The following is a 72,089-nucleotide window of genomic DNA, read 5'->3' as shown; positions in this document are numbered from 1 at the left end:
ATCTACAACTCTGTATGTAAAAATAGTAAACAAAATCTACCCTCAAAAGGCTCCTAAAGCATGTTGAGGATAGATGAAAATATTACATGATCAAATAATGTAGGTTAAAGTCAGGTCGTTCAGTCACAGATCCAGGCGGTTTTGTATTTGGTTGGTTAGCCAATAAATGTTAGAAATAAACTGAAATAAATGTCATATATTAAGAAAAAGTGACCAAGGCCTCCAGTGCCCCAGGCTAGAATCGAACCAGCGTCCTCTGCTATCGCGGCAGGTGCCTGAACCACTCGGCCACCGGGGTCACCGCAGCATTGGTCGAATTTTTCCAAGTATATGTATTTCTTACTGAAGGCTTACGGCGCCTCCTAGCCATCTCTAAGGTAGAACAGTATGGTTCATACCTTCTAACTGGATCAACTCAGGTGATACCGAGCTAGCGAGAGAGATGGCGCTGCCAATCAATACTATTAGAAGTATTAGAACAAATTAAATTATTTTCAGAAAATATTTTAATTTGTTTTTATTTCAAGTAGAAACACTACTATATGAATCGCGGCAGGTGCCTGATAATTAGCGATAGCAGAGGACGCTGGTTCGATTCCAGCCTGGGGCACTGGAGGCCTTGGTCACTTTTTCTTAGTATATGACATTTATTTCAGTTTATAATTTATATAGTAGTGTTTCTACTTGAAATAAAAACAAATTAAAATATTTTCTAAAAATAATTTAATTTATTCTAATACTTCTAATAGTATAAATGTTAGAAATATCCGAAAATTTACAAATTGTTTGTTTACTTTTATTTAAATACCTAAAGATACAGAGTATATAGTATGGGGACTGTTAAGGTGTTAACTTGCAATGTTTGTAATAATTATGTTTGTTCGGATTTAATTTTGCGAGATAAATTAGACCCACTGCCCATTTTCGGATTGAATTCTAGAAAAACAACGTAATCTAGTTTTATTTGGACAGGTTAGAATTTTCTCGATGAATATCAGTTGTATGTAGAAAGAAAAGTACAGTCATCGATAAAAGTTTATATCATAAATAGTTTAACTGACATATATATATAATAACTGTAGATATGTTGACAGCTATCAACGGGAAGCTGTGGATGTACTTCTCTTCTTCAATTAATATAAAGTAGCCCATGATCAGGACGACTAGAGCGAATATACTAAAGAGTAGTTTAACTTACATACTGTGGCCCTAGTGAAAAAGGGTACAAGTCTCTGGCAGTTTAGGTGTATAAGGGCATAAGTGTTACGTGGAACTTACACCCCTTTACACCTGCGCTGCCAGAGACTTGTACCCTTTTTCACTAGGGCCACAGTATACTGGTCACTGTAGGTATATTGACAGCTCCTCCTCTTCTTCCTCGCGTTGTCCCGGCCTTTTGCCACGGCTCATGGGAGCCTGGGGTCCGCCAGACAACTAACCCCAAGATTTGGCGTAGGCACTAGGTTTTACGAAAGCGACTGCCATCTGACCGTCCAACCCAGAGGGTAAACTAGACCTTGTTGGGATTAGTCCGGTTTCCTCACGATGTTTTCCTTCACCGAAAAGCGACTGGTAAATATCAAATGATATTTCGTACATACGTTTCGAAAAACTCATTAGTGCGAGCTGGGGTTTGAACCCGCGACCTCCGGATTCCAAGTCTCGCGCTCTTACCGCTAGGCCACCAGCGCTTCAGTCAGATATATTGACATCTATCAATAGGGAGCAAAAATTGTATTTCTCTTCGTCCTGCAAGTTCAGTGCCACTTGCAGAGTAATGAATATATAAAGTAGCCCATGATCACGACGAACAGAGCGAATATACGGAGTAGTTTAACTTATATATACTGGTCACTGTAGATATATTGGTAGATATCAACGGGAAGCCTAGAATGTATTTTTCTTCGTTATATATTTAACTTACATATGCTGGTGACTGTAGATATATTGACAGCTATCAACGGGAAGCCGAGGATGTATTTCTCTTCGTTATATATTTAACTTACATATGCTGGTGAATGTAGATATATTGACAGCTATCAACGGGAAGCCGAGGATGTATTTCTCTTCGTTATATATTTAACTTACATATGCTGGTGACTGTAGATATATTGACAGCTATCAACGGGAAGCCGAGGATGTATTTCTCTTCGTTATATATTTAACTTACATATGCTGGTGACTGTAGATATATTGACAGCTATCAACGGGAAGCCGAGGATGTATTTCTCTTCGTTATATATTTAACTTACATATGCTGGTGACTGTAGATATATTGACAGCTATCAACGGGAAGCCGAGGATGTATTTCTCTTCGTCCTGCAAGGTCAGCGCCACTTGCAGAGTAATGAATATAAAGTAGCCCATGATCACGACGATCAGAGCGAATATACTGAAGGAGTAGTACAGCCGCAGCAATTTGTAGTTTTTCTGTTGAAACAAACAAATATTGACGACCAGTTTGGCCTAGTGGGTAGTGACCCTGCCTACGAAGCTGATGGTCCCGGGTTCAAATCCTGGTAAGGGCATGTATTTGTGTGATGAGCATGGATATTTGTTCCTGAGTCATGGGTGTTTTCTATGTATTTAAGTATTTATATATTATATATATCGTTGTCTAAGTACCCTCAACACAAGTCTTATTGAGCTTACTGTGGGACTTAGTCAATTTGTGTAATAATGTCCTATAATATTTATGTTAGTTTATTAGCGTTAGTATATATTATTTATCCCTATATTGCTTGTTTTTTTTTTTTATTGCCTGCACTTACGACTGTTTCTGTTTAGCCTGATGGTTCACTGGTAGAGAATGCCTTTATGAATTGAGTTCGCCATTTGTACTTTGTTTGTTATATTGTGCAATAAAGTTTAAATAAATAAATGTATTTTAAATTTGGTACCTATAGATTATGTCATTCACGAAGACGTGGGGTTTGATACTTATTGTCATATTATTAAAGGTTATATTTGACAAATCTGCGCGTCAACGTGGATGACACGAACTATACAGGATAGCGCATATATTACGCTTGTTTAACGCAAATAAACGATCATTCATTCATTCATTGATAGAATATCCTAATAGATGGAATTATTCTATGCTACCCCAATGTCGCGGGTTCGAATCTCGTCTCTCACTCTCGACTCTTCCTAATACTTGAAAAAGTGATTATTTCCTTAATTTCTCATTTACAAATAAATTATTTCGTTACGAAATAGCTATTTGTATGCCTGACTGTACAAGATCGAATTCAATATTGACCAACGTACAAAGATAGTTACCTACATCGAAAGTGGCGTCCTCAGAAAGTGTCCTAAGAAATAATGAGCTATCTGGCCAAACCAATTCATCAGACTCTGCCAAAGGCGCAAAATTTTTTTTTTTTTTTACCTAACTTTTAATATTCCGATGCGCAATAATATTAGCAAAATATCTATGGTATGTCTATAAATAATAAAAAATCATACCTTATGCAGTCCAATAACGAATGTGATGGTAAAAACCATGTTGGCCACGAGGAAGCTGAGCAGGGCGAGTAGTATTGCGAGGCCTTTCGCACTGAACTGTGTGCCGACTTCATGGACGATTATCAATAAATATGCAGCTGTTAGAATCTAAAAATAGAAACAAAGTTTAAATATTGACTGCGCACTAGGACAGAGGGCCTACCGCGAACACCGAAGTTCATCTTTTTTATGTAATAAGCAGTAAACGAGCAGACGCCGCCTGATGGGAAGTAGTCACCGCCGCCCATGGACACAACAATGGAGGAGCCACTTATGCGTTGCCAGTCTTAAGAACCCCATGTCATAGCGCAAAGGAAACACCTCAGAAGGAAGCTCATTCCACAACTTGCACGTTCTGGCCAAAAACGAGCGAGATGCCCGCTCGTTCTTGGTTTGCCTCGTGTCGAGAAACTGAGGAACTGAGGATGAACTTTGTTTCTTTGGCGGGAGGTGCGGTGATAAAAACGCGACGGTGGCACCAATTCAAAAAGTTCATCAGAACGTTCCTCATTGTACAGACGGTAGATCAGGCACAGGGAGCCAACGTTTCTCCGAAGACTGAGAGGTTCCAAACCGACTGTGAGATCGGGATCACCAAAAATACGAACTTTCTCTTGTATACCGACTAAAGGGTAATTAGAGTGACAGAGAACGATGACCGCAATTTGCAAACTTCGGTATTCGCGGTTATAGCCCAGAGACATTTTAGGAGAATCCTAATCTCACTCATCTCTTATATTGGATGCATACCCGCGTTATGAATGAATTCCATGTATAAAGTAGGTCTAATGCCAGTTTTATACAACGGTATATCACTACACTTAAATCGACCGGGATATAAACCGTGATTACCTTTTATACAATACAAATCCTTTTTATTGCACAACCTCAGAAAAAATGTACATGGAAACACATATAATACATGAAGATAGAGGTAAACAACAGGCGGCCTTATCGCTACAGAGCGATCTCTTCCAGACAACCTTTAGGTAGTGGTGAATTGAGACGTTTAATTTAACTAATCAGGAGGTGCAAAAAACTAAATTAAAACTAAATAGCAGTAGAGACAATACCTTTAAAATTTAAGTCTACAACAGTAAGACAATGCATATACATACATACTACTTACATAATTATATACCTACATATATACAATATTATATAATTCTTGCCGAAAGTGATAACCAGTAACGCGGACAGAAGAGACAGATATATAGTCTTTCAGATGGGATTTGAAAATAGCAAGGGATTGAGCGCGTCTTAGTTCTACAGGAAGAGAGTTCCATAACCGAACAGCCCAAAAAGTGAATGAGCAATTATAAAATTTAGAGGAGGAAGGAGAGACAGAAAGAAGCAAATTTTGTGAGGATCTAGTGGAATTTAAATAGCTAAATCGTTCTTTTAGGGAGTGGTGGGATGAAAGAGTACGTTATAAAGAAGACAATATATTATTTTATATTGTTTTTATTGAGCTCTCGATATTTCGACGCAGTAACATGCATCTTGTTCACGGGTAACATGCACGGGTGAACAAGATGCATTTAACTGCGTCGAAATATCGGGAGATCAATTAAAACAATATTTTAAAGGTTCTAAAGAAAGCTTTACTGTTAAAGTGCAAAATCCCGCTGTAAATAATTTGAGGTTAGACTCTATTTTATTTTAAACATTTTACGTGTCGGATATGGAGGCGTGCGCGGAGCGGAAGTCAATACGTAGAATATAAAAAAATATATATTATAGGGACATTCTTACACAAATTGACTAAGTCCCACGGTAAGCTCAAGAAGGCTTGTGTTGTGAGACATATACTTATATATAATATACAAATAATTAAATCCATAGAAAACATCCATGACACAGGAAAAATTATCTGTGTTCATCACACAAATAAATGCCCTTACTCGGATTCAAACCCAGGACCAACGGCTTCATAGGCGGGGTAACTAGGTCACCCATTAGTCCAGGCCGGTCGTCATGCTTGACCGAATTTCACCTTCCCATACAAACGGGGAGTATCATTCTCATTTTAAAACTACGTGTTGTATTGTAATGAAACTTTGCTCATCCAATAACATGAGGTATATTTATGTCTGTAATTAGTTTAAATAGCTTATAAAACAAACAAATAAAACCAAAACAAACTTGTAAGAAAAAAAATCGCTGCATTTTTTTGTCTATGGCATCTGAAGCAACATAAATTAATTACAGTCGCAGTTATACCTTATCCTATTGTAAGTACAAAGTTTCAGAGCAATCTAGCTAGTCGTTTTAGAATGAGAACGTAACGTTTGTATGGAGAACCGATCTTACGGATTCTCAAACAAAATGTATTCTTACCATTCTTAAATATCCCCAAGCAATCAATCCCTTTCTTAACGGTATACAACAACAACATTTAGTCAACACAGGTAGATTACACATCTCAAATATAAATAATCCCACAATTATTATAAAATATTTGAACTATTATTTATATCCGAAGTTGTTTACGCTGTGACGGTGATAGAATACTGTAGGCAATTTGTTTACTTCCCTATAATTAATATGTAAGTATGATCAAGTATAATGTCCTCTAAAAACGTCACTGATAACATACAGAAATAAGTAAGCATAGAGTGCTCACTCCATACATCAGCGGGCCTACCGCGAACCACGTTCGACGGGTTGCCTCCCTGTCAAACTTACGTACGAATTTACAAGTGCGACAGAGAGGCAACACGTCGAACGTGGTTCGCGGTAGGCCCTCAGTTTTCTTACCAAAATGCTTATTATTTTCGTATTCGACATTTAGCGTCAAGTAGCGGATTTATCAGTTATGCTACTTGACAATAGATGTCGCGACGAACGAAAAGTCTAATGTTCAACAATTTCCAGAAGTCCTTCTGCTTGTAATATTATTTGTAAATTCTTAAACAATAGACTTTTCGTCAGTCGCGACACTCGTGACATCTAGTGTCAAGTAGCAATAGTGACATATCAGCTACTTGACGATAGATGTCGACTACGAAAATAATAAGCATTTTGGTAAGAAAACTGATATATGAAGTGAGCACTCTATTATGCTTACTTATTTCTCTATGCTGATTATCGATCTAATCGAAATGCGATTTGCAATACATTGCGGCATTTGAACGATCGACTCAATTTGTTGCTCCTACGAAACCAGCAGTTATCTAAAATCACATGCAATTTGATCACCGTCTTAAAAATATGTGCAATTTAGTATCTTATTCCACAGACATAAGTCTCAGAATGTACACTTGCTTTTGAACTAGAATGTAAAGATGTGACCTTTCAACTGCGATAATACTCCAGATTATACTGACGTGTTGTGACCTATTACAGATGTCCTAGGCTTAATTAGCAATTTATTTATACTCATGTCTCTTCTATGTCTATCCTTTCCTGATTGCGTCGTGAATAAAATGGGATTTATAAGCTACCAGAATGACTTCTCGTCGAGTACTAAGACGTTTAACTTACGGCGCGGCTATATAATTACACTGAAAAAAAAAAAAGATCTAACAAGCACAAATTAAAGTGATTATCATTAAAATTATCTGCGTTATACAATACAAAAAAAAAATTGAAAAGCAGTAACATTATCTTAAGATTTCTTAGTGTTGAAAAAACGATAACAATAAACGAACAGTCACTACATTTTAATACTCCAAAGCTCCCAACTATGGTCCACAAATAAACTCAATTTTTCTCGTTCAGGTGTGTACTTTACTATATTTTTGTGGTTCACTAATGTTTAACCAAAACAATGTTGGCAAATTTTCATTTTACAAAAAACGTTTCACCAAAGTATTATTTGGCAAATATGTTATCCCGCAAATGTATCATTTTACAAAAAGTCACTTGACAAATAATCATTTAGTAAATAATACATTATTACAATATGTCAAAATACAAAGTATCAATTTTATATTTTTCATGTCACCTAGCAAATTTATACATTCACCAAACTTTGAGGGAATAATTCTGCATGGTTGCAATTTTCATTTGGGCCAGATTATTTTGAGGTAAGTTACTTAGTTGCAAGACAAGCAAGCAATCGTTGCTTACATTTTTCGCGTTGTTAAAAAAAAAATAACCTCGAAGCCTAAGGCGGGAGCAAAGCTCCCGCCTTAGGCTTCTAACCTAACCTATCCGAGTCGGATTGCCCCGACAGGTCTGGCTCGCTTACAGTTTATTAGTACAGAAACACATGTCAAATAATACATTATAGCAAACATTTTTTGACCAATGATAGATTTATTTGTTAACTTTGTTGTTAAATAATCATTTGTCAAAAAGATCTGTTATGAAATGAAATTTTATTAGTTAATTATTTGGTAATAAGAATAATTTGTCAAAAATATTGTTGTAAAAAAATGATTTGCTAAAATATAATTTTGCCAGTAGTTGGTTGCCAAGTGTCAATTTGCTAAACATCTTTTGGCCAAACGACAGGACACCTATTTTTGTAGTTCTAAGGCAAAGTATGTTTATAAATGAAAGGTAAAACTAGGAGTAAACCACAAGGAACATTGGTAAGTATAGATACTTAATTTCCTTTTGAACTTGTGGACCATAGTTGCAGTATTGGACTATAGTTGGGTAGTTTTACCTCAAAACAGTAAAATTTACTGTCTTTTCGGAACACAAAAATTTATTGTTTTGTTCTATATGAGCCTATATGGAACTGTTTAAAGCATTAGACGTTAATGCAATTATAATTATTCCTAATTGTTTTTTTTAGTGTTATAATATGTATTGTACTCTCAATAGTTCCATGTCGGGCAAACTCACGGTGGCAACAACAATTTTTTTGTCAATTTTGATGAAATTTTGTAAGTTTGAAGAGCTCCTAATTCTGAGCGGAATTAACACAATAGTATGGATAAAAAAAAATTGCGGTTAAGTTACGAAAACTCCTTACGTTTTCGTATAAACTCATAGAAAGATTTTTAAGGCTCAAAAATAATGCGATGTGTTAGGGTCGGCAACGCGCATGTAACACCTCTGTAGTTGCATGCGTCCATAGGCTACGGAGACTGGTTACCATCAAGCGGGCCGTATGCTTGCTTGTCACTGACGTAGTATAAAAATACGGTAAAATTGATATGAATAAGTACATAATATTTAACAGAATAGGGAACTATTGCATAAAATAAAAATTAGCTCATTTACTTGTACCTATACTTTAAATTTAGTATACTTATGTACATTAAATTAGGATAAAACATTAAATACAGCTCTGTTCTCATTTCAAATGCCTTTATTGTCACTGCATATATTATAAAACAATTAGATTTCCTCATACTCTCCTTCAACTATACTCTATTATGTGTCAATCAAGATATTATGCATCGGAACAGCTCAGCAGTGGAAGGGTTGAAGATTGAGTTATTTAGTGTCAGTAATGTGCATTGTGCACTCAGCTTCAGCAGAGGCAGGGTTAGAGAACTGCATCTCCAGACTTTGGTCCTGAAGCTTGATGACCTCGCTGCGTATTAACAGTATGAGGTATATTTGCAGACCTGAAAAAGATATAAAGCTAGTAAGGCTAAGTGGTGTAGGGCTGGACTCGAACTGGTCTTCAGCAAATCTGACGCCATAAGTTCTATGCCGCCGAGAACTCTTAGACCTGTCCTCTATGTATCGTAGTTATTGATGTCACATAACATCAACACATTTCTTATGCGAACTGCCAAGGAGTGGAATGCCCTGCCCGAGTCTGTGTTTCCGCATGAGTTCAATCTGGGTCTCTTTAAGGCTAGGGTAAATAGGTATCTCATAGGTAAGCGTGCTCCACCGTAGACCGCATCATCACTTACCATCAGGTGAGATCGTGGTCAAACGCCTGCTTATCATTATAAAAAAAAAAAAAAAAAAGTCTTTAGGCATCCCGGGTACTTGACACATGTTGAATATTATAACAAAATTTAGCTAAATAGATAGAAAATGAGTGAAATAAAAACAATATTGAGATTTTTCAAAAATACAAGGCTACAGTCTCAATAATTTTATTTTAAAAAGAAATAAGAAATTGATACCATTCAATTCCTTACATTTTATTGAAAACTAAATAGTATAACAACTATACACATAAACGCAATATTTAAGAGTCAAAGTAGCAATTTTCTTGATCTTCCATACATTTAGGACATACTAATGTAATGTGACATTACATTAAAATATTATTTTATTAGAGGCGTTGCAATCGTCGAATGCGAGCGTCAGACATTAACTCTCATTTCTGACCTTTCTGTTGCTTAAATATCATAGGAAGATCAGCACTGGAAGTCGCCAGCAACATGCTGAGATGAGGCCATTTCGTGACACTTTACTCTCACTATGTTCTCTTTTATGTATGTCTATTACTGTTTGTGTGTTTATGAATAAAACAAATTCTATTCTATTCTAAATACCATGAGTTCTATAAAGACACTTATCCTCAGGAAAATCAAGATCGATTGAAATTATTCACAAAAAAAACTGTCAAGTAGCCAATTATCGAACTTGCTTACAATATTTCACAATAATGCGACCTGTAGGAGGAGTTTTAGTCCAAGCTGAAACTCACGCTTCGCACTCGTTCAGTCAACAAGGTTATTCGTAACCAAGTATGCCTTTCCACCCACCATAACCATCATCATAACATAAGCCCCTCTACTAGTACGCTAATTATCCCAGCCCTGAGCTAGTCTTATCTAGAAGTGCCCTGAGATTTTACGATAGTCTTCCACTCAACGAGCCAATGGACGCCAGACGTTTCTTTTATCCAAAAGACAGCTGCCCACACCGTCCCCAAAATGACGGCCACCAGACCACCCCACCAGTCGGTGGGGAAGCGAACCGCAACAGCCGCCGCAGCCATTGTGCGGTAGCGGCCCCTCATACCCCCCTCACGGGGGGTATCGACAGAACACTCAAGTCAAGTTATCCAAAAGCGGCCACCAACCCGTTAACATTGTGGTCCACCTGCCATCACTTTGCCTGGCAACATGTCCCGCCCAATAACACTAAAGCTTATGATTTGTATAATCCCATAATATTTTGGTCCACTTGCCATCACTTCCAACATGCCCCGACCAATTCCCCTTAAGCTTAAGATATGTATACTTACAAATTTGAACGAAACTAATGCTCAATCCGGGTAGTGCTATGACTACAACATCTCCATACTCCATACCATAAGACATTAAGACCAAAGCCAGTCTTATCTCGGCGTATGTTTGCCAAAAGAAGCCCAGAACTAGCATCCCGAGCCAGACCAGGCTGAAGATATAAGATGCTTTGAGTAATTTCACTGCTTTCTGAAAAAAAGAGTTAATTAAGTAACCCAAATACAATCCCGTTGTGTTGTTTTATCACAGAGTTCCTATGGCTACCTCCTGTGTCCATCGTCAGATTAGCTAGATTGTACCACGATATTGCATTGTAATTGTAACTAGGGATGTCACGAATATTCGCATTCGCATTCGTATATACGAATATTTGCATCATTTTAAACTTTCGCATTCGCATCAAATGAGGCCAATGTGAATGTGCGCAGGTCGTGTTCTGTCTCATCGACTCACCTATGAGCAGTGCGCGCAAACTGTTTTCAAGTATAGGTAAAAAACTTAAATAAGTCACCTGTTGTATGTAGTTGTGACGTGTTCGAATAGACAATACATGTTTAATTTAAAAGACACACACAAACAAAACAAATGTCTATTCGAACACGTCACAACTACATACAACAGGTGACTTACTTAAGTTTTTTACCTATAATGCATTTGACCAGTAGACAGCACTGCTGCAGTACCAGCAGCAGCAGATTTTTCAACACTTTATAACATCCCGTTCTAAGGTAACTATGTTTTATCTACTAACAGATTTTTTTCTAATTAGGATTCGTATTAGCATTCGCATTCGGACATTCGCATACTGGACATTCAGATTCGCATTCGCGAATATGAAGTATGCGACATTCGTGACATCCCTGATTGTACCTAACCCAACGTTTGAAGTTTCAGCTCAATCGAAGTGGGTCTAATTTAGCTTGCAAGATTTGACCCAGACATACAAAAGTCACTTGCAAATATTGCAATTTGAATGAAAGCTTGTAAAAATATCAATGTGATTAAGTACAAGATTTTATCGTCACCATCATCATACCAGTCTCTTTTCCACGGTAATTTTCTTTTAATAGTCGACTAACTAAATGATTTTAAAAATCAGGTTGCGTTCTTTTATCTTAGAGTTTTTTGGTCTCCATTATCAAATTAATTTTACTTGGTTTGTCATCCTCATACTAATGCATTGTCAATAGCCTTACATAAGTATGGCAATTTTCAATGTCAACTAATATTATACCCGCAATTATCGGAAACAACGTTTTTTTTTATGCTTTTGGCAGCCCCTGCATTAAGCACTGTTAAGGTCTCCGCACACTATATCAATTCCACACCAACTCAACTCACTTTTGGTTCAGCTTAGTGTACGACGAGAGGACGACGAGTAGACCACCCGACAGTTACCTAAATTTTAAACATTGTACTGTAGGACATACAAGATAAGGCTTTAATTTCAATATTTAATTTTGAGTCGAGTGTCTGTTGAGTTGTAATAATGTTCTAAGACCTTTAGTGCTTGAGAAAGGAGACCTAGGCTCTCCGAAACATATGTCGCGCGATTGACATGTGAGTGGAATCCGTAGAATTAGGTTAATGTTAGTATGTCCCACGACAGTTTAAATTCGATAATAGCCCAATTAATTGTATAATCAAGATTTGTGAATTTCATTAATTCCAGATTTAAATGCTTACCAGATGGCCGCCCACGATCAGCAATATGTTGAACACCATGTCAATAACCAAAGCGACAATTTCTATAATTAGTATCACGTGCAAAACACTTATTGCGGTTAATATGTATATCACTAAAGATATCGCCACCAAGTCGAGAGCCTGGAACACGTCAAGAAAAGTATTACTACATGATTATTTTTGAAGTGAAAACTTCTTTAGCGGCGCTGTGCACTTTTGGTGATGGGGAAAAAATTCGACATATTCGACAGATTGAAAATTCGTAAGACGGACACGTGACCTGTACCCCCGTGGATTTAGGGGAGGGCAACCGGGGCTACAGCCCCGGGGCCTCCACAAAAGAGGGGCCCCCACAATAGAGACTTCGGAAAATTTACCATTTTATTTGGAAAATAATTTGGGGCCTCCACTTCTCTATTGCCCGAGGCCTCCAGACCTCTAAATCCGGCATTGTCAGTACCCCTGGTGTAAATTTATTCGATAGAAAAACGTGACGTACGCGTTTGCGTTAAGTCTCATTTTGTATGGGATTTTGAGTTTCCAAAACGTCCAGCTTGGCGCGCTGTTTCTAAATGCCATCCAAAATGAGACTTAACGTAAACGCGTTGATCACGTTACGCCATCGAATAAATTTACACTAGGGGTACTGATCGAAAAACTGTTACAATATCATTGTAGCCAGTAGTTAAATTTTTATGTAATATAAATTGTCATGTTTGTGTACGATAGCGCAATAAATGAATATTGTATTTTACCACATAAATGATAGTACTTTTATACTGATAATTAAAGCAATTCGTGCAAAATTATTCCCTAACCATTCCAAAGTATCAAAAATGCACAACGTTAAATATTCAAGATTCCACTTCTGCCGGCACTCCCGGAGTGCAACCCGTTGTTTTTTAACGGTCTATTATTCCTCCTAGCCTCATCGGGAGTCATCCTGACTACGAAGCAGAAGGTCCTGTAGCTCACCAAACGAACGTGGAACGAAAACACAAAACAAGCCAAATCGGTGAAATAATTTGTGTATAAGCGAATTTTGGTATAAATAAATAAATAAATAAATGAATATTATAGGACATTATTACACAAATTGATTAAGTCCCACAGTAAGCTCAATAAGGCTTGTGTTGAGGGTACTTAGACAACAATATATATAATATATAAATATTTATAAATACATAAATACATAGAAAACACCCATGACCCATGAAACACCCATGGTATAGTAGTAGTAAACTCTTTATTATACAAAAATACAATTAGTAAGAACAAAGGCGCACATATTGTAGGTAAAGGTACCATGCTACTGGATGGGGGTGGCGGTAACGGGTAGAGGGGGGTTTAAAAGTCCCTTTTTTAGTTTTTTGGTAAATAGCTCGTAAACGGAGCCCCATAGCGAAAAATGTCCTGAAACACAAATAATCTATATAAAATTGCCTACAAGAAAGATTCCGTAAATTTTTCCAAGGCTTGCACTGGCTACATAACTGTCTTGAAGTGAAAAATTTAATAATATAATAATAATAATTCAGCCTATATACGTCCCACTGCTGGGCACAAAGAAAAATATTTAAATTTATTCTAAATTTTTTGTTACACAATACATCTTGTGGTAACGAAATCGGCCAAGCCACATAATTTAACTATGTTCTAGAGCTGTAGAGTTTGTGAAGTTAGGTTGTAGAGTTAGAAACTTGGCTCTACAAGAGATCTGATAACTTTGACAACATTTTACTTGTAAATGTTTTTGATGAGATTAAATTAATTAAAAAAAAATTGTTTCTGATAATCACTTACCAGTTTTAAATATCCCCAACTGATCAGGCCTCTCCTCAAAGGTATACAAAAACAGCATCTTTTAAAACCCGGAGCTTCACGTCGCATTTTTAGCATTATTTCAAAAGGATTCCTTATTCTGGTCACTTTACTTTCCTCTTCGTGACTATCCATATTTCCACCTAATACTAATATCTGAACAATTTTGATTTTTGAAAAAAAAAAATTGAAAATAAGTTTAGAAATGGGGATAGTTTAAACCATTCGATATGTGTTTATAGATTTAAAATACTAAAGCAGAGATTTAACCTCACTGGTATTATTTTTTGTTGCCAATGTCATAACTACACATACAATAATAAAATGATCATGTTATTGCTATAAAATGTGACTAAAACGGCTGATTTGTCACACCGGAACCAGATTACAATGTATCACAGGCCAATTCGAGTTTCAGTTATTAAATCTTATTCATTTCATTCATTCTTTTAATAAGTTTATGGCAAAAATTTCATTTTTGGTACAAGCTTTTATAGTTGACTGTACTTTTCTTTCCACAAGTAACTAATACTCATCGAGAAAATTCTAAAAAACCCAAACACAATTAGGTTACGTTGTTTTATCACAGAGTTCCTATGGCCACCTCCTGTCTCCATCATCAGATCAGCTCGATGGTACCATAATATTGCATTGTCACCCGACTTACATATGTATGCAAATTTTCAGCTTCATCGGAAACCGGGAAGTGGGTCAAATTTAACTTGCAAGATTTGATTACAAACAGACAACGGTCAGGTGAAAGTAAATTAAAAAAAAAGCTTGTAAAATCGCTATGTGCACGACTGCCACGCAAACTAGCGTCCGCAAGTGTAGGGGAAAAGTCAATCACTACATTTTTTTTTTTTATACCACGACGGTGGCAAACAAGCATACGGCCCGCCTGATGGTAAGCAGTCACCGTAGCCTATGGACGCCTGCAACACCAGAGGCATCACATGCGCGTTGCCGACCCTTTAAAAACCTGTACACTCCTTTTTTGAAGAACCCCATACTGTAGCCCCTCGGGAAAACCTCGGCAGGAAGCTCATTCCACAGCCGAAGCGTTCGCGGGAGGAAATTCCTCTTAAACCGCACAGTACGCACATCGTACGTACATCTTATAAATTAGTCCAAAACTAAATACTACTGAACGGATTTTCATACGACTTTCATCTATCAATAGAGTGATCCTTGGAGGAAGGTTTAGGTATATAATTTGTTAAGATTTTGTGTAAATTGGTTGAAATATAATGATGTTGTCGGAAAAAATCACGCCGCCGGCTAGGAGCTTTAATCGAAAACGCTGCCTAATCCGTTTGAGCTTTGCCGACCGACAACAAACCAAAACCTATACTTAGACTTAGCTAAAGATACATGTGGCATAGTAGGAACATATCTAGGTAGCTACCTCAACTAACTCAACCTCGTATCTGCATTTAATTATCTGATGGCAAAAATACCCATAATCCGAGTATGAGAAAACATTTCTATCAATTCATTGCTGCAGATACGAGGTTGAGTAGTTGAGGTATAGCATCGATATGATCCTACTATGCCACATGTATCTTTAGCTAAGTATAGGTTTTGGTTTGTGCTCGGTTATGTTCAAGGTCATCTTAGTCCATGTTGTTAACCAGTTTTTTACGCGGAAAGTACGTTCCCCCTGGACAACTCGGTTACGAACGTGGAATTACAATTCCACTCAGACAACTAGTTTTCTTCGCGGAAGATAATTTTATACCTAGACAACTAGTAGCTAAATTCGGTTAAGAAAATGGAATAAGACTTCCACTCACATAACTGGTTATCTCCGCGGGTGGAACAAAGGGTCTTAAATATGACATTAATTGTACGGTCAGTACAAGTCTACAAGACAGTGTACTGTGATTTTATTAAATGTCATTCCAATATGATACAGATCTGTCACTCACAAAAACGTCACTTTTGGCACTGACACCAAAAGTGACGTTTTTGGTTGAAGCTTGACATAATGCGCAATTCAGCAGGTCCTCTAAAGGAGATTGGAACCATCTCATATTGGAATGATGTCAATGCATGTTAGATTGGACTCGGATACGTCCTTAAACTACGTCCAAAAGAGAGGTGAGGCATTGTGAATGTCATCTCGCTTTGTGTGGTAGGGCACAGCACAGCGGATTTCATTCCAGAATTAGAGCAGAGCCCAACTGGGGAAGTACCTCCACCTTACAGAATACCGCAGCCAAATAGCACTAGACCCCACTCATAGTGTTGTGTTCCTGCAGGTGAGTAAGGTTGCCAGAGCTCAACGAGGGTGCAGAGTGTTAGGGTCAGCAACGCGCATGTAAGACCTCTGGAGTTGCAGGCGTCTATAGGCTACGAAGACTGCTTACCATCAGGCGGGCTGTATGCTTGTTTGCCACCGACGTGGTATAAAAAAATAGATAAGTATCACATTATATTGTTGGAATTGGCCTGTCAGTTAAGTACGTTATGGCTCTGAATTGGGGCGTATTCAGAAAGTAGCAAATATTATTCTAATATTTCTAATTTAATGTTAAGAATCATGCTAACCTATCCACCATAGAATTGAAATTGCTTTCTCATTTTAAAACGACTTGAATAAGTAAGATAAATCTATATGTAAGGTAAGGTAAAAAACAAGTAGTATGCAGTCATGGTAATAAATATCGACATGGACAAAGTGCCAAAAATATGTATACACGACCTTATTGCCTATGCATTAATGTAGTGTATATATATTTTTGGCACTTTGTCCGTGTCGATATTTAATACCTTGACTGTACATACTACTTGTTATTTATCATATAGGAGGCAACGAGCAGGCAAATTGCCTGATAGTAAGCGATTACCGTCACCCATGGACACCCACAACACCAGAGGGGTTGTAAGTGCACTGCCGGCATTTAAGATGGGAGTACGCTCTTTTCTTGAAGGTTTGAAAGTCGTATCGGTGCGGAAATACCGCGATAAAACTTCAATGTCCAAGTCCCAGGTACAAGTTTCCATTTAGGGTTACATTGTTTGTCCTTGTTTTTAATTTGTCCGTAATTTTAGCGGGTACAGAATCATTGCATGTGTAGGAGTTATTACTGATAATAACTGCGAATAAAAATATATCACATACATAATAAATTACATATTATACCTATAATCAAATCTTTACCTATTAATTTAATAAAATTTCCGACAACGTACATAAAAAAATTACGGATAAATATAGTAGACTGACAATCTTAATATAATTTCGTGAGAATCGGACGATACAGTACCACTTTTGTATTTTTAGGTCCTTGACTGTACCTATCCAAATCGTGTACATGGCAAATTTCATCCAAATCGGTCCTCAACTCAAATCTGGCTAAGCATGAAGAGGTAACAAATATACACATAAAAATCCATACTTCTTAACAAGCTTTCGAATTTAAGTCTTATATTAGTTAGAAGTAAGATTGTATTTATTGACAATAACAATATACATAATGGATATATACAGATGATTACTATAACTAGCTTATATCTAAAATAGGCCCTTGAGGCATTGTACCAAGGATGCTGGCGGCATTTCCTCGTTGTATCGCAATACTGATACGTTGTGCGAGGAAGCCGCCAGCTCTTCGGTCACCAGTTACGTCAACCAGACGTTTCGCGATTTCTCCAAAAAACTTGTGCGCGCTGGGACCCCATGGACCTAGAGTTTCAACGCCTTACGAAGTAAGATTAGAGGAAAGGAGAATAGATATCAAAAACTTGAGGCCGAGTATTTACATTTTATTTACAGATATGTTTATATATGCACAACTACATATATACATATAATTATATCTGTAATTACATACAAATAAGTAGGTATGTAATGTATATTCACAGAACATTGACATATTAAAATATTACTTACGAAATAATTAATAAGAAACTTTACCGTCCTGTTTTTATGGTTCGAATTCATGTAACAGCTAATTTTGTTAATTGTCAGGCAACACAGGCGACCGATCGTCCTGCTATACCCAAACTCGTTATCTCTGAATGAGCTGTTACAGTAATTTTAACCTTATTACTATCTCGATAGTGGTTTTTTAACGACATGATTGCTTTGGCATTCGCTTAAGGCGCCTCTCAATGAAAGAAACCTCGCTATGAAGTCAAACCTGACTGTTATAAATTGACCCTTATATTTACGAGGCTAAGACCTACCGTTTAACCGATAGCGTTACTCATATTTAAATTACATTTCTCTTTTGAGCAACAGTACCGTGCAATAGGCCTCCATACCTTGCTTCTAATCCGTACAACAAATCTGCACAGCTTGTTTCCTATCCGTGTATTGGTCACTTGTGTTATGAAGCTATGAAGAAGGTTAGTCTGAAGCTGTGTAGTTTGTGTATTGCATTCCTAAGGCCTGCTGCCTTTCATGTTCCATTCTAGTATCAATCGCTAAAGTTACACACTCCGTAAAATAAAATAAAAACGTTTTTCCGTTAATTTTAAAGTTTTATTGCTAACAATAACGAGTATAAACTCGTAATACATAATAGTTCATATCTAATACCTAGTCTGTGCTATCAAGCTACAAAACCTTTGTTACATTTCTCTTTCGTGCAACAGTTTGTTCCTTGTTCCTTGTCCGTGCAACAGTCCTCCATACCTTGTTTCTTATCCGTGCAACAGTCCTGCACAGCTTGTTTCTTATCCGTGTAATGGTCAGATGTGTTATGAAGTGTGCACTGCGGTTCGCCTGACGCTGTGTAGTTTGTGTATTGCATGCCTAAGGTCTGCTGGCGTAGTTTTATTATCTCACTGCGTATCAGCAATATTAGGTATATTTGTACAGCTAAAACAATAAAATTGTAGAATTAACAAAATTAGGTATTTATATATTTTTATTTAATAAGTTAATTTGGGTCCTTTTATTTTGGTAAGTAACAGTTTTAGTTTATTGTTATATTTATTGATGAGAACAATTATATTTTGATACCTCATATTTAGTGTGCATATTTATAAATATTTTGTTAATTTTATCCTGGGTAATTTTTTGCTGATTGATCCATTATTTAGAATCAATTTCCTTAGAAATGAATAAAGTTTTGTGTCAACGAATAAAATAAGAATTCGAAATAAAAATTATACTTACAAATAAGACTTAAAGCTATTCCTGAACTGGTGAGCACATCCAAGATAATATATTTGCGGTACTGTATGTCAATGTAAAACCACATTCTGTAGCTGATACTGAAGGTCAGGTACACTTGGAAGCAGTTGCCTAGCGTCAGTAAGCCCAGCCACACTATGTTATAAATGTAGGATATTTTCAGCAACTTCTCATTTCTCTGTAATAGAATATTAAATGAGAAACAGTAAAATGACGAGAAGTATGAACTCCTTCAACTAATTAAAAAAAAAAACGCTGCACAGCAAAATAATGAAAAACGTTGGAGTGTCCATCGGACTTATTCGTGCGCGGGGGCGGCTTTTGGATCTGGGTGGCTCCGGCGCTTCGGAAGAGCAACTTTTCTGCCGTCTTGTGACAAATCATGATCACAGCAATACTCTCCCTCCTCGCCGTCACAACTGCTCTCTAGGGGAAGGACAGACAAGACCACGTGGATACTCTGATTCGATTTTGGGTGACCATGAGATTTTGGTGGCCTTGAGGATGGTGGTATGGTATAAAGGTTAATATTAAATGATAAAACAGCAAACCTTGGTCACCCTTAGACAACCATCACGTTTGACGTATTGAGCGCACTGACAATTTGCCTTCTGCAATTTATATAACGTTTGTAAAAACACTATGGCGTTTTTAAAAGGCGGATTCTTACAATTTGACTGCGAAATTTACATTTGTACAAAGAAATATACACGGCGAAGCTAAATAAACGTGTGTTAAAAACTGATACGCCCGTACGCAATATATATCTAAATATGTACTCAAAAGCTTTATCGAAAAACATACCTTGTGTCCAGCGAAAATAAAGATAATATCGAAGGCGATATCAAGAAGTAAACAGATATACATAAATGCCAGAATCACAATAGTTCTGGCCTCAGAAGGTCTCCAAGACCTGACCGCATAAATATAAGTTATGAATCCAACGTACATAATGGCCAAAATGTTGAGTATCTGAAATAAATAATAAACATATGGGATTATTACACAATTATACTAAATCTCAGAGTAAGCTTAATAACTAGTCTAGTTTATTTAGAATTTGACATGTTAATTGATTAATTATTTTTATATTCATTATTTCAATTTATTTTTATTTTACTATGAATCGTGATTTCATTGTTGAAAGTATTATGTCAATATTATTTATTATTTATATTATGTTTGGGTTTGATTTTAATGTACTTACTAACCCCTAGCTATAACGATGGTACTAACAGTAACAACCACCGAGGTCGATTCTAATTTAACAATTTGTTATGGATTTTCATTGGTTTTGATACGACCTCGACAATCGTCTTGGTATTTTTCTCTGTCACTCTAATTACGTCTTAGTGAGAGTAAAAGAGAAAGATCCCCGCAATTTGCGAATTTCGGATTCGCGGCAGGGCCCCAGTAACGGTTTGCCCGTAGTTTTGAACAAAAGGACATTTTCTATTATCTATTTCTATTATTTATATTTTTTAATATGAGGACTAGTGGAAACTTAATATTATGTCGATGTCAATAAAATTATGACGGAAGATATTAGGTACCACGCTTTGTTTACTGCAAGTTGAGTTATATTTGCTATTATGATTTAGAAATTTCTTGCTATCGATATCGATAACACTTTTCGATATTTAATTAACAATGGTATGTTGTTGCCACCAAAAAACCGGGCTACGATAATAATTTACCCGCAACTATATTCCCTACATCTATAAAGTAACATGTATTTAATCGGCCTTATTTCAGATTGCTTTTCTTGTTTTCTTAGAATGTAAGTAAAATGACAATTTGAATTTGTTTGGACATTTTTATGCGCATGATTTTTATATTTTTGTTATGTTAATCTATGATTCGTTAGCGTGTACCTTTATCATCCTTGATAATTTATGTTTTCTTAGCATGTAAGTGAATTGGTCTGAAGCTATAAACTTGCATTATGTTAAAAAATTAAAAAATAAAAAAGGGCGGTAGTTAGCACTTAAAACCATTTAAGGACAATTATAGTAATATGAACGCTTATTCCAGACACTTACCAGCTTGGTATATCCCCAAGCAATCAAACCTCTTCTTAACGGCAAGCAGAAACAACATCGTTTGAACTCTGGGGCTTCTCCGTGCATTTTTACAAAAAAAAAATTCACTAAAATTTTATCTAACACTTTATACTTTTTAATTGTCCTTATTTTTTTTATCCAAATTAAGTTCGGAATACGTAGCTGTCCTTTGTAAAATTTACATGAATCTGTTCATTTTATCAAGTTGTGGATGTTATTGTAGCAGAGAATTGTTATTGTTTTGTCCGTTGAAAGATAACGGAGACAAAATAAATACCTACTGTCCACTCTGACTGGCGGCCGATTCTTTTTTTTAAACAATTTGATACGTTAATCTCATTCTGTATCAATACAGTACACACCATCGGCAATTTTAACGGTAGATTTTAACCACGCATTCCTAAGGTCATAAGGAGCAAAAAATGTTATAGGAAAAAAAAAAATCTGCCCTAATCTGCCCGATTTAATTGGCCCACGGTGTATACATATATTGTACCTTGAGTCGTGTCATCAGGCGTCTCACGCGCACCAATAAAAGCGAGCGAAATTGAAATACCTTACGACACGATTTCCGATTAAGCCGATTTTTATTTCTTGTAGTTTTTTTTTTCATCATAATTCGGTGGACATGTCGGCAGCCGATCGTAGGATCAGGCATATCGTGAAACGTGAAAATCTTTGTCTCTTTTCCTAAGTCGACTGGGCAGTTTTCGCTTCGGGCATCTGAAGCAACCTAACGAACCTATCCTACCTATCTATTGGTTTAATGTCACTATCTACAAAACATTACACACGAGCATTACGATCTGCCTGTTCTTACGTGTGGCCAGCAACAAATACATAAAGTTCTCTATTCTGTCCAACAAAATCTTCCTCTTTACTACAAAAACGAACAGTATTTTCGTTACTCAATCAAAATATACATACAATTATTTGTATCAAATGGGGATTTCGTATTTATTCCATCCATTTATCGCATGCCTGTCACGTTTTAACAAATCTGTAAGTGCGATAGTGACAGGCATAAAAATGCAACCACCGCTGAATATCCATACTTCCCAAAATTTTATCATAAAAAAATACAATCAAATAAAAATTGGCCTAATTGCATTTCGTTGAAGTGCTCATAGTCGAGATGGTATTAAAACAAGCTAAAAACATGTCAATACAGAACCGGCCTCCGGTTGTTTACAACGCAATTGCTTATATATATTAAGGGATTTCCAATCTATGAATATTAATTGTTGAATTGGGTTTTCAGAAGCAGAGTGATAGAAGATAGGAACGCTTTACGTCTTATGAATCCGGGAACTACCGAATTCCGAATAAAAAACAATAATATGTTCATCTTTGGGATGTTTATTTTGTTACTACAAAATTCATCATAAGTTTCTATAAATAACTGGACAGTCAATATAAAGCAATCTATCTATACTTACACGTAGTTGAAAGATTTTGGACTATACGTATGATTACATATTACATGTTATACTGTACCTACCTAACTAGGTAACTAGGAAGGTCGAAATATACAAAGAAACAACTTGTATACAACGGCTAGGGTCTCACCGCATAACGACGTGCAGGCACATCACCCTACACCTGTTCGCTTTTCTACACGATGGGCCATCATACTGGCCCACTAAAATGGGCCAGCGTATAGAGAGGGTAGGGGTGTCGGATGGCTTATGGCGCGGCGGGATGGCCACGGTGTCGGTTTTTCGTCCGCACATCAAAGGTGTGAGCCAACGATAGTGCGTTCACATCTACACGTGGGCCATGTGGCCCATTTCATAGTACGTGCTTCCAGCCATCGCATAGCCATCTCGCTGGTCCAGCACTGGGGCATCGTATAGAGCAGCCATAACCATCGCATGGCTAACTCGCTGGTACAGCGCTGGGCCAACGTATAGAGGAGCCATGTGGGCTAGGGTTACAGGGTCAAGTGATCTCGCACGCTGTACCTAACTATACTTTCTATCTTTAGGTATTTAAATATAAGTAAACAAAATTTATCCTTAAGTGGCTCCTTAAGCCAGTTGAGGGTAGATGAAAACATTACATGATCAAATAATGTAGGTTAAAGTCAGGTCGTTCAGTGACAGATCCAAGCGGTTTTGTGTTTGGTTGGTTAACCAATAAATGTTATAACCACCCGAAAATATGCAAATATATGTCGGCAAAATAAAATAAGTCGATCTGTTGACTAGATTGAGGCCAAGGTGCGCTTCAGAGTTCAGACCAGATGGCGCCACCTAACGGAACTTCGGAGCGGTGCGGCGACAAGCAGTGGGAAGGCATAAAAACCGGCCCACTGCGCCCGCGCCGGCATTCTGTTGCGAACCTCCGATGGATCGTTGTGCCTCTAGTGATTTACTTTGAATATTTGTAGTTAATTATTGTCATTGTTAGTTATTTAAAGTGATTAATGTGTTATTTGTTTTGATCAATATACCGCATATTAAAAGTGTTCCATTGTTTACTTACTACTGCTGAAGTCGTCTTACACGCCCACATGTCAGATCTTGAGCAACTAAGGACCCTCGCTATGGCTCTAAGCCGTCATCAGAAGTGACAAACGGACCCAATAACGACAAAGGCAAATGTGGTAGTATTGAAGACAAACCATCTGCAAATGCAATAACGATGCTGATATTTTTATGCGAGTATTGCGTAATATGGCGAGTGGTTTTACAATCTCAAGTGACACCTATTTTGGCGCCTGGGCCTTTTGACCCGGAGGATGCTGACGCTGACACGGAAGTACGGTATAAATGAGGTTATAGTAAAACAAAGGAAGCTTGAAGGTACCGATTTATTATTAGCTTTAAAACATGCATCGCGTGGTCGTGCAGCTTCTTGCTTAACAAAAATTAAAAGTGACTGCATCACGTGGGACAGTATAAAGGAATTGCTATTATCCAAATTTTCTAAGCCAATTCTTAAATTCAGGACTACTTTGATAGTATCATTTTATAGTTATAGTATTTTACAGTTATAGTATCATTAAATTTCAAATAAATAACAAAAAAAACTGCAGCTGTTGCTGCTGTATTACTATGGCAATTAATTGAAAAGATACCTAATCTTGGTTTACCTGCGAATGTATTACTGGCTTTGCCATTTCTGTTCTATCAAATACTGTCTCGTATATACGACGCGAACTAAATTCTCACGTTATAATATAACTGTAAAATCTCTTTTCTGTCGAGTTTTGATTGGTGTATCCCTTCTAAAAAGGGAATCATGATGGTTTTGAACAACGCCGATAATAAACGTCTACGGTATTTTGATTCCCGCACTTTTAGCGGCACATGTCATTCTGTCATCTGTATCAAACTACTAGTTTACAGATTCCAAAGCAGCCCTCCTCTCGCCTGAAAAAAAAACCGCCCTGTTACCTGTTTTACCAGCGGCAAACCCGGACACCTGTCATCAACCTGCCAAGTCGCAAAGGGAAAGGATTTGACGATTAGGGAAGTTTATCTGCGTTTCAAGCAAGCGGTAACTGGTGAGATAAATATAGCAGGTAAAAGTTGTCATTTTATTTTTGAGTATAGGTAGTTCTGAATGTTCAATGGTTAAATTAAGCGTTGCGCAGCAAATCAATGGAGCAACATTTCACTATACAGTTCTTTTAAAGGGCGTTGGTGAGGATGTAATATTTAACGAGCAACTGCGTTGTGTTGTTAACATGCAATGGTTGACATTATTTCTAATTATTGTTGTTTGTCGTTAGTTAGAGCGAAACTTCTAACATAATTTAGAAATGGAATAACGGTGATATTCCTCAAACCATAAGTCTTGTCATGTTAGGTATCTGAAAATCCACTACAATAAACGCAGAGCGTAGTTTCCTGTGTGGCCCCGCTTCTTGGTTTGGTCACTCATTAGTCATATTCACGTAAAACTCAAACATTTTGGTTACAGTAAGATATTGGATAAGCTTTATGATTGCTACTGTAAAAATGGACTCTTGTCTAATATGTAAAGCTTATGAAGGAAATTCTGACGCACAAAAGTGTACATGAGCAAACCAGTTTTTTTTTTTAGTGGTAGACGAACCTACATTTATTTTTATTTGTTACGTTTTATTCCTAAAAATATACATGATCTAGATGGTAACGATAATAATAGGAATAATTTGGAGGAAGACAGGCACATTGCGGCTAATAATATTCTTTCGTCAACTGATTCTGATAAAAAAAAAAGTTTGGTACAGGGGCAGATTTTTTTGTTTGTTATTGAACTGTTGCTGAAATGGTACCTAAAAACACCCCATGAAAACTTGCGAGAGGTACGTAAAGGGCGAGCAGAGCTGACTGAAGTGGCAGAGGCTATGTGTGATGAGATCTATTATGCGGAGGATGAGACCGTGTCGGCAAGTGAAAGCGACACTAATGAGAATAGAGAGATGGTAGTAGTTGCTGAAGTGCATAATGAGATGAAAGACATTCCGGTAGTCCCTGGGACTAGCCGAATGTGAGGCTAAAGAGTTTTGTGTGAAGGTGAGCTGCATATTTGTTGACTGGCTGCAATCTTCTGGCTTGCCTCACTCTATATGAGTGTCGGCCCCCAGATAGAGGCGCAGAGCTGTAACAAGTGCAGGACAAATGGACAAACACTGAAGTGTGATGAGATGACTTGTAGTCGAAGTCATGTTACGAACGATGTTAAATTTAATTATGATTAAGATTAAAGTGTATTTTATGGTAAATGTTCACAGGTTAAGCGCCCGAGGACGTGCGAAAGTCAGGAAGGCCGTGTCGGCAAAATAAAATAAGTTGATCTGTTGACTAGATTGAGGCCAAGGTGCGCTTCAGAGTTCAGACCAGATGGCGCCACCTAACGGAACTTCGGAGCGGTGCGGCGACAAGCAGTGGGAAGGCATAAAAACCGGCCCACTGCGCCCGCGCCGGCATTCTGTTGCGAACCTCCGATGGATCGTTGTGCCTCTAGTGATTTACTTTGAATATTTGTAGTTAATTATTGTCATTGTTAGTTATTTAAAGTGATTAATGTGTTATTTGTTTTGATCAATATACCGCATATTAAAAGTGTTCCATTGTTTACTTACTACTGCTGAAGTCGTCTTACACGCCCACATGTCAGATCTTGGGCAACTAAGGACCCTCGCTATGGCTCTAAGCCGTCATATAATAGTTTGTTTACTTTTATTTAAATACCTAAAGATACAGAGTATAGGTACAAACCCAAATTATTATACCTATCTTAAATGTTAAGATTAATAACGAAACAATAAAAGAAGAAGAAAGAATAATTATATTTTATTTTATTATACTTTTGGCTACAATATTTGAATAACGATAGGCAAATCATTTTTATCTAACGATCTACAGACATCCAGTCGCTGTTTCCTTATTTCTCGTCCGTGCAAACGTCTTGCACGGCTTATTTCTTGTCTGTGCAGTGGTTTGTGTCAGACTCTTTGTGAAGCGTGCACAGCGGCTCTTCCACGTGATTTGTGAACTGCATTTCTATCGTTTGATTCTGAAGCTTTCTCAATTCGCTACGTATCAGCAGAATAACGTAAATTTGTATAACTGAAAACAATTGGAAAATATTATCAAAAGAATCAATGTATTGGCTAAATTAATAGCAGATTTTTAGGGAGTTTTGTTTTCTAGTAGCTTTACGATAATAATGTTGGTTTTTTAGCACGTTTATTCACTTGTAACTAAATTACAATATAATATCAGTAACAAATTGATTTTAAAATATGTAATTTAGTACTGTAATCTGGATGAGAACACAGTACAGTCGCCATCAGATATGTCGGAGCAGCCGAGGTGCTCAAAAATATCTGAACACGGACTCTAGCGCCTTGACAATACAGGCGTGTTCAGATATTTGTGAGCATATATATATGGTGAGTATATATCTGATGGCGACTGTACGTGCCAGGTGCCAGCAAACTTCCCAAGTTTGGGCTCATATTATTCGTTTTGTCAAATCTTTAGGGGCGGTAAGTTAACTACGGTTAACAAAAACTGTATTTAAAAAACAAATTTAAATACAAATACCTACCTCAATGTTAACATGAATGGCCTAGAAGAAATATGTTCCAAATTCATAAAAAAGATAATGTCTTTTACGCTGCAATAGACAAATAGACACGTATGTTAATTTATTTTTAATTAGTCGTTATATTTAATCAATTATATACTCGTACTGTATCTTTTGTTCTGTACATTACTTACTCATAAGCGTCTTGGTTGGTCCAAGTGTAAGTTTACGCATTTGAATTAATAATATTTTTTCCTCATGGGTGTCATAAAGGGGCAAAGGCTTCGGTGGCTCGGTCATCTACAGCGAATGGGAAGCGATCGGGCGGTGAATAGAGCGTTTGAGGGAAAACCGACAGCATGCCGCCTGGCCGGGCGACCTAGGTATCGATGGGCGGATGTGGTGGACACGGATCTGCGCGAGCTCCGGGTTGAAGACTGGCGAGAAACTGCACAGGCCGGGATCAGTGGCGAGCAGTCGTGTTGGAGGCCAAGACACACTTTAGGTCGCTGCGCCAGAGGAGTGAGTAAGTAACCTTAATATTCAACATCCATTTACTTACATATAAGGCTGATCGCCAGTCCAGAGCCTGTAAGCACTTCTAACATTATGTACATGTGGTTTTCGACATATGGCCATATTTTGTGTATGAAATCGATGTCTGAATAAAGGATCAAGCAGGTTCCTAACGTCAACAAACCCAACCATACCATGTTGTACACGTATGATACTTTCAGCAACTTAATACTTTTCTGTAAATAAGTATAACAAACTATTAATATAAATAATGAAAAAAATACAATCCAAATGCCGCCAGCATCCTTGGTACAATGCCTCGAGGGCCTATTTTAGTTATAAGCTAGTTATAGTAATCATCTGTATATTGTTATCTAATGTTAATTTATAAAATAAAAATAGTATGGAGGAGTAAGTGAGTAAATACAGATTAAATACTTAGTATTTACTCAATATACCCGTATTTACTCGTTTATCCCCAAATTGGTTAAATACACGTAAAAAATCTTCGGTAAAAACAATTGTTTTCTGCAGAAAAAAAAATTGATTTAAGAACTAAATTTAGTTTTTTTATTTTTTCTTAGCAATCGTTTTTACCCCCCTCAATGAGTTAATACGGATATTTATCGGGTGCTTTGAGTAAATACTTAGTATTTACTCACCCCCTACCCATCCCTAGTATGGAGTCATAACGGCCTTCCTAGCCCTATTGGCCCTGCCTACGAAGCAGAGGTCCCGGGTTCGAATCCAGGTAAGGGCATTTATTTATGTGCTTATCACAAATATTTGATCCTGAGTTATGGGACTTATGGGTGTTTTCTATGTATATGAGTTTTTATATAATAATTATATTTATATCGTAGTCTAGTACCAATAACACAAGCCTTATTGAGCTTAATGTGGGACTAGGTTTATCTGTATAAAATTATAATATATAAAAAATCGGCCAATAGTATCTCGGGCCATTCTCAGTGTAGGGTTCCGTAGTTACCATTCTGTCAGAATGGGCTAAACGGGGGCTATTAAGTAAGTAAGTATCATGTACATTACAAGCATGAGGGAGTCCCTTCGCAGCGCTTTGTAAGTCTTTTTACTAAGAAGATAACATTTTTCGCAATTACTCAAAAACGGCTGGACTGATCATGTTCGCTATAGTTTTCATTGAAAGAATATATTTAGCTTTTGTTTTAAGGTATTTTCATATTCGGAGCGATTATTTCCATAAAGATTAGCTTTATCAAAAAATAAAAATTGTTGTTGGAGACCCTTATTTGTTTTGAAATACACATCGAACGATACGCCACACCATTGGGTTAAAGCAAAAAAAATAATTTCCTTTTTTTTATGAGAGGTACCATAAAAAAAAAATTGTACTTTTTATTTTACGTTCTGTCGCCACGCATGATTTATGTATCCATGCCAGATTGCAGTTTTCTAGCACTAACGATCTCGGAACAAAGCCGCGGACGGACAGACAGACGGACATGGTGAAACTATAAGGGTTCCTAATTCACTACGGAACCCTAAAATTAACATACCTTATGTCCAGCTACGATGAAGACAATATTGAACAAAATATCGATTATTGAGCAAGCGCTAATAAATATATATATCACCAGATCTGCAGAAAAAAATCTTAAACCATAGTAAGCCCAAAAATGAAGCATCAGTGATGTGTATATTAACATCAAAATGGCGAGTCCCTGTAACAATGTAAAAGTAATTTGTCAGAATATATAACCAATAAGTACCTACGAGTAATTTTGTCAAAAAATATAATTCGAATTATAACAATATTCTCTGTTTGTCTCTGATTGGGGTGCTGTTCAATGGGGTTGTTTCCAATTTTTTGAAACGCTCGTTTGAAAGCCGTTTTTAGTATAAAAGTTGAATTTTAGGGCAACTTTTAGTTAATATAGAACGTAAAACGAGTGTACGTGTTTCGAGTTTGGTCACGTGACGTGTGCCAAAAGATATTTTAAATTCAATATTCACAAAAATATGGTCATTACAGGTCCCCTAAAAGTAGTTTAACATGTTCTTATAATCCAAAAGAATTTATTAGGATACAATTCTGCCCTAAGAGTAGATGGAAACAACCCTATTGTCATACAAATATATAGTCATTCTTCGTCAATTTTATGACACGTCCTAACAGCTGTAATAGTAAACTGCAGAAACATTTAGTAAGTATATGAAATGACTATTATACTGAATGCTCCCCAAGCAAACCCGTTTTCAAACGACTACTTCGCAAGCATCTTCTGTCAGAAGAACTTAAATAAGGTTCACCATCATGTATATGTACATAATTATATGTATTAGTCTATCTTTTATACATTATATAAGTAGTAGTATTTAACTATTTATATATTTTTGATATTATTTGACTTCACGTTTAATTTTTTCCTTATTATTGGTTATTATTTTTTCCTGCACCAACATACACAAATGTCTCTGTTTGACCCAATGGTTGACTGGTAGAGAATGCCTTTTGGCATTAAATAAATTTAAATAAATAAATAAATAAATGCTCATTAGTTATGCAGCTTGAAGTTATGCAAATTGATGATTATGTATTGTACTATAATAATATGAAATAATGAAAAAAGATTAAATGAAAAACATGTTTATTTTACTTTCACACTAATCATCTTACTATTAATGATTGGAACCTCCTATTTTTATACAAGTTGTAAATGATTTTTATTTTTTACAAAATATAACATACCCATGGGATTGTAAATTATACACCGACCTACCTTAATGTGAATAATGTCTCAGATCTTAAGTACTTATGTTAAAACCAACTATGCTTAAAGACTTCTCATAAATATTTTTTTTAATTTATGTTTTAAAATCCACCTCTTTACCCTTTGTCTTTGATTTTGATTCCAGGTGATTTTTATTAGGCACATAATATGTCCAAACTATGATGATATCGAACAGTTACGTAAACTAAAAAAAAAGCTCAATAAAAAAAAGAACATTTACTTAAAGTCCAGCAAAATCCCGTAATAAACAGCTAGGGGTAGTTTTACTATTGGCAGCCGGCCAGGCTAATCCGCCTTGGTACTCTTAACCCCTCGTATGCTTAGACCCGGATCTTGATCCGGAATTTAAATCTATTGCTTTAAATGTCAAGGTCACTCAGATCAATATTGACAGACCGCATACGAGGGGTTAAGTCACGCTTCAGAAGTGTTTTTATTGAATTCCGTTAACTCCGAGGCATGGGTAAGTATGTTTAAGGAAACTAAATGGCACAGTTAATTTTAAAAATATATATATAATTTATTTTTATTTTTATAAAAGTAATTAAATGTTGCATGTAGCGTTGTTGTAACACGGGCATTACATTTATTTCAACCAAACAATTGAAATATATGACATATCAATATCAATGTCATTTCGAACATCAATCGTCCGAGATGATATTTACGTTATTAGCAAATGTACACACTCGTACTAAACACTAATCAATACATTAATAGACCCCAAGGCAAGTGTATACGCTCGTGAGGGCCTTATAAGATAAAAATAAATTATTGATTATCTCCGAAATTGAGTTAATTAGAATACCGGTGTCTTTGAGAAAGTTGCTTAATTTAAGCTCAAGAATGCACTCTTGTAATTAACGGAAACCAAAAAAAACAAGGTATATACAAAGACATGAAACGATCAGATTGGAATAATGACGCTTATCATACCTTTTTACAAAAAATACTTACCACTTTAGCATATCCCCAAACTATCAACCCTCTTCTCAAGGGTAAGCAAAAACAACATCTTTTAAATTCCGGGACTTCTCTATGCATTTCAATAAAAAAATATTTATTCGGTCACCAAAATATCACCCAAATCACTTTACAATAAAACTGCTTTGAAAACATATATTTTAAAACATAATTAAATAACAGCGGCATGTAAAGTACCTACAACTGTTTCGTAGTTCGATTGAAATAATTGTGCGTTTACATTTACCAAGTGGTGGGTGTGATTTATGTAGCAATTTGTAATTGCAATATGCGGCGACAGATAACATTATAAATTCCGTCGGTACATTAGACGGCTAAAGATATATTATAGTCGAGGTCAAACATCATTACGGACACATCCGATCATTTGAGAATAAAGTTGTGCATTGTCCTTCGCAAATGTATGGACATTTTGAAGGACATTTTCAAGATAGTATGTAATACTGCGTCTAGGTTTAGTGGGCAGGGTCAAGTTCTCCCTCCCCTCTCGCCAGGAGAGAGGGGACACGAGTGACGAGACCCACATACCCCCTATCATGGCCTTCCAGTAACCGGGGTGAACTCCGGTAGCCGTTTAAGAAGTGTAACGCTCTTACGGTAGATGTCGCTAGCGTCCCCTAGATGGATGAGGTCTTGGTGGCTCAGATGGCAGAGCCCTGGAGTATCGATCCAGAGGCCTTGAGTTCAATTAACACTCAAGGCAGTATTTTTTCCACTTTTAAATTTATTCTAAGCCTAAAGTTAATTGCTATAAAGGATTTTTTTTATTTAAATAACACTTATCTACATGTAAATAGGCTCCTTTTATAAGTATGATAAAATCATTACCTGCATACTTACAAGCTGTTAACTATTTTCCGCAGGAGAGAAAACTGTACAGTTCTGACGAACACACACGTCTTCTCTCCTGTGGACACTGGGCAATAGTTAACAGCTTGTGGGCTGATTTTATCATTATCCAAATAAAAGGAGTACCTTTTGATGTGGATTAGGTTTAAATAAGATAATTAAGCCTTTAACTTTTAGGTATGTCTATAGGAAAGACGAGAACAGTATTGTGTTTGACCCATAAGGGCCCAAGCTGGCGGGATTAACGGAGCGGGTTAGCGAAAAAGAGTATGAGCAACTCTGACTGGCGCGGACGCATGCGTCGGATTTTGCCTACAATGGCACCCGCGTACGATGACAATGGGAGGAGGTGGTATATAAATATATGTAACCCGACCCAGATGACTCAATAGATGATAAGAAAAAAAATTTACTAAAATTTACCAAAATTTTATTCGTGTTGCCTTAAATCTTCACAATCTCTTACAAAAGATCAATTTATGGGTCTGGCTTGTAAATAGGGATGTATCGAGTATCTTCTGCGTTTTTTTGAGTTAATTATATAAAATCCAAACTAAAATTCGCCGCGGTGTTTTGAATAAGTTCCGTTTTTAGGGTTCCGTAGCCAAACTTATAGATTCGTCATGTCTGTCCGTTTATGTCACAGCCACTTATTTCCGAAACTATAAGAGCTATACTGTTCAAACTTGGTAAGTAGATGTATTCTATGAACCGCATTAAGATTTTCACACAAAAATGAAAAAAAATATATAAATTTTGGGGGTTCCCCATACTTAGAACTGAAACTCAAAAAATATTTTTTCATCAAACCCATACGTGTGGGGTATCTATGGATAGGTCTTTAAAAATGATATTGAGGTTTCTAATATCATTTTTTTCTAAACTGAATAGATTGCGCGAGAGACACTTCCAAAGTGGTAAAATGTGTGTCGTCGTCGTCCCCCCTGTAACTTCTAAAATAAGAGAATTCTAAAAAAAAATCTACATTACTATGCAAACTTCCACCCAAATTAGTTTGAACGAGATCTAGTAAGTAGTTTTTTTTAATACGTCATAAATGGTACGGAACCCTGCTTCATGGGCGAGTCCTCGCACTTGGCCGCTTTTTATTGTACTAACAAATGATCACCTCAACGTTCGAATTTCAAATGAACGTAAAAGGGAAATGAACGCTGTCTATCGTGCACCGCAACTCCGGACGAAGATACGAAGAAAATTCGTCCTGTTGTGCGTCATTTCGTCGCTCCGTACGCCGCAACGAAATGCGGCTTCAATGTGACATCCGCCATACTTTTATTGCAGAGAACGAATGTATCTAACATTTTTTACATCCTTTTTTTTACTTAGCCATGTCTCTAAGTTTATTGAATTCTGAACATTAAGAATGCATCTTCTACAGATGTAGTAAACAATCGTAAATGTTCGTATTTGTACTTCTTTCAAGTTCCGTACTTTTTGTACGGAGACTGACTGATATACTCGTAGCATAACACGTTCGTGCGTTTCCGTGAAAATACGATGGTTTCAGTCGAGGTAGTTTGATGCTCAAACGCAGTGAGAGCGCCAACAGTCCGAGGCTGAAATGTTGCCTTTCACCCTAGTTAAACACTCTACTTTTCATTTAGAAAACGAGGAAAGTTAAATGCATGTGTTTTAAAAAAACATGACAAAGTTTAAACTCACATAGTATATTTCTTGAGAGTACTTTCAATTAACAATTTAGATAAAAGTATCGTTATTTATGGAACGAGGAGTTAAATATCAGAATGGAAATTGTATGTCAAACCCATTTATGACCAAATTTCAATTGTTTATCATAAAAAAAATCGTTCGCTGGTCACCTACAGAGGTTGGGAGAGGATCGTGCTGTGAGAAGAGCGTATGTTGGACCCGGATGGAAAACGTCCGTCTGGGCGTCCCAGATACCGCTGGAGTGACGAAGTCCTAAAAGACCTGTTCGCCCTCGGAATACCCAACTGGCGCGAAGTGGCTCATCAGGATAGGGCAGAGTGGCGCTCTCTTGTGTCAGAGGTCAAGATCCTGTTTGGGTCACTGAGGCAGTGAAGTAAGTAAGTAAGTAAAAAAAATCGTACTTGAAAAGTAAAATGATCTAGTGCAGAAACGTATCACTTTCTGCACACTATTTACAACAATGATCAATTACAACAATCTTTCAGAACATGAGAAATGAAAAGGATTATTCACTAGATCTGTTGATAATAAATATTATAAATAAATTTATAAATATATTGCCTAAGACCTATTTCATGAATCCTAACCCAATGTATCTAAACGAAGATAATAACAGAGTTAAAAGCATTTTGATTTTAGTGTGGTTGATTTACTCTAAGTTTAGAACTAAACAAATGTAGGAATTAATAATTACGATTTTTTATTTATTAAATTGATACAATTGTGTTCTGACTACGATAAATATTTGTGTTATTATATGTAGTAAAAACATTCCTTCATTTTTATCTACAGATATCAAGTCGCTGTCGCCTCATTTCTTTTCTGTGTAATCGTCTTGCACGATTTGTTTCTTCTCTGTGCACTGGTTGTGAAGTGTGCACTGCGGCTCTTCTGAGCTTACGTGATTGGTGAACTGCATTTCTAACGACTGGTTCTGTATCTTTTTAATTTCGCTACGTATCAGTAAGATTACGTAGATTTGTAAAACTGAAAACAATAAGATATATTTTAAACCTAAAGGACTATGCGTCAAAATGGCCCCAATACCAACAGAGTTGAGAGTAAGGTCATTAGATAGGTATTTCTATGTATTTCATTTCGTTCTATGGGCACCAAGCGAAATTCCATTGCAGAACTGAGATATTGGTATTTTAGTCAAAATGTCGTCACCCTTATTACCTAGGCAATATAGTCCACCGCCGGGCCAGCGCGGCAAATCATTCAGTGTGCTCGCCCGGCGGTGCGCGAACATCTACCCTGCAGTAATTAATTTACTTACTTGGACTCTATTGCCTAGGTAATAAGGGTGACGACATTTTGGCTAAAATACCAATATCTCAGTTCTGCAATGGAATTCCGCTTGGTGCCCATAGAACAAAATGAAGTGCATAGAAATACCTATCTAATGACCTTACTCTCATTTCTGTTGGCGTTGGGTCCAGGCTCCATACAAAGTTGCCCATGGTCCTTTAATGACTTGGTTAGTCTAGAAGATTTTTTTTTTAAAGTTTACTGTTGCTGATTTATGATAATAATTTCAGTTTTATTAACACGCTTGTATTCACCTCACATGTAACATAATAACAAAGTTGCTATATAGAGCTTGCAAAAATAAGAATATGAATAAGAAATCATTTATTGCCACACAATAAAAACAGCAGATAGGTCACAAAGTAAAAAAGATAAACTTTAAAAAAAATTGGCATGCGCGGCAAAAGGAACGGGCTTAGCATATGCTGCGCCAGCCATTTCATTACAAATTGCAAGTTGGTTTTAAGGTTTTAACCTATTTCTAATAGTCGTATAGATATGTTACATGACATAATATCAAACTTGATGACGACAACACAATACGGTACCTAGTTGAGTTCGTATTCATATAATTCGTTTTGATAAATCCATTTGTTTGAAGGCGTAAGTTTATTAAAGTAGTTAACAAGGAGTAAACAAGTTTGTATGTCTAATATAGAGGAATATATATCTATACGTACATATAAGGCTGATCCCAAGTCCGGAACCCGTAAGAAATTCTAAAATTAAGTACTTTCTGTCTTGGATGTATGACCATAATCTGAGGATAAAATCGATGTCCACATACAACATGAAGCAGGTTCCTAACGCCAACACACCCAACCACACCATGTGGTATACATAGGAGAGTTTCAGCAACTTAATACTTTTCTGTAAGTAGAACAAAATATTAATCTTACTAAATGAAAAAAATATAAGCAAAGCAACCCAATATACATACACCAAAAAAAAAAACAGCCTAAATACGTCCCACGGCTGGGCACAGGACTTCTCTCATGCACGAGATGGCTCGGGCTACAGGCTACAGCCCAATGCGGATTGGGGACTTCGCATACACCTTTAAATTCCTTCGCAGATGTATGCAGGTTTCCCTCGCGATGTTTTCCTTCACCGAAAAGCTAGTGATAAATATCAAATGACATTTCGTACATAAGTTCCGAAAAACATTGGTACGAGCCAGGATTCGAGCCGCGATCTCCAACCAACCTATTAACCACGAACGTCCGAACGAACAATCTGTATAGATAGTTCCTCAATTTAGGCATACTAGGCATAACGCCCTTAAAAGTAAAAGAATAAATAAATGATACATATTTCTAAGCCTGTGACTAAGTTGCAAGAGATTTCTTTGAGTATCATATTTATTCTGTCGCCTTATAATGATACCCGATACTACAATACGTTGTTTTTTTTATTCGCCTCAAACTCAATACTAGTTAGTAACATTCTTACATATATCAAATAACCATTGACTTCTTAATTATAAGGATACGTCGGGGTTTTCGGTGCGGGAATGTTTTCTTGTATTTACAACTTTGTCTATTGTAAAATAATTACCAAACTATGAATTAAAAATAGAAGGTAAGCTTCAAATGCGCTTAGAAATATTAAAATAGTATTGTTTTTTTTAGTTTTAACCTGTTTTTTGGCTAGTGTAAAACATTCCCGCACCGAAAACCCCAACGTATGATTATAAGGCTTATAGATCCAAAACATACCTTATGTCCAGCCACGATAAAGACAATACTGAAGGAAATATCGATTAGTAAGCAAGCGCTAATAAATATAAATATCACAATATCTGCATTAAACGCCCCGGATCCGTGGAGAGCAATAAAATAAAACATCAATGCTACGTATGTTAACATCAAACTGTTAAGGCCCTGAAACAAAAGTTTAAATAAAAGTAGTTAAAGCCTGCATGACCAGTAATATATGATCACGCGCCATATTGCGGAATCTGATTGGAACTAAATTTTTCATACTAAACTGATCTGATCCTATACATGAGAATAACAGCGCCCTCTTGACAATGATCATATTATTATATTTTAAATTAACTAAGAGGACGGCCATTAATTATGTGAGGAGTTTTTGATGATTTTTTGAGGCTTGTAAAGTTTTATGACTACCTTCTCTTGTTTTAATTTCATTTGACTAATTTGTAACTTTCATTAAATTTATCGTGTCTTATTGGCATTCGCAAAAAAAAAAAAAACATATCATTGGAAATTCATGTCTGAAACGGTTACCTACGAGACAGGCTTCGCCTAGTGTAGGAGCCAGTGAAACCTACTGAAAATTCTTAAATGTACATATACTGCTTCTTAGTTTTAAGACTGAATAATTTCAATTTCTGTGTAAGTTATCTTGTGTACAATAAATATTTTTTACTTTTACTTACTTTATGAATGAAGGGTGTATGTTTGTAATGTCTCGGATTTCAAGTACCTCATACTCATACCGCATACATTTTCAACCCTATTGATACACATGTAATTATTATTTTTAGAGTAGGTACATATGGTGCTACTTTACTTACCAAACTAGTGCGAGAATTAGCACATTATAGTTTCTATTTTCCTCCGTGAGCTTCTACGGATTATCGTCTTATCTATTGTTTAAAAACCGCAAGGCGCGTGCCACTATGAAAAAATGGTCAAGCCGCATAGGTAGCGTTTATTGAATTACTACTCTATTGAGCACGGAATAAGATTCATTATGAACTAATACAGAATTCTAACAGAATAGCTGTCGGTCGGTACCCCTAGTTTAAATTTAGTCGATAGCGAAACGTGAATCCTATTGAATGACATGCTCATACTCATACTCATTTATTCATAAAGTCAATTTACATGTCAAAATATGTACATGAACGTCCCTAATAATCTAAATATGCATAACTTTCATATATAACCTTAGAATAATAAATTTTAGCAAGTAAGTACTTTAGATTATATTTTACAATTGTATTTGCATGTATTTATACGTGAAAATAAGTAAAGGATCTGTACCCCTAGTGTAAATATTTACGACAGCGAAACGTGACGTACGCGTTTGCGTTAAGTGTCATTTTGTATGAGATTTTTGACTTTCCAAAACGTCCCGCTTGGCGCGCTGTTCAAAAACCCATACAAAATGAGACTTAACGCAAACGCGTACGTCACGTTTCGCTATCGACTAAATTTACACTAGGGGTACTGATTCTCATTCTGAAGTGGCCAAATATTACGGTACACATAATTTTTCCATGGTATAGATATTAGTTTCACGAAAGCTTGCGCAGATATTTTATTAAAATATTGGCAGCTCAGTACGAATCTCGCGCAAGCTGCATGCATTTACCTTATCATGTGACAAGGTAATACAATTTTTTTAATTCCATTTGTAACTAAATGATATGCTAGTGTGTGAAGTTAGCATATCATTTGGTAAAAATCCATAGTATTTGTTTTTATGATAAAAACGCCAGAACTATTGATATTATAAAGTATCAGGAACTCTAGAACTATGGTGCATGCTAATAGAACTCCAATAAAAACGTGATCTGCTAGACTTTGATATGCCAATTCCACAGACATTAATAAAAGTGTGTATATTTGGCCACTTTAGCCCTACTACAGACTACATTTTCAACTCTACAGACTCTATTTTAACACTAATAATGACGCTTATCTTATAAAATGACAATCTTACCACTTTAACGTATCCCCAAGCAATCAATCCTCTTCTCAAGGGTAAACAAAAACAACATCTTTTGAATTCCGGGGCTTCCATTGCTCTTGAGTAAAGAAAATTGTCACCGAAATAATAATATAATTTTTATTTAAATAAATTAGCGACACATTTAGTAGGTACCTACATCTGTTTCATAGCCAGTTTGAAATAGATCTGCTTTGCATTTATCAAACAGTGGGTGTTGTGTATCGATTTATTATTGCGGTATGTGGCGAGAGATAACTACAGAAATGTGGATATTACAGACGCGAAAAAATACCTATCATCATAAGTTCATGCGATGTTAGCCTCATGCCCCTTTGAATACATTAATTTCGCCACCTCCAAGGGATTAATGTAAAATCGGGCGCAGCGGCGGAAAGTGCCGAAATTTTGAAACGTAAAGAGCCTCGGTAGAGAGTACCATTTCGTACCATTTGGCGTTGAAACTCTAGGTCCATGGGGTCCCAGCGCGCACAAGTTTCTTACAGAAATCGCAAAGCGTCTGATTGACTTCACTTGTGACCAAAGACCTGGCGGCTTCCTCGCACAACATATCAGTATTGCGATACAACGGGGAAATTCCGCCAGCATCCTTGGTACAATGCCTCAAGGGCCTATTTTAGACTTAAGCTAGTTATAATAATCCTCTGTATATATCCATTATGTATATTGTTATTATAAATAAAAAGTTATACCTTATGGACCTTGGTCCCTAATAGTTGGCCCAACATAACTCTATTGCTGGTGGTAGTAGTTAGTTTGTGATTTTACAGTATAGAACCAAACAATATATAGCAGGAATATTACAATTAATAATAAAGAAAAACAATTTATGAATTTGATATATTTATATTTTATACACAATTATTAAATTTGCTTTCTATATGCCATACTGTGTGCTTTGCGTCGAAGTCTTGCACAGCACTGTCAGGATATCTTTTGCAAGCCCATTTCCATTTTTTTTTGCAATTCAGCTGCCGATTTAACTTCTCCGCCTCCTTTTTTTAGAATTCCTTTCATTAATTGCCCAATATTCTTCAATCGGCCTCAGTTCAGGACAATTTGGAGGATTGCACTCTTTAGGTACCACTGCGACATCGTTATGTTTATACCACTCAACTACTGCTTTAGAGTAGTGACAGCTCGCAAGGTCTGGCCAAAATAATGGCCGTGAGCTATGACTGCGTAAAAAGGGACGCTTTGTTTTTGTTTTTTTTTTTTTTGTGTTACGAATGAACGACTTCTTTTACCACAACTACAAATAGCTTGCCATAAAAGGATTTTTTTGGAAACTTCGATCTCTTCTTTATCTTGCAATCTTCTGGGGCATCCTTACGATTCTTAAAAGTATAAAATTCTTGCCCCGGTATCTGCTTGAAGTCTGCTTTGATGTATGTTTCATCATCCATTACAACGCATCCAAATTTTGTCAAGTAATTGTCGTACAACTTTCGTGATCTCTGTTTTGCAGACAGATTTTGCTTAGCGTCGCGATTGGGTGCAGCTTGTGCTTTGAACGACTTTAATCCAGCTCTAGACTTAGTTTTCTGTACATATGACTGCGACATTTTGACCTTTTTTGCGACATCACGGGACGATAACCTCGGATTCGCTGTAAAAAGCCGCAAGACATGGGCTTCTTTTTTTTATCCTTTGCGCCTTGCTTACCTGCATTTCCCGGCTTGCGATCTACTGTCAATCGTTTTCGGAACCTTTTTAAAACTAAACATACTGAAGATTGCGGTAATTTTAAAAGTTTTGCTAATGCCCTATAACTTAAATGGGGATTTTCAGTATGTTTGCGCAAAATAATTTCACGTTTCTTGTGTTCAGAGCTCGCCATCGTGAAAACAAATGATCAAAGTGAAACGCTGTCATAATAGTTTTTATTCATGATATCAAATAGTTTTTATTTATAATACTAAGAAGGTTCCATATTGTATAAATAAAAATATATAAGCATTTACTTGTACCATGCCCTCCCATCTCGAACTAGTTATAATTATTTCTAAATCGATACCAATAGATGGCGCCAAATGTCACAATCAGCCATTACGAAATTGTTATCCTTCATATTAAGAGATATTTAACGTGCCATAAATTAAAAACACTATAAATGAAATGTAAACATTAATAACAACACGAATTCAATGCATTAATTTACAAAATTTGATACCACAATTATATTGCGATTTGCGAGTTTTGCGACTGACTACGTTATGGGCAACAGCGCACGACGGATATAGCTGTCGAAGTAATAATGAATATCGTCACTAGATGGAGCCACCACGATTCTAGTACGTTTTACGCATGAATCGAGTATTCAACTGGATCAGCCATGAGCGGTGGAGGGAAATGACCGAACGGGATAGTCTTATTTATCTTTCAGTAGGAGTAGCAAAGAAAGCGTTATTATTGTTTGTCCTTGTCACATAATGTTGAAATGTGAGGACATTTTTTTATTCCCACCGTGAATTTAGTATAGTTTGTGGTACCTACACATAACCCGACCAAATTATAGATTATGTTGTCAGGGATCTTAAAATGTGTTTTTAATTTCGTCGCATTGCGTAACTTCTTAGCTCAATAGTGGGACCAGAGTTTTGCCCTAAAAGTTATGATAATTCTAAAGATGGAAAAGTTATGCTTATATGGCATGGGACATATTTTTAAGCATATTTGTAATATAAAAGTTAGAACGAGCGTCAGATATAAATTAGGTATATATATTCTTTTATTAATGATTGTTATGTGTTGTCGAGGGAGGTAAAATAATGTAATTCTCAGTATACTAAGTGATATTTTTTTTATCTTATACCTTTAAACGAGCAATTCTTGTATATATATATTTCTGTGATCTCGGAAACGGCTCTAACGATTTCGCTGAAATTTGGTATATAGGGGTTTTTGGGTGAGAGTCAGAATCGCGGGTGTACCTAAATAAAATCAAATGAAAAGCATACCATATTTTTGTACCTAATTTGTACTATTTAGTACCTCGTTTAAAAAAATTTGTACCTCACGGTACGTAAAGTTATGATCAAAAAACAGGTCACCCGCCATCCTGACAGTCAGAATGGCGGGTGTACTTTATTACGCTATGTTCCCGTGGTTATTGATAAATTCTATAAAAGCCAAATTTTTGTACCTTTTTTGTACCTTCATATTCAATTATAATACGAGTCATTTTATTTTTGGTTTCCAAGTTTTACTCATTTTATATTTTGCTTGCTATTACAATTTTGCAGGCGTTATAATTTTTCAAATTATCGATTTCATTTTTAAGAAAAAACGCTAAGGTACAATTATTTTTATTACGCCAGGATTTAGTACCTTTAATGTTTAATCTGTTAAGTTCAAATAACTCAGTAAATCATGTCTTAAAAAAGGCTAGGCGCCAATTCAAAGAAATCTTCCTAAGAAAAATCATTTTTAAGACATGATTTTCTGAGCTATTAGAACTTAACAGATTAAACATTAAAGGTACTAAATCCTGGCGTAATAAAAATAATTGTACCTTAGCGTTAAAAAAGGCTAGGCGCTAATTCAAAGAAATCTTCCTAAGAAAAATCATTTTTAAGGCATGATTTTCTGAGCTATTAGAACTTAACAGATTAAACATTAAAGGTACTAAATCCTGGCGTAATAAAAATAATTGTACCTTAGCGTTAAAAAAGGCTAGGCGCTAATTCAAAGAAATCTTCCTAAGAAAAATCATTTTTAAGACATGATTTTCTGAGTTATTTGAACTTAACAGATTAAACATTAAAGGTACTAAATCCTGGCGTAATAAAAATAATTGTACCTTAGCGTTTTTTCTTAAAAATTAAATCGATAACTTGAAAAATTATAACGCCTGCAAAATTGTAATAGCAAGCAAAATATAAAATGAGTAAAACTTGGAAAGCACAAATAAAATGACTCATATTATAATTGAATATGAAGGTACAAAAAAGGTACAAAAATTTGGCTTTTATAGAATTTATCAATAACCACGGGAACATAGCGTAATAAAGTACACCCGCCATTCTGACTGTCAGGATGGCGGGTGACCTGTTTTTTGATCATAACTTTACGTACCGTGAGGTACAATTTTTTTTAAACGAGGTACTAAATAGTACAAATTAGGTACAAAAATATGGTATGCTTTTCATTTGATTTTATTTAGGTACACCCGCGATTCTGACTCTCACGTTTTTGGGGGTATACAATCTATCTAGATTAGTCTTAAGTTTGGAAAAACGCGTGTTTTCGAGTTTTCATGCGGTTTTCTTTCGACGCAGAATATGGTCGCTAATTTCGTGATGCCGGCCACTGTCCGTCTGGTCCAGCGGGTTAAGACACGGACTGCTAAACGTGTGTTACGGGTTCGTATCTCGCCCGGTGACTAACTTTTGTTTTTTTTTATATGTTCAAGTTTATATATAATTTTTTAATTTTTATTGTTTTAGACAAGTTTAATTTAGTAAAAAAAATTAGTTAAGATTATCACCTATACACCACCATAATACAATAAATAGTTATAACCGAGCAAAGCTCGGTCGCCCAGGTCCTAATCTATTATCCTCATTAAACCAAGATTAAAATTATGTGGGCGCCATGAGGGATTTTGCCTGGTGTTTGACGGGGTTTCTTTGGCTACCTAGTGTGTGTGCACTGTTGTGCATCCATCCAAAAAGGTCATAGCGGTCGGTACGCTCTGGTGAAATAGTAGGGCACTTTAATTACAAAAAAATAATCTCTCACAAGTGGGATTCCCGGACCCAGATTAATTGAAAAACCAAATAAACCAGTTATTTTTAAAACCAAATAAAGTTAGGAGAAAAGTTAATTCTCGCCGGGGTTCGATACTCGGACCTCCCGCTCGCTAGTCTACGCATCTACCGCTGAGCCATTGTGACAGTTAATGCAGTTACAAAAAATTGCTCATCAGTTACAACTGTACCCTTCATAGTCATGGAAGTCACATGGAATTTGCAACCTTAGCGCTAAGAGGTAAAGTTCACAATAGGATAAATTTACTTAATCATTACATGGTTTTTGAATATTGAATTAAAGTGCAAAGTTTAAGCTTCAAATATTTATATTTTTTAAATGTGATAATTTGTTAAACTAAAATTAGCTTTTTGTTTTGTGGACATTAAATTAAAGTTATTAAATCCATGACAATACCTCTAAGTTCTTAAGTTAATAGACAGCTAAAAATTTTGAAAAATAGGATAGTTGCTTAAAAATTAATATGCGTTACGGAAATATGAAGGAAAGTTAGAAATTTCTGTGAATAGCTTGCATTATAATAGTATAATCTATTTTAAAAGGCGCCAAATTTATAGCCACGCGCGCTGGACCGTCGACGTGCCGGAGCGCGCGAGCCAATCGTAGCCGACCTAGTGGTAGCGAGCGATACTTCGACCTCGCTTCGCTATGCCGCACAAGCGCTCGCTGCGTTTGTCTTTTAGAATCGTATTAAGGTTTAACCCTCCATAATGCGTGGTTTAAAACGCACATAGCCCATTTTTTGAAGTACATATCGACACAGTATGACTCTAGACACAAACTTTGTGGCCCTAAAAAGTGCTTCAACTGGTCAAATGTAAGCATTGAAAGCAATGTCACAACACAAGTAGGGTTGCAAAGCGTCCGTCAAGCGGCGCTCGGCAACATAAATATTCACTTTTAGAGACCCTCGTTTTTGATAAATGACCGGTCATTTGTGACATTTATGGTCATCTTGGTCATTTAAATTTACAGGCTTAGAGCAATAATTAGTCTTATTTGATGTTAAACTTAAATGAGTTAAACTTTTAACTGCTTCATTCGCGGCAGCTGACATTCACAGGGCTTCATTATGCATCTTTCTCAACTATATTGGTGATAAAATAGAAACCTGGTGCATCTAAATAAGCTGCTCTAACTCTATAAACTATCATCATCTGACAAAATATCAAACAAAAGACGAAGACTGATATTTATTTATTTATGACGACCGGTTTGGCCTAGTGGGCTGATAGCTGATGGTCCCGGGTTCAAATCCTGGTAAGGGCATGTATTTGTGTGATGAGCATGGATATTTGTTCCAGTCATGGGTGTTTTCTATGTATTTAAGTATTTATAGATATTTATATATGTATTATATATATTGTTGTCTAAGTACCCTCAACACAAGCCTTATTGAGCTTACTGTGGGACTTAGTCAATTTGTGTAATAATGTCCTATAATATTTATTTATTATTATTTATTATTTACCAGTGTGCGTTTGCAAATTTAGATTGACAATATGACGTATTATATTTGTAGGTTCGCATTTGTTTTTAATTTAATATGGGCTCATTTTCGATTTCATATTGTTCGTATCGGAGGAACCATAGAGGAGTAGGCGAACCTTACGCAGCCCCTGAAGGCCACCGAGGTGCATCTGTGTGCGTAAGCATACTACCATACAACTAGGTATTATTAGCGGTGCACGGTGGCGCGAAGGACATAACCTTATTAAGGCGCTACGCGCCGTTTTCGTCGAAAAACGCTTTCTAGTCTAGAGGCTGTTTCTTCTAAATGGGTTAACAAAAAATTGTGGAAAAGATATATATGAATATTCATTTTATGTACAACAATAGCATCATTTGACTTTTATCGTAACATTTATAGTTTCACGGCAAAAAAAATACACATACAAAAAGACACGGACAATTTTGCGGGTAACTTTGCTCATTTCTACTAAATTAATCGATTAAATTATTTTTAAACTAAAAAAATATTTTTTAACAGGTTCTGCGAATACAACACAGCTTTTGCTAATCAGTTAATATTTTTTTAAGAAATCGATAATTTTTTGACATTTCGTGCGTATGCAGCACGAAAAAGACGTGAACGTCAGTCGTGTGCTAGCTTTTAGACGAGGAGGCTGTATCACTTGTCGCTCCGTGCCTTCCTTGCACTATGAATGCTTGTGCATTTCCCAAGTGCTATAATGTCGGAGTAATTGCGGCCAAAGAATAAATAACTGCAGAAAGCAGGGTTGTGACTCGCTTTAGCGCGCGAAACATGGTGTTTCGCAGCTTATTGTTATGAACGTAATGACACTATTTCCAGTTGTTTGAGAAAGCTTTTTTAAATATATGTATAATAAGTGTTTTCTAACATGCGCGGACATATAGGTATTCGAATTTTGAGTTTTGTAATAAATTTCGATTCCTAAAAAAATATAATTAATTGATTAACATAGGCTATCTATTTACGTTGTATATAGATAGTTGTTTCTTTTTAAATTTAAAAATAATTAATCGATTAAATTCAGAAACCATAAATTTTTTAGGATTAATAAACTACCTATTAAAACGTGGTTAGTTTTTTCTAGGATTGTAAAAAAAAAAGAGTATAAAATCGGCGCTCGGCAACATAAATATTTATTTGCGCAATAAGAAATAAAAAAATCACTGTTATGTACCTTAGTTTCGAATGCTTCCGAACGTGGTGCAATTCCGAAATTATACTCTACTCTACGAAATTAATTTTATTTTGGAAACTAATAATGTAAGTTATAAGGCTGACAATCGCTTTTGTCGTCGAGATATGAACAGGACATTTACTCAAACGGCTTTATACCGGCCTAAGCCACCAATTTAATATGAAAAGTTAGTATCGGTGTAACATGCCCCGGGCGCCGTTTCATGTTTAATCGTCTGAAATTCATAGATTAGCATAAAAATGCACGTAAAACTCAATTTCAATGAAAAAATCTTAAAATTACAACTTTGATTTGCGTGTCTTTTTCATAGAAACCAAAAACTATTATTTTTATTAAACCACACTCGATACGGATATATGAAGTGTGCCACAAAATCATAAATAATTCGTGGTGTATGGTGTATTTTGTATGCGTGTCCTACTGCGAGGTTACTACGGTACCTTCACCAAATGCATGATCTACTCGTATCAAACAACAAAACGTCTGCAAAAGATGATACTCAAATACGAGTATAGCGCCACCCGCGCGCCTCTGCACTGCATCTTATTCTTTGAACGCCGTTGCGTGCGATCGTCATGAGACATGAGATTGTCGCGGGGACAGAGCGCTTAGCTTCGCTCCGAGGCCCCGACGCTCAAGGGCATTGGGCCGACAATCGTCTTAATACTTGCGACTTACGTCAAAAAACATTATCTATAAATCTATTATTTTGCTTACGTTGTATATTCATACGGAAAATTATAATATAATTGCCTTTTGCATTGTATAACTGCCTTTTGTACGACAATGTAAATTTTTAACATGCAGTTAACTTTTAATAGTTTGAATTGATTGGCAAGAATTTGAACAATAAAAAAGATTTTTATTTATTTAATGGAGTTAAAGAGGTATTGAGGGTATTCCCGTATATTTTTCGGTCAGTTGAAAATAATGAACTCGAACGTTACAAGTTGATTGTTTTCTAATAAGAAATCTTCATTACATTTACAAAAAAAAAAAAAACAAAAAAGACCGACCGCGCTCGAGTAAATAGGTCACGTTTTTTTTTGTAACTTTGTGACCCTGCTACTCTCTTTCATATTGAAAACCACCTTGAGCATGTAAATTAACATACCTACCCTTATTATTTCCCCTCCTCTTTTTTTCTTTTTTTCGGATACATGGTGCGCGACTGACTACCCGCTGACGCGCTCCAGTGACTTTAATTTGATGTTTTTTTTTACATGTTGAATAATCTGTTTATATCATATATCAAAAAATATAAAAAAATATTTACATGATAGGACAAGTATGGCTACCATGAGTTGACATTTGACTTTTACGCCACAGACTGCGTGAACTCGATCGCACCAATACCTACTTTAATGCGAGCGAGATAAACTGCGATCAAGTTCAAGCAGTCGCTAGCGTAAACGTCAAATGCCAACTCATGGTAGCCGTACTGAATAAGCTACAAAACACACTTTGGTGGTAAAAAAAATTAAATTAAATTAATACGAAATAAAATTATTTTATTTATTAATTTAAAATTATGGAAAAAAAACGTTACACGCTTTTTTCATTGCAATGTTAGAATGTTAAACACGCAAAGCAACACCCGTTCAGAATCAAGCTCGTTCATCCGCACAACTCGCACAGTGTTCAATAGCGCGAGTTGCGCTAATCGTCTCTCTTGTCGTCTAGGCAGTGCACAAATCAGATAATGAAACGATGGGAAGGTACGGTACGTAGAAACCTAGTATTTTTCAAGCGACCCATATTTGAATAAAGTCTTTAAGAAATATCTGTAAAAATCCGTACTCCTTTTTAAACATTCTAGCTCATATTATGATATAGTACATGGGCGACCGAGCTTTGCTCGGTTATAACTATTTATTGTAATATGGCGGTGTATAGGTGATAATCTACATAAACTTAAAAAGTAAAATGTGAACTGACAATTATTATTATTTACAATCGATTTTAACCTTACAGCACTTGTCACAGAGTAACGCCATCTATTGTCAATTTCTCTTATTACATAGGTCATTTTTTTACTAAATCAAACTTGTCTTAAACAATAAAAATTAAAAAATTATATGTAAACTTGAACATATAAAAAAAACAAAAGTTAATCACCGGGCGAGATTCGAACCCGTAACACTCGTTCAACAGTCCGCGTCTTAACCCGCTGGACCAAACGGACAGTGGCTGGCAACACGAAATAAGCGACCATATTCTGCGTCGAAAGAAAAACGCATGAAAACTCGAAAACACGCGTTTTCCCAAACATAAGACTAATCTAGATAGATTGTATACCCCCAAAATCCCCCATATACCAAATTTCAGCGAAATCGTTAGAGCCGTTTCCGAGATCAGAGAGAGGTTTATAAGTTTCGCTTTTTGAAAAAAAAAATTTTTTTTTATTATGCACATTTAAAATAGGAAACCTATGAATCTAGTTTGTCATTGTGTTAATAACCTACAACTAAATCATGGAAAAACGTTTTCTCTTTTTGTATGGACAATCACGTGGTACACTTCCCTCTTAAGAAGAAAGTGGAGGACGCACGCGAAATCACCTTTTCATACAAATATAGTCCACATTTTTCTCTCTAGATATTAACATTATTAAAAATATTTTGACACAATCGGTTGTATATCAACCACAAGTATGCCTCTACGTTTGATTTTTTTCGATAGGAGTTAAAAAGCATTAAAAAATTTGTATGAAATCTGAATTCTATTTTTCGCTCCTAATTTTTATAATAATAGACAAATCGAAAAAAGTCAAAAGACAAGGTATGTTTAATATACATCAAATTACTTAAAAATATTTTCCTAAATGTCAACATCCAGAGAGGAAAATGGGGACTACGTTTGTATGGAGGACCGGCCGTCCCCTTTCCTCTTAAGCACTTATCACGCTATAGCCACATACGGAAATCGCAAGTGCGTAAACTGTCTAACGAGACACTTCCATATTTAGGTAAGTACCTATTTTTTGTAAGTGGTGGCCTTTATTTTTTAACACAAAATTAGCAATTGATTATCCTTAAAAATACTCATTCCTTTCCTGTATACATGCTCTTTTTTATATTATAATAAATCTAAGACAATACTGCCTAATATATCTCTAGGTAGGTACCAATATATTTTTTTATTGAATATGCACATATTTTTTACTTTCGATTTTGACGAACGTTTTAAATCATTTGTATAAGCGCAACCTTGGGCCTCTCAAGGCCACGTGACGAGCAACCAATGCAACGCTTAGCGCCAAGAGTTATTAAAACAAATCATACCGCTTAATGCCGTGTTCTTTTTGCCTAACGTGAAGCGCCAGGTACTAGATACCTTCAAACCAGTATAAGAGTCCTCTTTGATTATGCGTTATTGTGTATCTAAAAGTCATAGTTACGCTGGTTTACTCGAATGCTCGTCGCGCCGAAGCAAGGTAAGCGATAAGAACACGACTTGTGATTTGTAACGAAACTTTGATGTCTTAAAGTACCAAATCAAACTAGTATTTATAGTACAAAAAAAGTAACATAAAATTATAATTGACATCATAATTGTAAATTGACTTAATTTGTAAATAAATTTTAATTTCGTCATCGATATCTGAAACGCCATCTAGTAATAATTGACCTTAACAATATATGTGACCTCTAGGTTTAGTGCGTGAAAGCTACAACAAATGTCGCAAGAGAGGTATTTCGACGCCATTTCAACGCATGTTAGTTGTGAGAGTTTTATTAGCTCCGTGCGCCATCTAGTTCGTTACTGTGAACTAAAAAATAGCCTACAGGTATTGGATACTTAGGACGGTGCGCGTTTTTAGTATGGGATTGGGTATCTGTACTAGTATTATATGATCTGTGCTTGTACCCACATTTTACTGTGTTCAAGCTTTAGTCTTGATGAATTAATCGTGTCATAACATGTGCCCCAACATGTTTCCTTTTCTACGTTCGATGGTTCTCAATAACCACCACCTTAAACCTTATAAAATATTTCGCCAAAAAATTAAATTATAAATATATTATGATTATAATAAAAGTATCAACTGTCGTCATTTTCCCTAGTCATTTGTGTGGTTTCGGATTCTCAATTTATCTCTCTGCCACATGATTCAATGGGTATTTATTGAATTTATCCTGAATGACGAAAATCATTGCAGGAAATAAGATTTTAGGCGTATTTACCCTTGAGCTAAATATCAATTTTCCTCGTAAGGCGCTTAGCACACCAGGCCAGCACAATATGAGATACAATCCTGACAAGTCTGAGTTTATGCTTATGGAGGCGGCACATATGCCCATACACATACCTCCGCTACTACTTGATGGGGTTCTATTGCGTAGAGTACAGGAAGTTAAATATCTTGGCCATATTCTATTGTCTAGTTTAAAAGATCAGGAGGACGTAGAAAGGCAAAGGCGAGCCACTGCGGTACGCGCGAATATGTTGGCTAGAAGATTCGCCAAATGTAGCGACAGCGTAAAAAGGCAGCTGTTCCTCAGTTTTTGTACAAGCGTCTATACAGTGGAGCTATGGTCTGACTACACCTGCGCAGCGGTCAGAGACTTGCGTGTGCAGTACAACAACGCGTGGCGGGCGCTGTTCCGCCTGCCGCGCTGGTGCAGCGCGAGCGCCATGTTCGCGGAAGGGCGCGCGCCGAGCTGGGACGCGCTGCTGCGCGCGAGAAGCGCCACCGCCAGAAAGGCAATATACGGCTCCTCCAACACGCTACTGTCGGCGGTGAGAGAGTGGGACGCCAGCCCGCTGCACGAGCGCTGGAGGGGCTACCACAAGCCTATCGTGATGGGCTCAGGGTGACCCGGGACGCAGGCCATTATTTGAATTTTAATCTTATACCTTTAAACGAGCAATTCTTGTATATATATATATATATATATATATATATATATATATATATATATATATATATGTATATAATTATATTTCTGTGATCTCGGAAACGGCTCTAACGATTTCGCTGAAATTTGGTATATGGGGGTTTTTGGGGGTATACAATCTATCTAGATTAGTCTTATGTTTGGGAAAACGCGTGTATTCGAGTTTTCATGCGTTTTTCTTTCGACGCAGAATATGGTAGCTTATTTCGTGTTGCCGGCCACTGTCCGTCTGGTCCAGCGGGTTAAGACGCGGACTGCTAAACGAGTGATACGGGTTCGAATCTCGCCCGGTGACTAACTTTTTTTTTTATATGTTCAAGTTTATATATAATTTTATAATTTTTATTGTTTTAGACAAGTTTAATTTAGTAAAAAAATGTAGTTAAGATTATCACCTATACAGCACCATATTACAATAAATAGTTATAACCGAGCAATTTAATATAATATATCGTTATTTAAATTTTAAGATGTTATTTAATTTGATTTTAATTTAATTCTTTATGTAATGTAATTATGTGTAAATGTATAATGTATATGGAAATAATTTTCTGGATAAAATTTCATTCATTCATTCATTCATTTTATCTCCCATATAACCGCTATTAATTTATGCCTCATCTCTCTACTTTTACTATTTAAGTAAGTACTTCACACACACTAACGGCAAGACACGGCACAACTCACACTACTTCGGTGTCTTTTAGGACGCCTTACGCTACAAAAGACAAGACAAGACTGCCGAAGCTTCCCGAAGATTACCCCAGCGCCTTTAGGTACGCCTCAGGCTCCGAAACAACCTGAAGACTGCCGAAACAACCTGAAGACTGCCGAAGCAACCTAAAGACTGCCAAAGTGCCGAAGCTTGGCGAAGACTGCTTCGTCGTCTTTAGATACGCTTTACGCTGCGGAAGTAACCCGAAGACTGCCAAGGCGTCTTTAGTGATGTCGAGGTTACCGAGCCGTGCTGTGCCTTTCCGAAAAAACTGTTGGGTTGGAACCATTTTAGTTTTCTGTTTGAGTCTTTTGACTGGGTGCTCGAGATAAGTAATTGTAAATATTGGATAAAAGACGTACGGGTTTGTAGTTTTCTTACTTACTTCTTCCTGTTCCTTATTCACGCATCATTTGTTTATTCCGGAATATTCCCAAATGCCCATGTAAATATTCCCGCTTCAAGTCAAATGTCAATAAGATGAAAGATACCGGTAGAGTTAGACCAAGCTAATTTGGCAGCGATTTTGGTAGCCTAGAATATGGAAGTGTTATTTAAAGGTCATAATTTCATAGAAGTTTGACGTTTAAGATAACACTTGCATCGTCTGGGCTATCGAAATCGCTGCCAACTTAGCTAGATCAAACTCTAGGTTTGTAGGTAGTTATTTGCTATCCATACTTAGTCCATATCCATACACCTAATCGTCCTAAACTCGTTTTGGGATAGCTATCATAGCTCTAGTAGCACCCATGTAAAATTATAAAAACAGAGCGTTTAGAGCCTAAAAACAACTAACGCAACAAAATTAAATAAAACTAAAATTAAAAATTAAAACATTAAAATTAAAAAATTAAAATTAAAATTTGTTACGTAACGCAACAAATTTATCGTTAACGTTAAGAGTCCACAGCAAGCTTGGCCGAATTGCACCTTCCCATACAAACGGAGTTTCGTTATCATTTTAAAACTACGTATTAGATTGTAATGAAAGTTTGCACATTTTTTTTTTATGGTAGAGGAGGCAAACTAGCAGACGGATCACCTGATGGTAAGCGATTACCGCCGCCAATGGACACCTGCAACAGCAGAGGGGTTGTAAGTGCGTTGCCGGCCTTTAAGATGGGAGTAGGCTCTTTTCTTGAAGGTTTGAAGGTCGTATCGGTCCGGAAATACCGCAGGCGACAGTTCATTCCACAGTTTAGCTGTGCGAGGCAGAAAGTTCCTGGAAAAACGCACAGTTGAGGACTGCCAACCATCTAAGTGGTGAGGTAAATCTCCTGTAATTAGTTTATATAGTTTCAGAGCAACCTAACTAGTCGTTTTATAATGAGAGCGTAACTACGTTTGGATGGAGAACCGAACTTGCTGGGGATCTTTAAGTAAAAAATGGCTTTACACTTTTAGGCTTGGCTCAGTTTAAGAAAAAAATACACGGGATATGTCCTTAGTGGTGATCCCCCTCATGGTGATCATTGCTGACTTTTTTCAGATCCTCTTCCCCCGTTACTTTGTATGACGTGATTAATGGACAGCCCCTTCTTTATTTTTCAAAAATCCCGGTGCTACACTTGAATCTTAACATTAGCTTTCGTTTTTTTTTTATACCACGACGGTGGCAAACAAGCATACGGCCCGCCTGATGGTAAGCAGTCACCGCAGTCTATGGACGCCTGCAACTCCAGATGTGTTACATGCGCGTTGACGACCCTAACACCCCGCACCCTCGTTGAGCTCTGACAACCTTACTCACCCTTTAAAAACCTGTACACTCCTTCGTACCTACTTACGTCAATTGTTTTTAATGAAATTATAACAGACCGATTATGAACTTTAAATTTGTGGTTACAATTCCCGTTGAATCATTTGTCAAATAAACAACACCATATATGAATCTATTTACGTAAATGATGACTCTTCTCCTCCTATATAAATGGGCTCACTTTCTGTTTGATACTATTAGTTGGCCTTTCATTGCCATAAATCAAGCTAGTATTCAAACAAACTTTCCAAGCAAAACTGTCAAAAACGGCAACATGAAATACTTCTACATTTTTTTCATCATTGTGTGTGTTGCAGAAGCTAATTTGGACATTTTCACCAAAAAATGCTGCCCTGCTTATTTTCACCCGGATGGAATAGACCGACCAGTATGTGCTGATGGATCTTTTGTGGAGAAGACATTGTGCTGTGGAAAAGGCCCGTGTAATATGGCCTGCTGTGAATGTGCCAATGGCTGCATAGAAGGACCATACTCGAAAGGAAGGGTATATTCTCCGCTGACGGCTCTTACTCAGAACATTCCTGCGAGCGAAGGTGTCAAGAATTACGTCGAAATGGGAATTCAAAAATTTGGCGAACACTTCGATGTTATTGAAGCAAAAGCTAAGGAAGTGGGCAAAAAAATTGCAGATTCGTTTATTAAGATTTTTGGTTGAATTGTTAATAATTCGATTGTTTTTGAAATCGAGCACTAAAATATTGAAAACAAACATTTATATATGTTATTTATTCGTGTTCTTAAAAAAACTATACTATTGATTTAGTCGCTAATAATTTTCTAATTGTCATAATTCATTATGTATTATTTAAAATTACCTGCATTTAATTTCTTGAGCTTTTAAACGTATGTATCATTTGCTTTTATAATAAATTGTAATCTTATATTAATGATACGTTCCTTTTAATTATGTTTAAAAACATGGAAGGATCCTTGAAAAAACTATACATAGACAAGTAGCCTAATTGCGAGACCAACTTTTAATTACTTATTATTATTTTAAGACGTCTTATTTATATTCAACAGTCGTGTCGCCTAATTTTTTATTAGTCTTTTTTTTAATTAAAAAACTGATCGGCGATTGGCTCTACCTGTAGTCACACCTGATGGAAAGTGAAGACAGGGCCTAAGATGGAGCTCACCGGTCTAACACTCTTAATCTATTATTCATCCGTGCAACAGTTATCCCCGAATTGATTCTTATCCGTGCAACATTTCTGCACAACTTCTTTCTCTTCCGTGCAACAGTTCTGGAAGGCCTGCTTGTCTGGGCAACAGTTCTGTACTACTTGTTTCTCTTCCGTGCAACAGTTCTGCAGGCCCTGCTTGTCCGGGCAACAGTTCTTCACTACTTGTTTCTTCTCCGTGCACTGTTCTGACGCATTGTGCAGCGTGCACTGCGGCTCGCCAGCTAAATGATTCGAGAACTGTATTTCTAACGACTGGTTCTGCAGTTTTATCGTCTCGCTGCGTATCAATAATATCATGTATACTTGTACAACTGAAATTGAAGAAAATTATGTCAATATGTTTTTATATTTCATTGCAAAGTAGTCTCAAAACCATGTTCACGTCTTTCCTGTAGGCATATCCAAACGTTAAGGGCTATAAGGTTAATTTTCTTATTTAACCCTGATCCACCTGAAACGGTACTCATTTTATTTGGATAAATATGATAAAATCATTACCTATATGCCCACACGCTGTTAACTATGCTGTCCACAGGAGTTCGGCGAGTTCTTAATAGCCCTTAACTTTTGGGTTTGTCTACAGGAAAGACGTGAACAGAGTTTTGAGTTTGACTCATCCATCTTAGTCATAAAACTTAGCAACCTCTTACAAACATACGTCAAATTTTGTCTCTTTCTAACAAACAGAAATGTCAAAATGAAAAATAGGGACAAAAGATTATCATGGTGTGTTAGATTTGGCAAAGGTTTAAGACGAGCGATAAGTAGTATATACTTGTATAAAGCCTGACCAAGTAATATATGATCACGCGCCATCTTGCGGAATTTCATTGGAACTAAATTGTTCGTACCAAACTCAACTGTCACCCTAAATAGAAGATACCCCTTTAATGGAACAGGAACCGGTAATGGGACATGAAACCACAAATTTTGTAAAATAAGTAACTAAAACTAATTTATAAGCACTCGCAACATTTTACCATAAACAAGAGTCATGGAGCTTCTTAACTTTGATGTTTCGTTGAATGTGTTTTTTTCTTAAGAAATTGGCGCTAAGCCAAAAGTTGTCGTGGAACTGAAAAAATAATCAGTAAGAATTCTTAACAACTCCGCTAAGAGAGGTGAGTACGTATTTTAAATAATAATAATATTTACTTCGTGTAAATTAGAATGAGTTTTGTTAATTGAATTTACCATGAGATTAGCTATATACGACACATTATGTTGTTACTCCAGAGAGAGAGAGAGAGGGATTCCCTATTCTCATGTACTCATGTCCCATTATAGCGGACCCATCACTGGTTCCTTTCCATTATCGGGGTTCCATCACTGGACCTTTGTGGTCCATGACTGGAGATAATAAACATAGTTTTAATTTGTTGATTATGTAGAAACGAATTGCAGTACCTTTTGTATAATACGCCTGAAATATAGAAGACGGATAGGACATTCATTTTTTAACACGCTAAGCAGTAGAATTTTATCATGTATCAGGGAAATGTCACGCTACAAATTTGCTCTTAAATGTCCCATGACTGGCGCCGTTACCCTACATGAGAATAAAAGCGCCCTCTTAACAATAATTATATATTATATTTATGGTCGGGATTTACCGCAAGATACTAACAGATGCCGACAGATATAGTATGCTAAGCACCAAACACGTCGATATTAAATAAACAAAATAAAAAGCCTTTTATTTAATGCAAAGAACAATTACATTTTTAAGGTGAGAAAAAACTAAAATTAATTTGAAAAAAGGTAAAATGAATTACATATTATGTGTTTTTTTTTTTGGTTGTTGCACGAACCCCTCCTCTTAGGTGAAGGTGAAGGCCTCCTCTAAAGATTTCCATTTTTCTCTGTCCTGAGCTATTTGTGGCCAGCAGAGCCCCGCTACTTTTATTATGTCGTCTGCCCATCGTCAACGACGATATACGACAACACGTCGATATTACCAAAATATATATCGCTGTCTGTCTAGCACCTACACTGTGAGAGAGATGAAATATACCCAAAATATACCGAGCTATACAGCGTGAAATTTTAACGATCGTTCATACTCTGCGTTGTGACTTTATAGGTCATACTGAACAATTTTTATTATCCCATCATATCCCATAGTAAAAGTTGTTCAGTAGAGCTAATATGGTCGGCTCTTTATCATTTGTCACCATGCCTGTCACGTTCTAATAAGTCTGTAAGCGCGACAGTGACGGGCATATAGGTAGTGACAAGCGATAAAAAGTGGCTGTGACAGAATCGGACAGACAGACGGACATGACGAATCTATAAGGGTTCCGTTTTTTGCCATTTGGCTACGGAACCCTAAAAATGGAACCATGCTGCCACTGCAGTATGACCTATAAAGTGATTACGTAGAGTATGAACGGTGGTTAAAATTTCGCCAGGTATCTTAAGATGCGTTTGATACAATATTTCGTGAGATAGGTACCAAAATATATATTATTGCTTCGTGGGTGGACTCTGTCAAATATTGCGTAAAATATATCATAAGATACTTGGCTATAAGCTAACTTGTCGTACCTTTTTTCTTATACTACGTCGGTGGCAAACAAGCATACAGTCCATCTGATGGTAAGCAGTTACCGTAGGCTATGGACGCCTGCAACTCCAGAGGAGTTACACGCGCGTTGACGACCCTAACACCCCGCACCCTCGTTGAGCTCTGACAACCTTACTCACCGGCAGGTTAGTAGGGTCTAGTGTTATTTGGCTGCGGTTTTCTACAGAAAAAAAACACCTTACAAGGTAGAGGTACTTCCCCAGTTGGGCTCTGCTCTAGATCTGGAATGACATCCTCTGTGCTGTGCACTACCACACTAAGCGAGATGACATTCACAGTGCCCATACCTCTCTTTTGGACGTAGTTTAAGGACATACCCGGGTCCAACCTATAATATCGCTCCGTCTGTGACGGGCTTTATATTATAAATAACGCCATCTATACTTACAAATGACACCAAACGCAAGAGCCGCGCTGACCATAAGATCAACAATGAAGAACATGTGGAATCCTATATATTGTGTCATCTTATAGATATAGTATAGGTTTGTGTAGATTTTGAAACAATGAGCCAGCACCACCAGACCCAGAGACACCAGGTTGTAGATATATGATACTCGTAGCAACTTGACGCTTTTCTGAAACCAAGAGAGATAATTTTTTTTTAATACTACGTCGGTGGCAAACAAGCATACGGCCCACCTGATGGTAAGCAGTCTCCGTAGCCTATGTACGCCTGCAACTCCAGAGGAGTTACATGCGCGTTGCCGACCCTAACCCCCTCCCCCCCTCGTTGAGCTCTGGCAAGCTTACTCACCGGCAGGAACACAACACTATGAGTAGGGTCTAGTGGTATTTGGCTGCTGTTTTCTGTAAGGTGGAGGTACTTGCCCAGTTGGGCTCTGCTCTAGAACTGGAATGACATCCACTGGCTGTGCTGTGCCCTACCACACAAAGCGAGATGACATTCACAATGCCCATACCTCTCTTATGGACGTAGTTTAAGGACGTACCCGGGTCCAAAAGATAACTGTAATTGAATCATAAGTACGTAATTATCATGTTATTTTTAATCGATATAACATTAAATTAAAGGAACTTGCAGGCCGATTCGAACGTACACTACGAGTAATATCAGAATGACATCTAACTAATGTAAGGACATCAGTACATACCGACACGAGGTTTTGACGACCGGTCTAGCCTAGTGGGTAGTGATCCTGCCTATGAAGCCGATGGTCCTGGGTTCGAATCCCGGTAAGGACATTTGTTTGTGTGATGAGCACAGATATTTGTTCTTGAGTCATGGATGTTTTATATGTATTGAAGTATTTGTATATATATATCGTTGTCTGAGTACCCACAACACAAGCCTTCTTGGCTTACCGTGGGACTTAGTCAATTTGTGTAAGAATGTCCCTATAATATTTATTTATTTATTTATACCCACACTGACATCAGAATAATATTTGAATAATAGGTAAATAAAGAAATAAATATTCTAAGGACAATTTATTCTTCTTCGTGTCGGAGGCCAAGTCTCATTTTGGTTCGCTGAGCCAACGGAGTAAGATACTTACTGTATCTAGTTATCATGCATTTCGCTCGTCCGACAAGTCCGTACATATATTTACGCGGGCGAGTACGATAACTAAATAATATTATTCAAATATCATTCCTATGTCAGTTTAGAGTGTAGGTACGTTCGAAATAGCCTGTTGGTCGCCGGATAGGGGCTTATGATACACGCTCCGTATCGTATTTGGTGCAAATGATTTCGTTGTACAGCGTGGAAACGCTGCAAGTGTAATAGCAACTTTTGGATCGAACGCGATTCAGGGCGGTCTTTTTTAAATGGCTTGAAAACCTGTAGCTTTATTATTTGTGTGTAATGACCTGACGCCTGTTGCTTATTTATGGTTGTAGTTATCCACCTGATGAAGCCTACATTGCGGATTTGAATTTGTAAAATTCATATAATCACAATAAATTAATAAAAATAATTCATCATTCCCCTGCCCTTTTTCCCATCACTTGGAGTCGGCGTAGCATATCTTTTTCCTCATTGCCTCTCTGACGTAACTCCAACAAAACGCTTAGGTCAATTCGAAATTAAAAGTTGATGTCCATTTTAGATAGTTTACAGGTCTTTTAATTGATTGTAAAACTCTTTCTTTAGCTGACCTTCCTTACCACGAGTTTCACACTGACATATTCTCTAGCAACTGAGTAAACTAATTCACAATGTATCTCCCTCCTTACTGAGATTTTGAGTAGCCGCAATCGCTAACGTATGGAAGGTATTCCTTACCTCTAAGGAATGCAATCCCCATAGGCAGAACTGATACAAAAGTGTCCAGTTGTCAGCTAAAAATATTAGTTCAAAATCTCTCCAGAGCGCTATGGTAGGAACGTAACACTAACGCTATGAACGTAGGCGGTTGACGGAGTGAAGTGCGCTGTCTATGATTTGATTTTATTTTCTAGGTATTTAAGGTTTAAGGTTTTTTGATGACACTTTTTGATATATAATGGAGATTCCATTCCTTACCCTCAACCTTCCATATGCTAACGTTTAGGGCCGCGTAAAACTCAGGGTGAGGGTACTGCTACTTTGACCACGGATGGACAACGATCAAGTTTCAAAATGTAATATAGCTTTTTAAAAGATAGCTTTGCCTGCACTGATGCAGACCAACTGCGTGTGTGGAGACGTGAATGTGTGCGTGCGCTATTATGTTGGAGCCATGCACGCACATGTTACGCAAGCGGTGTACCGTTTCTCATAAGGATCTGTATATTACAACGCTCAACTGCACGTGCACACACGCGTCCGATGTGCACAAGCTTTTATTGAGCTTATTAAGTCGAAAGGGGACGACCTAACCACCTTTCCATACAAACGTAGTCCCCATTTTCCGGTGTGGATATTAACATTATTAAAAATATTTTTACACAATTTGATCTGTTTTTATCATACATATGTTTTTATGATATTTGATATTTTTTTTAAATTTTCAAAATTATAAGAGTTAGGGACATTTAAAAATTTGTATGAAACCTGTTTTTCTCTCCTAACTTTTATAATAATTTAAAAAACGAAAAAAATCAAACAGTCGGGCATAGCTATGACTAAAATACATAAAATTCTGTAAAAATATTTCCCATAATCCAGGGAGGAAAATGAGGACTACTTTGTATGGAGAATCGATCGTCCTCTTTTCTCTTAAGAATGATTCACGCTAGACCCACCCGTGCCCGGGCCGAGGCGTCCGACACGTCATTTTCTATGACGGCTGATCGGTGATCACGTGGTGCTTTCCATAGAAAACGAAGCGCCGAAAGCTCCGGCCCCGCCCTAGCCCGGTTTAGCGTTAGCCGTTTAGCTTTAATTTGACTATTTAATATTATTTTAGTTATCTGTCTATTCATATCATTAAAGTAATAGGCAGTGATCGGAACTATGGGAGTAAAACTTTAACAAAACTTGTTAAGCGGACATAAAATAGTGCATACAGCCCTAAAAATATTCATGTCCATAGGGATAGTATAGTACTTACAGCCATAAAAATATTTACATTAGATATTCGAATATGTTTAAGGCTATAAGCACTCTTTTTACGTCCGCTTGATAAGTTTTGTTAAAGTTTTACTCCCATAGTTCCGATCACTGGTAATAGGGTCTAATTTACAAAAATATAGACAAAAGACTCACCCGATGGCCGGCAACGACGAGGACAATATTAAAACAAGTGTCTGTGATCACAGTCGCAAAAATGACAGTAATGATTGCGAAGTCCTTAAACCGCAAAACACTGAGGCGCGCAATCAAAGAGCATATCAGTATTATGTATGCGAACGTTAACACGTTGAGGACCTGAAAAAGGGAAATAAACCGTTAGAAATATGCAAGTACAATCAGTTGCAGAGACCTCCCTGCATACAATCAGTCTTTACAGAGGGGGTCACCTCTCCCTGCATCTGACCGTACATGTAAACTGCATGTACAGTACTTGTAAAGATAGACTTTCACCTGAAATCATACTGCTTCTTTTCAAAGAAAGAAAAAACAGAATTAAAGATAAGATAAAGATAGTTTATTATTCGAGTAGGCATGTTACAATGCGCTTATGAATGTCAAATAAAGCTACACCGGCTCTAACCTTACACCTCTGACCCGAGAAGATTTAAATCCCCCCTCAATTGGAGGAGGGTATCCCAATATGGACCGGCAAGAAACTCGGCGGGACACATCTTTTCAAAACAGTACATCTTATAATTAACATGCATTAAATAAGAAAAAAAATACAGTTTAGATTACTATAGAAATCATGCAATTATTCCTTATATAAAATATAACCAAGCATAAACTTGTAGTTCTTATCTTGAGGTATTTTTTATTGTTAAATTATTGTAAAAGGATCGTCATTAACAGAATCAGGAGTTCAATATCAGAATAAAAATCTCACAAATTCAAAACAAAATTTTAGATTAGATCGTCGAAACCTTGGAGGATTTAAAAACTGGAGACGCCTTTACTGTAACTTTCGACGATTTTAGCGGGTGAGGGGCACGTCAAATGTATGGCTATTTTTACGTAACGTATAAATAGTCATGTCAGATAAACGTCAGTCCATGCAATACATATGACCATTGGCCGAGCTTTTCGACAGAGGGTAAGCTCTTGTAAGGCGTCTCCAGTTTTTAAATATTCCAAGGTCGAAACTTATCACTTCCATCTCGTTTTATACATAAAATAATCGGACGGACAGACGGAAATGACGAATCTATAAGGGTTCCGTTTTTTGCCATTTGGCTACGGAACCCTAAAAACTACAGATTTCAAAAGTATGAGAGATGAATTAGAGAATTGTGTGATAGAGAATCCAAGATAAGTTAGCAGCGATTTTGATAGCCCAGATGGTGCACGCGTTAATTTAAGAAAAAAGAGGACGGCCGATTCTCCATACAAACGTAGTCCCCATTTTCCTCTCTGAATATTGACATTTTGTAAAATATTTTTACATAATTTGATGTATATTAACCATAGCTATGCCCCATACGTTTGTGTCTTTTCGATCTTTGTATTATTATAAAAATTACAAGCGAAAAACGGATTTCATTTCCAAAATTTTAAATCCTTGTAACTCCTATAATAATTAAAAATTGATGTGGTTGATATACAACAAATTGTGTCAAAATATTTTCAATAATGTTAATATCCAGAGGGGAAAATGAGGTCTACGTTTGTATGAAAAGATGATTTCACGCGGGTCACTTTCACGTCATACTTCTATGTAATTATAACGTTTACTTGTCACGTGCACCGTCTGGCCTATGTATTAAAATCGCTGCTAACTTATCATGGTCTGATTCTAATAGATTATTCACCAAGGGTAAGTAAAGTGAAATATTTTGGCGTTTAAACGAAGAGTTAAACTTTATTTTTTATTTCGATTATTTTTTATTACATATTTTTGTACATGATATAAACATTTCCATAAACTAACTTGTCATATGTAGGTATCTTTTGTTTAACAAATAAATCGTAAATCGCAGATGAAAACACCCGTTTGTGACTCGAACAAAATATCTCGTCAGAAATGGACACCTTTCAACCCATGGTTAACAATTAAGTACTTACCAGCTTACAATATCCCCATCCAATCAATCCCCTCCTTAAAGGAACGCAGAAACAACATCTTTTAAACTGTGGTGCCTCTCCGCGCATTTTACACACTTTAATTTAACTTTACAAACTTTAAGACTCTTTTATTCTTTGATTATGTATTTGTACCTAATTTTTTTTTTTATAATATTATTATAAGTCGCAGCAAACCGCGACTTCGTAGCGTAGTGTAGTCTCAAATGAATGTTTTATCTGTTATTGTTTTGCAAATGTCACTTAATTATCGAAGTCCACTGTGTAGGCGGCGTCATTATTGATAACGTTCTGTACTATAATGAGCATTTTATTTATTTATTTGTAATCGCTTTCTGGAATTAGCTCTATTTTTTTTTAATTACACAAAATATAAAGAAAAAAAAAGGGTGAACTCAAGAGGGAAGAATAGCTTTGCGATCCTAGCAAAAAATAACAGTCCTTTTTCTATGAAATTCCATTTCGGAAGAAAACGTTTTCCATTAACTAAATCTAAAATATCAAAACAAATGATAGATAGATAGATAGATAATCCGTTTATTTGTTTGCCACAATACACACAGGAAATACAATTAATAAAATGACAAAAAAAAAACAGATGATACAAAATTATACGAGAGAAATACACATTTATACAAAATAGAAGTAGAAAGAGAAAAAAAAATACATTTAAATAATACTGTTCCATACATAAAGGCAATGTTGTGTGCGTCGCAGCAAAACAAAAGGGTTCTGGCTCAGTATTACGCTTCACCCTATGGGAGAGGCACTGATATTCTGCCAGGACCAGATCACGTCAACCAAGATACAGTGATCGACATCAAATCACTTTGTTTTTGATGTCGATCGCTGCAGCATTAAATATTCCAGGTTTCGCCTTTTTTTTACAAATTTTGAAAAAAAGACACCTCGTTTTTCATTCGATACTATTCGAGATATCGAAAAAATTGACAGATCAAACTTGTAGCAATTTTAATCAGCTTTCTATTTGTGTAAGTATTAATCGTGACGCTAAGACGCATAGTTTCCGAGATATAATCAAAAAACCGAAAAATAGGATCTTCAAACCCCCCCTCTCCCCCCGGCTCAAGGGCTAGGGCCGGGGACTTTTGATATGTTCATCTCCTAACTAGTCCAACCAAAGTTACGAATTCCAAAATTGTGTTCTGAGCATTTTCCTCTATACCCATTTTTGAGCATTCGTTGCCTGATCTAATGGGTTTTTTTTTTCAATAGGTAACGTACCTACTATACAAGAACATGACTAGACCAACGGATACAATTTTTTAATTTAATCGCCTCATGGGTCCAGCAATATAAGTTCATTGTACTCGTATATGACAAATTGGGGCTAGCCAAATAATCATCCAGCCCTCGAAGCATTCTCGATTGCGATTAGGGAGAACCTGGCACAATGTAGTAAATTGGGGGGACAGTTGTCAAAATAAAATTATCAACGTTGGTAAGGACCATACTTATTTCATCATCCTCTCATCATATTCATCATATTAAAAATACTATCCTTATAACCTATCCTATCCTTTTAATATGATGAGTGGATGATGAAATAAGTATTTTTAACCCAAGTTATTTTGATCGTGTAAATTTTGTAATTTTTAGAATTTATGTGTTTTCATCACACTTGCTCGAAAAAGATCTTATTTCATGCAGGTATACTGAAGGACAAAGCCATGTATTATTCCCTCGGGAGCTATAGCTTTTTTAAACCGTGTCACAAATTATTCATATGAACCAAATAGGTATAAATGAGTTTTCACCTCAGCAGCTCGAACAAGCCTACTTTCGTCACTCCAGGGAGTGAGACAAAGTAGCTTAATATTACTGAAGGCCATGAATACAGGAATAAAAACTTTACTTGATGTTGAATTTTTTTAACCTTTAATATGTTCTCACTACTGAGGCGAAAAGTTGTATGTGTCACACGACAGCAAAGTTATTTTATATCTCGTGTTTTTGAGTCCCGAGTAAGCGAAAGATTCTATAATTGAATCACGAGCGAAGCAAGTGATTCTATGTTAGATCAACACTGTTTTACAATATCCAAGTAAAGTATCGGAAAGCTAATTAACAAGTAAATTAACTGCCAGATCCTAGTAAATCCAGCAAAACTTAGCACTTTATCATCATAATCATAATCATAATCATTCTTTATTGCTTTATTATCTACTAGTTAAGCTTATTTGAGGACTGTGAAACGCCAATTGTGACATTATTTGTCACATAAGTGGCAAGTAGCTTCTTCAAGACTTTACTTGGACATTGTGACACAGGTCCTAAAACTAATTCAAAATAATCAAAGCTAGGTACACTATTTAACGAAATAAAATACTTTTTAAAAAGGTCACACCTTAGATTTTTTTTAATATGGATATTGTACAATATAGTCTGTCAAACAACTTTGTCAACAGAATAAATTCAAATTGTCTATAGGACGGTAATCCTTCGCGCCTAAATTTTTTAAGTTTGCCGCTTTTTTCTACTGACAGAAATGGCTTCACAGACAGACAGCTTATTTGCAGCTGGGAATTTGACCTTAGACTTTAGAATAAATAAAAACATGGATTTATGTCATATAAGAAAGGTGGTCAATGTGGAGCGTGGAATTAAAAGGAGTGAAATCGCTCATGGTAGAACTGTTGCAAAAGTGTCCAGCTGTCAGCTATAAATAATAGTTCCAAATCTCTCCAGAGTAGCGCTAGAGTAGCTAAGAACCTAGGCGTTCGGATTTAGTTTGCGGCAAGGCACTGATTTAAACTGGGAACTGTCAAATTGATTTTTGGTTGATCAAGTTCGCACCCGATAACCAAGTAGCCGCCATAGAAGGTTATGACAGTTTACAGATTAACCGACTCGTAAGCGACTCGCAGCGCGAAGAGATCGCGAGTGTGGAGTCTTGCAAGTTCGCGCTTCGCGTCTCCTTTGACGTGGGCCAAATACCGACAAAAAACGGGGAATAAGGCGCGAAGGCGTGAACAATCTGCGAAATCGACGCGAGGGCCCTCCACACTCGCGTTCGTGGCTTATTCGCGCCGCGATTCGCGCACGAGTGTGAAGGGCCCTTAACACTGCGGTAAGGTGACAGCTGTTATCTCCATTCAATTTTACCATACATAGTTTACCAAACGCAAAATATGTATTGAGATGACAGTTGTCACCGTATCCAAGATATGGTAAGTGGGACGACATGCCTCCTTTCGGCTTTTATCGGCTCCGTTTGATTCAGCATTGATCCGAGCAATTATTTGGGTGGGAACAACTTGACGTCCCTTTGCGTGCATAACCACAGATAAGATAATGGCTTAAATTTTTTGTTCCTGCCGGTGAGTAAGGTTGCCAGAGCTCATCGAGGGGGGTGGGGTTAGGGTCGGCAACGCGCATGTAACTCCTCTGGAGTGGCAGGTGTACATAGGCTACGGAGACTGCTTATCATCAGGCAGGCCGTATGCTTGTTTGCCACCGACGTAGTATAAAAAAAAAAACATTTAACCCTTTAACAAGCAAACGAGTATCAGAAATCACGGAAGATTGAACCCTGTCATTTTTAAATTGATCATTTTTGCCATCAAAAATCGAAATTTGCCCGTTAAAGGGACACACATGGACGAAGATATTTAATTTTGAGTTAAGGGGCTCCCTGGCGCCAATGACCTTCGATCAGAATCCCTTAGTTTTCTATTGATTTTTGTAGCTTATCATATTAACAACAACGGCTTTATGCAATATTGTATCCCATATTTACTTCATAGTTCACTGTCTTCGACATATTTGGCATCAAAGTTGAAAATTTTTAGGCCAAAAAACTGGTTTTCTGGCCACAACTTTTGTGTTAATTCGTTTAAAACTACGTGTTGGATTGTAATGACTAATGACACTTTGCACATAAATATAATGATATGAGGTATATAATAGTCCTGTAACTAGTTTATATAGCTCCATTGTATAAAATAAACGAAATAAAGCAAAAACTAGTTTTGTATGAAACACCTAAATTCGCTGATTTTTTAAAACTATGGTATCTGAAGCTACATAAATTAATTACAGGCATACATATACCTTATCCTATTGTAAGTACAAAGTTTTAGAGCAATCTATGTAGCTAGTCGTTTTAAAATGAGAACGTAACACCGGTGTGAAGTTAGCGGCCAAAGTTATCGGCCAACGATAACCCGACCAAATTAAGAAGTTAACAGTTTTAATACGTGTATTTCCATAAAAAAGAGCTTAAGTGGGATATTAATAGGTCAATGGTGAAGAAAAAAGTGGGGCTTTATACAATTAATAGCGTATCACGATAAATTTTACCAACTAGGTATCAAAAATGACTTGAACAGCCACCAACATTACGTACTACACAAGTTAACTATAAACGCATTTAAAGACATAAAGACGCTTCAAATCTATTATTCACAGAAGATGTTGATTAAATCCTCACATTTACTGTTTACAAAATACATTTACCATGATTATTAGAGTTTTTGTTAAAAAAATGAACGGCCATAAGATTCTAAGCATACAAAACTAAATTAAAACCTTTTCTAGACAGAAAGACATTTTCTAATTGATACCAACAATAAAGAGTTAATTTTTTAAAATAAAAATGCATTCAGAACCGACTTTCCTTGCTATATATAGATATTGCAACTGAATAATAGTAAGCGGCGCAACGATTCTGAACAATTTTTTTTAAAAGTTGACACAATTCTAGATTATGAAAAGTTATTATTACAACAATGAAAACCGTTAATCAAGAGCTATTGTCGAAATATTTAAAATCCAAAAAAAACGCTTTTCAAAGTCGATTCCCGAAAAATATCCATTGGCCGAGTTAGCGGCCGAAATCTTCCTGACACAAATCACTACTTTTGACGAACTTCTAGACATTAAGACGCTTTCAAACTTACACCAACGTAGGCAGCTATCGTAGACTTTCATAAAAAGCTTTACAAACCGACTTTCCTCGCTGTCTATAGATATTGCAACACAATAATTGTTAGCGGCGGAACGATTCTGAAACAATTTTTTAAAATATTGATACAATTCCAGATTATGGAAAGTAATTATTACATCAAAGAAACCCGTAAATCCAGAGCTTTCGCCAAAGCTTTCGAAACCCAATCGTATCACTTTTCAAAGTTGTTTTCCGAAAAATATCCATTGGCCGAGTCAGCGGCTGAAAGTTTCTTGACAGAAATCAGTGATTTTGATAAGCTTCCAGAGATTAAGACGCTTAGAAACTTATACCAACGTAAGCCGCTATCATGGGCTTTCAGAAAACACTTTCAGAAACGACTTTCTTCGCTAACTATAGATTATGCACCTGAAAAATAGTTAGCGGCGGAACCATTCTGAAAATATTTTTTTAAATGTTGATATATTTCTCGATTATGGAAAGTAATAATTACGTCAATGAAAACCGTAAATCCAGAGCTTTTGTCAAAGCTTTCGAAACCCAATCATATCACTTTTAAAACAAATTTCCCGACAAATATCCATTGACCGAGTCAGCGGCCGAAAACTTCCTGACACAAATCACTACTTTGGACACACTTCTAGACATTAAGACGCTTACAAACTTACACTAACGTAGGCCGCTATCATGGGCTTTCAGAAAAAGCTTTCAGAAACGACTTTCTTCGTTAACTATAGATATTGCAACTGAAAAATAGTTAGCGGCGGAACAATTCTGAAAATATTTTTTTAAACGTTGATATATTTCTAGGTTATGGAAAGTAATAATTACATTAATGAAAACCGTAAATCGAGAGCTTTTGTCAAAGCTTTCGAAACCCAATCATATCACTTTTAAAATTTGTTTCCCGAAAAATATCCATTGGCCACGTCAGCGGCCGAAAGCTTCTTGACACAAATCACAACCTTTGACGAACTTCTAGACATTAAGACGCTTTCAAACTTACACCAACGTAGGCAGCTATCATAGGCTTTCAGAAAAAGCTTTCAAAACCGACTTTCCTCGCTAACTACAGATATTACAACTGAAAAATAGTTAGCGGCGGAACAATTCTGAAAATATTTTTTTAAATGTTGATATATTTCTAGATTTTGCAAAGGTATAATTACACTAATGAAAACCGTAAATCAAGAGCTTTTGTTAAAGCTTTCGAAACCCAATCATATCACTTTTACAATTTATTTCCCGAAAAATATCCATTGGCCACGTTAGCGGCCGAAAGCTTCTTGACACAAATCACTACTTTTGTCGAACTTGTAGAAATTAAGACGCTTTCAAACTTACACCAACGTAGGCAGCTATCATAGGCTTTCAGAAAAAGCTTGCAAAACCGACTTCCCTCGCTAACTTTACATATTACAACTGAAAAATCATTAGCGGCGGAACAATTCTGAAAATATTTTTTTAAATGTTGATATATTTCTAGATTTTGCAAAGTAATAATTACATTAATGAAAACCGTAAATCGAGAGCTTTCGTCAAAGCTTTCGAAACCCAATCATATCACTTTACAAAGTTGTTTTCCGAAAAATATCCATTGGCCGAGTCAGCGGCTGAAAGTTTCTTGACAGAAATCAGTGATTTTGATAAGCTTCCAGACATTAAGACGCTAAGAAACTTACACCAACATAAGCCGCTATCATGGGCTTTCAGAAAAAGCTTTCAGAAACGACTTTCCTCGCTAACTATAGATATTACACCTGAAAAATAGTTAGCGGCGGAACAATTCAGAAAATATTTTTTTAAAAGTTGATATATTTCTAGATTTTGCAAAGTAATAATTACACTAATGAAAACCGTAAATCACGAGCTTTTGTTAAAGCTTTCGAAACCCAATCATATCACATTTACAATTTATCTCCCAAAAAATATCCAATGGCCACGTTAGCGGCCGAAAGCTTCTTGACACAAATCACTACTTTTGACGAACTTGTAGACATTAAGACGCTTTCAAACTTACACCAACGTAGGCAGCTATCATAGGCTTTCAGAAAAAGCTTTCAAAACCGACTTTCCTCGCTAACTATAGATATTACAACTGAAAAATAGTAAGCGGGGGAACAATTCTGTTTTTTTTTTTTAAAGTTGACACAATTCTAGATTATGAAAAGTTATTATTACAACAATGAAAACCGTTAATCAAGAGATTTTGTCGAAATTTATAAAATCCAAAAAAATCGCTTTTCAAAGTCGATTCCCGAAAAATATCCATTGGCCGAGTCAGCGGCCGAAATCTTCCTCACACAAATCACTACTTTTGAGGAACGTCTAGACATTAAGAAGTTTATAAATTTACACTAAAGTAGGCCGCTATCATGGACTTTCAGAAAAAGCTTTCAGAAACGACTTTCTTCCCTAACTGTAAATATTGCAACTGAAAAATAGTTAGCGGCGGAACGATTCCGAAAATATTTTTTTAATGTTGATATATTTCTAGATTATGGAATAATAATTATTACATTAATGAAAACAGTAAATCGAGAGCTTTAGTCAAAGCTTTCGAAACCCAATCATATCATTTTTAAAATTTGTTTCCTGAAAAATGTCCATTAGCCGCGTCAGCAGCCGAAAGCTGCTTGACACAAATCACTACTTTTGACGAACTTCTAGACATTAAGACACTTTCAAACTTACACCAACGTAGGCAGCTATAATAGGCTTTCAGAAAAAGCTTTCAAACCCGACTTTCCTCGCTGTCTATAGATATTGCAACTCAATAATAGTTAGCGGCGGAACGATTCTGAAAATATTTTTTTAAAATTTTGATACAATTCCATATTATGGCAAGTAATTATAATATCAAAGGAAACCGTAAATCCAGAGCTTTCATCAAAGCTTTCGAAACCCAATTATATCACCTTTAAAATTTGTTTCCCGAAAAATATCCATTGGCCGAGTCAGCGGCCGAAAGCTTCTTGACACAAATCACTACTTTTGACGAACTTCTAGACATTAAGACGCTTTCAAACTTACACCAACGTAGCCAGATATCATAGGATTTCAGAAAAACCTTTAAAAACCGACTTTCCTCGCTGTCTATAGATATTGCAACTATTATAATAGTTAGCGGCGGAACGATTCTGAAAATATTTTTTTAATGTTGATATATTTCTAGATTATGGAATAATAATTATTACATTAATGAAAACAGTAAATCGAGAGCTTTAGTCAAAGCTTTCGAAACCCAATCATATCATTTTTTAAATTTGTTTCCTGAAAAATGTCCATTAGCCGCGTCAGCAGCCGAAAGCTGCTTGACACAAATCACTACTTTTGACGAACTTCTAGACATTAAGACACTTTCAAACTTACACCAACGTAGGCAGCTATAATAGGCTTTCAGAAAAAGCTTTCAAACCCGACTTTCCTCGCTGTCTATAGATATTGCAACTCAATAATAGTTAGCGGCGGAACGATTCTGAAAATATTTTTTTAAAATTTTGATACAATGCCATATTATGGCAAGTAATTATTATATCAAAGGAAACCGTAAATCCAGAGCTTTCGTCAAAGCTTTCGAAACCCAATTATATCACCTTTAAAATTTGTTTCCCGAAAAATATCCATTGGCCGAGTCAGCGGCCGAAAGCTTCTTTACACAAATCACTATTTTTGACGAACGTCTAGACATTAAGAAG

General features: G+C 36.5%; 5 protein-coding genes across 7 annotated transcripts in view; all 5 read right to left on the bottom strand.

The window, feature by feature from the left end:
* The window catches only part of LOC133526031 (uncharacterized), a 7,945-nt gene extending 1,766 nt beyond the window's left edge, over positions 1-6,179 (bottom strand). Inside the window, exons 1-3 of the mRNA XM_061862505.1 lie at positions 5,848-6,179; positions 3,469-3,615; positions 2,253-2,430 (exon numbers count right to left, since the gene is read on the bottom strand). Coding sequence (XP_061718489.1) covers positions 2,253-2,430; positions 3,469-3,615; positions 5,848-5,931 — 409 coding nt within the window. The 5' untranslated portion in view covers positions 5,932-6,179. The remainder of the gene's footprint in view (positions 1-2,252; positions 2,431-3,468; positions 3,616-5,847) is intronic.
* Positions 6,180-8,758: 2,579 nt separating this feature from the next.
* On the bottom strand, positions 8,759-15,232 carry LOC133526030 (uncharacterized). Its single transcript, XM_061862504.1, has 4 exons — positions 14,118-15,232; positions 12,315-12,455; positions 10,628-10,817; positions 8,759-9,038 (listed from the first exon to the last, which is right to left on the bottom strand). The coding sequence occupies exons 1-4, from the start codon at positions 14,268-14,270 to the stop codon at positions 8,905-8,907; spliced, it is 618 nt and encodes a 205-aa protein (XP_061718488.1). The 5' UTR covers positions 14,271-15,232; the 3' UTR covers positions 8,759-8,904.
* Positions 15,233-17,975: 2,743 nt separating this feature from the next.
* On the bottom strand, positions 17,976-21,963 carry LOC133526029 (uncharacterized). The gene is made up of 4 exons (XM_061862503.1): positions 21,327-21,963; positions 20,089-20,256; positions 19,267-19,462; positions 17,976-18,966 (listed from the first exon to the last, which is right to left on the bottom strand). The coding sequence occupies exons 1-4, from the start codon at positions 21,411-21,413 to the stop codon at positions 18,698-18,700; spliced, it is 720 nt and encodes a 239-aa protein (XP_061718487.1). The 5' UTR covers positions 21,414-21,963; the 3' UTR covers positions 17,976-18,697.
* A 4,655-nt stretch (positions 21,964-26,618) lies between these two features.
* LOC133525550 (uncharacterized) lies at positions 26,619-40,422 on the bottom strand. Of its 3 annotated transcripts, none has more exons than XM_061861844.1 (4): positions 39,197-40,422; positions 29,429-29,593; positions 27,937-28,126; positions 26,619-26,911 (listed from the first exon to the last, which is right to left on the bottom strand). In XM_061861844.1, the coding sequence occupies exons 1-4, from the start codon at positions 39,275-39,277 to the stop codon at positions 26,760-26,762; spliced, it is 588 nt and encodes a 195-aa protein (XP_061717828.1). In that variant the 5' UTR covers positions 39,278-40,422; the 3' UTR covers positions 26,619-26,759. The 3 variants fall into 3 exon arrangements, with proteins under 3 accessions (XP_061717828.1, XP_061717827.1, XP_061717826.1); XM_061861843.1 differs by lacking the exon at positions 39,197-40,422 and adding an exon at positions 31,622-32,468; XM_061861842.1 differs by lacking the exons at positions 26,619-26,911; positions 27,937-28,126; positions 29,429-29,593 and adding exons at positions 34,870-35,176; positions 36,181-36,370; positions 37,219-37,383.
* A 14,379-nt stretch (positions 40,423-54,801) lies between these two features.
* Positions 54,802-63,721, bottom strand: LOC133525547 (uncharacterized). Its single transcript, XM_061861837.1, has 4 exons — positions 63,444-63,721; positions 61,515-61,676; positions 58,248-58,437; positions 54,802-55,583 (listed from the first exon to the last, which is right to left on the bottom strand). The coding sequence occupies exons 1-4, from the start codon at positions 63,528-63,530 to the stop codon at positions 55,246-55,248; spliced, it is 777 nt and encodes a 258-aa protein (XP_061717821.1). The 5' UTR covers positions 63,531-63,721; the 3' UTR covers positions 54,802-55,245.
* Between the last annotated feature and the right edge of the window lie 8,368 nt (positions 63,722-72,089).

The sequence above is a fragment of the Cydia pomonella genome, chromosome 15 (genome assembly GCF_033807575.1).
Source record: "Cydia pomonella isolate Wapato2018A chromosome 15, ilCydPomo1, whole genome shotgun sequence".
Lineage (NCBI taxonomy): Eukaryota > Metazoa > Arthropoda > Insecta > Lepidoptera > Tortricidae > Cydia > Cydia pomonella.
Note: the sequence above shows the minus strand (reverse complement) of the source record. Positions and strands in the feature narration are given on the sequence as shown.

Excerpts from the sequence above, each read along its gene's own strand:
- LOC133526030 (XM_061862504.1), bottom strand. The coding sequence starts at position 14,270 with ATGGATAGTCACGAAGAGGAAAGTAAAGTGACCAGAATAAGGAATCCT. Across the intron at positions 12,456-14,117 it reads GTTGGGGATATTTAAAACTG|GCTCTCGACTTGGTGGCGAT; the intron begins GTAAGTGATTAT and ends GACGTGTTCCAG. Across the intron at positions 10,818-12,314 it reads TGATCGTGGGCGGCCATCTG|AAAGCAGTGAAATTACTCAA; the intron begins GTAAGCATTTAA and ends TCTTTTTTTCAG.
- LOC133526029 (XM_061862503.1), bottom strand. The coding sequence starts at position 21,413 with ATGCACGGAGAAGCCCCAGAGTTCAAACGATGTTGTTTCTGCTTGCCG. Across the intron at positions 20,257-21,326 it reads CTTGGGGATATACCAAGCTG|ATACTCAACATTTTGGCCAT; the intron begins GTAAGTGTCTGG and ends TATTTATTTCAG. Across the intron at positions 19,463-20,088 it reads TTATTTTCGCTGGACACAAG|AGAAATGAGAAGTTGCTGAA; the intron begins GTATGTTTTTCG and ends ATTCTATTACAG.
- LOC133525550 (XM_061861842.1), bottom strand. The coding sequence starts at position 39,277 with ATGGAAGCCCCGGAATTCAAAAGATGTTGTTTTTGTTTACCCTTGAGA. Across the intron at positions 37,384-39,196 it reads CTTGGGGATACGTTAAAGTG|GGCCTTAACAGTTTGATGTT; the intron begins GTAAGATTGTCA and ends CTTTTGTTTCAG. Across the intron at positions 36,371-37,218 it reads TTATCGTGGCTGGACATAAG|AAAAGTATTAAGTTGCTGAA; the intron begins GTATGTTTTGGA and ends TTCTACTTACAG.
- LOC133525547 (XM_061861837.1), bottom strand. The coding sequence starts at position 63,530 with ATGCGCGGAGAGGCACCACAGTTTAAAAGATGTTGTTTCTGCGTTCCT. Across the intron at positions 61,677-63,443 it reads GATGGGGATATTGTAAGCTG|GTCCTCAACGTGTTAACGTT; the intron begins GTAAGTACTTAA and ends TCCCTTTTTCAG. Across the intron at positions 58,438-61,514 it reads TCGTCGTTGCCGGCCATCGG|AAAAGCGTCAAGTTGCTACG; the intron begins GTGAGTCTTTTG and ends TCTTGGTTTCAG.